This window comes from Macrosteles quadrilineatus, unplaced genomic scaffold, assembly GCF_028750875.1.
Source record: "Macrosteles quadrilineatus isolate MER2022 unplaced genomic scaffold, UCM_ALF_1.0 Scaffold_5__1_contigs__length_97177068, whole genome shotgun sequence".
NCBI classification, from domain to species: domain Eukaryota; kingdom Metazoa; phylum Arthropoda; class Insecta; order Hemiptera; family Cicadellidae; genus Macrosteles; species Macrosteles quadrilineatus.
The window spans coordinates 6,368,116-6,440,204 of NW_026542598.1; the positions used below are offsets into that span (position 1 = coordinate 6,368,116).

Sequence of the window (72,089 nt, forward strand, 5' to 3'; positions counted from 1 at the left end):
GGGTATACCATTTTAATGGTTTTTACCACAGTTTTAAATTTTAATGAAAACCTATAAGCACCCTTATTTTGTTTAAATGAATCATTTGTCGGTATAAAGTGAAATAGATTGTTTTGCTTGATTTTTATTATCAAACTAAGTTAAATGAATTATTGTTATGATGTCTCAATAACAACAATCAAATATTTTATTTTACTATTGGTTATTTAATATCATTGTTACAACACAAAATTGCATTTAAAAACATTATTATATTCAATTTGTGCTCACACAGAGCAATGGACCTGTTATTTGATTATAGATATGTGCATTGTGAAAAACATATGCTTGAGAAAAACAAAACTTCATTAATCTACAGGTATATTTTTACGTGTTGTGGTCATTAAACAAAAAACTTTGAACTATTTCAAAGTCAAGTTTATAATTTGTTTAGGTTTTTTTTTATAATTTTACTTCATTGTCTCTCCTAGCAGTATGACGAAACCATTAAATTTCAATGAGAAATAATAATGGCCATAAATATTACATGTTTTCCTTCAACAAGTACAGATAGAGTTTAATGGTGAAAAACTCGTGATGTTTTAATTGACACATGTAAATTACAATACATTATTCGAAAAACTAATTGAGTGCGAACGTTATAATAGCAACACTAATGAAATTATTTCCCCATTTAAATTTCCTCTGTTTTTAATATTGATTAAAAGCAACTAATTACAAACTTAATTACTAATTAATTTTGCATTTGGCCAACCAAGTGAAATGGAATTGTTAGTCGTAATAATTGGGTTCTGTTTCCATATTAAACTAATTTATTGTTTTCAATTTATACTCTTTACTGGCGTTTAACTTGCCTAAAACTACTATTACAATGCTATTACATAAAAATATTTGCATAGATTCTTGATAATGTTTAAGTACGAGGGTTTTTTGCAGTGTTTACTTTTTACTAACTACTAGCCGCTATACCCGTGCCTTGCAACAGGGTTAAGATGCGGAAGAAACAATTTTGGTTTCTTGAAAATAATGGCAAGCAGCTTGAGAACGCTAAAAAGAACAATTATTATGTTCCCTAGACCTGCTGTATGAGGATAGACTTTTATTAATTTACTATTTGTATTAACTGGCTACATAAACATAACTGTAAAAAATCCATCCATTCCATGTATCACAGCTTTTTGTTTCTGCTTGGTACAAATTAGCTGTTGTCATAAATAAAATAAACGGTATCAGCATTCTGACACATACTTTCTCCCATAAGTTTATCAACAACCTTTTCATATTGTGTAAGCGGTGAGAGTAAATATACGGAATTGGGATTAGTATAATCTTGTTCAGAATTTAAAGGACTACATACAAAATTTTTATCAAAATCGTTCGGGCCATTTTTGAGAAAATTCGATTTTTCCGGTTTTTTATGGGGTTTTATGGGAAAATCCCCATTAAAAATCAAAATTTCAAAAAAATGAAAAAAATCTCTGGAGATACCATGGATTAGAACCTACATACCAAATTTCATCGAAATCGGACCACAGGTGTAGTCCCTAGCTCTGTACACATCCAGACACACAGACACACAGACACACAGACACACACACACACACACACACAGACATCACTTCGAAAACCACTTTTTTGGGTCCAGGGGGACCCAAAACGAATATATCCACTCAAAACTCAAACTCGAAAATTTTGACAAAAACAATACTTTCTCCATATACTATGGTATAGGGGGAGAAAGTAAAAAATAATAGTGCTGCACCCTGTTGGTAAACCTATTAACTTTTTTATACTTTTGAACATCAATCAAATTGTCTAGTTGAAACAGCTGTTAAGATTCTTTAATTCCATTTAAATATAAGTACTTATAAGGTTAACATGCAGAAACTCCAAAGCCACTGGGGCGGAGCCGATTGGATGGACCACGAAATTGATGGTGTATAAACCTATTCCATGAAATTCTACTCGTATGTACCAATTTTCGTGGCAATCGATCCAACGGTGTCCGAGCTCATAATGTTCAAATATATATATATATTATACAAATTTGCTCTTTTATAAATATAGATTATCCTACAAAAAAATATTTTTATGTTGTTACATTTTTAAGTCAAATTATAGTTCTTTGGCGAATTTCCCATATAGGGAATTAGATATTACCGTAGTACTCATGGTAAGACCTGGACCCCGGGACCGATTTACTTTTTCGTTTTAAGGTCCCTCGAGGCCAAAAATACCATCCGTTCAAATTCATATATATATAATTCATATGTAGAGCTCAAAAAACATATAATTTAGTATATTGAAGCGTTTTTATGCGCCTAATAATCGAATACAAGTTAGCAGATAAGTTAACCAAGATTGAACATGAGATAGCATCTCACATTAAAACAGATTGAGGTCAGTAGGCTTATACATCAATCACTTGGTATGTAATTGACACAATTGAGATGTTTTAAACCATAAATAAGATATTACTCAGTTCTTTGAAGGAATCAAATGAATAATTGAAGAATGAAATATAGTTATACAATTGTTCAATTATGTTTACTAATACAGACCGTGTCACCATCAGGTCATGTCACCACCATACCACGCTATGACTTTACAGTGCCACCCCTCAGACCGTGCAAACACTATACCATGCCACCCCCAAGTACGTGTCACTATCTTACCGTAGCACCCACGGCCACCTTTAACTCCTGGCCGCGGCCTTCGAAGTCGCAACATCGCAAGCAGGGTTGTAACAGCTGTTTTTTTAGGCAGCTAATGGTTGTGTATGTTTTAAGAATACGAACGCTTGGTTACTGATCTATGCAAATTTCGACTCCTCTTTAAATGTGCAAAAATATATAATCAATTAAAATATTGTTTTGTTTTTCAATTCTATATGTTATATTTTCAATCTGTTATTAAATTTATGTTCATGAATTTAAATTAAAATGAATACGCGAATTAATGAGCTGGTGTTACCTGTCTGTCATGTTATCTTATGGGAAGTCTTGCGCTAGACAACACTACTTGCAATGTTGCCAATTCTACCAGGCCGCGGCCTGGAGTTAAGGGTGGCCGTGGTAGCACCACCATACCATGCTACCATACCATGCTACCACACTACTGTGCCACGCCCCAGACAGTGCTACACTCCAGACCGTTCCACCACCCTACCGTGCCACCCCTCAAACCGTGCCACCCCTCAAACCGTGCCACCACTATACCATGCCACCAATACCATGCTACCACAATACTGTGCCCCGCCCCAGACAGTGCTATACTCCAAACCGTGCCACCACCATACCGTGCCACCACTTTACCATGCCACCACTTTACCATGCCACCCGTCAGATCGTTCCACCACTATACCTTGCCACCCCCAAGACCGTGCCACACCAGAGACAGTGCCACCACTAGAGATGTTTTAAACCATAAATAAGATATTACCCAGTCCTTTGAAGGAATCAAATAGGAAGGAATAATTGTAAAATGAAATATAGTTATACAAATGTTCAATTATTTTCCCCAATACAGACTGTGCCACTTCCCAGACCGTGTCACCATCAGATCATGTCACCACCATACCGCGCTATCTCTTTACGCCATCACAACCGAGCCACCACCACAGCGCCGTCACTTCACCATGCCTCCCCTCAGACCGTGCTACCACTATAACATGCCACCCCCAAGTACGTGTCACCATCAGATCATGCCACACCCAGGCCGTGCCACCACCAGACCGTGCCACCAATAGACCGTGCCACTATCACAGTGCCGCCCCCAGCCCGTTCTACCCAAACATTGTTTTTAGGTGTTTAAGTTGAAGGTGGGATGGCTTAGGGTCATTATGTCGTCATTTCCCTACGCCATATATATATATCCGTTTTTCATTTCGGACTTTTACTAACCATTGTATAAACCAATTACTGGCACTTTAAATTATTCTTTAGTTTTTCTCTTGTTAAGTGGTCACTAAAAAACAAGACCACGTTGAGTGCCATATTTTCACTATTTTCTAATTGAAAATATTATTGAGATTGAGACTGCATTTAATAATATATTTGTAAGCCAATAGTTCTCCACTAGACCAAACGAACTGAATTTAGTTGACAATGGCAACGCACTCAAACAATACCATACTTTAGACACACAACAAGAAAACTTCATATTTTTCATATTAATTAAAGATGAATATTAAACATTCATTATACAAAAATGCATTCATACGTTAACACTTTAAAATGGGTTTTGCTTTATTAACTTTTATCCAAGGGAGTATGTTTTATGTATGTTATATTCATTGTATACGTACGAAAACCCATATAGTCTGAAAATATTGTATTAAATGTTAGCAAGTAGTGGCTAACTTGTTTGTGGAAACAGCTGTTGTTGGTTCAGGTCAGTGAAGTCTGCTGAGCTGTCTGCTTTAAAAATTTATAGTACACAGTGAAGTGTCAAGCGAAAACTTATCGTGCCTTGTTCACGTTAAAATTGTAGGATGTCGTAATTGCAACATTTAAGTTCTTATATATATTTTATTTTACTTTAAGTCACCATAAATTATATTTTATCCACGTTTGTTTAGTTAATGTTGTATAGACACGCTTTTATATCTCTCAAATACAATTTAGAGGTTAAGTAATGCTTGCTTAGTCTGTGGTCTAAGTTATAATCTTTATTTTCAAATTAGTTTGTATAAACTAACTGAATTTATTACAGCAATACCAATGGAATTTTTTGTTTAACTATAACGTATTTCCAATATCAGAAGGATGATGAACTATGCAATCAAACCTCGATCAAGGACTTTCTTTAAAAATTTAAGATTGTGGATTTGTCTGATCATCAGTAGTATGGTCATTTTCACCTTGATTTTGTTTAACAGACAAAATGATTTGGGAATCAAAGTATATGATTCTACAGTAAAATTTCCTGAGATTCTCAGGGCTGGTAAGTTGACCTCATTTAGTTTGTTAGTTTAGGCTACCCATTTATGCCTGGATCACTGCTACAAACCTGAGACATTGATTTTTTATTTGTTCTGTCTCCTATTAAATTTACCAACCTGTGTTAAGTTACACATCGGAGAATTGACATCTCAATTTTATTACATTTTCATTAAATTGGACTTAGGCTTATTATGTTACTGTACACACCTTTAATTTTGAAAGCCTAGCTGTAAGTTATGTTAGGCTAATAAAGCAAAGTAGGTATAATTAAAGTCCATTCCATAACCAATGGATCCAGTTTGGCCTACTAACTTTCAGCTTATAGAGCTTGATTTTAACTTAACAGAGCATAATTTTTATTTACCTGTAACAGGGAAATTCCTGACTGGAGAGATTCTTGCAGCAGACGATACTAAAGTAATAAAGCGGCTAGCAAGCAATTTCTTAGTGCCTCCTCCTGAAGTAGGACCTAAATTTAAGTACAACCTAGAAAATCCCAAGCTTAAAGATACTTCAATGGGACAAGCTGAACAGATTAGAAAAGTTCTAAACAATAAGGTAAGTTAGGTACCGTAACCTTACATCGAGCAATATGCTATCTAGGTTAAGAAAATGTAAATCTTTATATGCCTAGGGCCTTTGAATAGAACGTATACAGCAAAGAGTACAATACTAAGATTACCTACTACTGCCTATTGTTAAAATTTAGTGGCGTGTAAGTTAGGTAACCATTAAATTGCTGCCATTGTTTCGCTGTCTGTTGCCCTATCGACTGAGCCGCCGATCATCTAGTCTTCAGTTTTCTTGAACGTACAATTTTTAGGAAAGGCCTAGGCCTACTTCTGGTTAACTCAGCATTAACTTACACTATCATTGGTGGGTAGCCTTCAGCCTGCAGAGAACCAGTAACTTTTTATCGGTTTAAATATCGATATACAGGGATTATAATTCGGTTCGATAAATTAATTCTTAAATTTTTTTCTCGATTTAAGTTAAATATTGAATCAAGTTATGATCTCTTTACATTTTTATTGGTGTTTATTAAATGTTAGAGACGTATAAATAAGTTAGGTATTCAATCAAAATCTAAATATATTCTATGCACAAAACAACAATAACCAAAACTTATCGATATGATTAGGCTAACGCATAGGGTAAAAAATGGATAGCCTAGTTTCTTAAATTGTTAATCATAAAAATTTTAGCTATGTTTAAACACGAGGAGGATTGTGCGAGATTTCTGTCGAAAAGTGAAAATTGCTCGTGTTATTTAGCGTCGTAAACAGAGTATTTTTACCAGTGTTTTTACGGGGCTCTAGTGCATTTTGCTATTCCACGTGTAAACCATGGCTTACAATAATGTTCCTATTGAAGAAAGATCTTCTGTTCCTGCAACTCAAACTAATGCAGTGACTGATGACAGTAAAAAATGGACTGATTTAGAAACAGAGAAATTAACTTGATCGTTGTTTATAAAGAAAATTTTTTGGAATGTCACATTGACTTCAGGAGTAGAGCAAACAAACATGAAATTGTGCAAGATATCAGCGCAAAGATCAACGTCCGCACTAGTGAGTACTACTACTATCCGCAGTACTATCCTGATAATTAGACCAATTCGTATATACCAAGGAAAAAATGTGGTTCGGATTCCACTATAAACTGTAGGTCCCTTAGTTGCCATTAGCTGTTTGGGCTATTAATTAACAGCTGTGTCTAAGGAATGTCGGCCTTAGTCACTAACAAGACTACAAGATCGCGCCACTCATCCTACACTCATCTCCATTCATACTTGGCTTAAAATACCTACATAGTATGGTCGCCATTTCATAAGATAGTATAGTATAGTATAGTAACACCGATGTTGCAGAAATGGCATATTTTTTTTAAAAACATCAAGCATTGTAGCAAATTTTCCCCAGTTAAGTTTCATGTTGGTGGATACCGTTAATTCTTCTATCAGTTGTGGGTGAACCGATAGTGATACTGCTTCAAGAACTTCACAGCGACAAAATTCCTACGAAGCCACAATGAATTTCGCATCATGTTGCTGAAAGTCATCAGTGTCAGGCTTGTAGTCTTTTGTAGGTGGGCGACTTCTCTTAGGCCTACTTGCAATTAAGTTATTTTTAATTATTTCTTGTCTTCCGAAACGATTTCCCAGCAAATTTAACATTTCTTTTACATTCTCGGGATGTATCAATAGAGGGTTGAAATCATATCTTCCGCTTTTACAGACAGGGACTTCTGTCGTCTGAAGATTCTCTAGGTCCATATAATCATTCAATTCAGTCGAAAACGATTGTACTCAGTTAAACCTGTAAGCGAGCCATTGATCAAGATCTCCTAGCTTGGCAGAGGTGATAAAACCGTAGCAGGCATCTTGTCTCCAACCAATTTTTCTTCCTTGGTTAAATATCATCCTATATATTTTTACCATGCATTTCCAATTGATTCAAACTCTTTGTCGTTTGGATAATTTTGAGGTTGAGGGCACCAACGCTCAAAATTGAACAATTTAAATTCTTAACTAATAAAATAAGTCATGCTCTTTGGTTTACAAACTCCCATTTTACTAACCATGACACCCTCAACTATCAACCACTAATCACAAGCATTTGTCAAAATAAAACATGTGGGTAGAAAAAGTAAACTTATAAAATAAAAACATAACATTTAATTTGTAACTAGCTAAAATCATAGATTAAACATACTCCCTTAGTAGATTTTCCATCCTTATGGAAAAGCCAAAGGCAATTTTATCGTTAGTTCTGTCTGGTGCAGTGTAGAGGTTGTGTTTTTTTTTACAATTAGTTTCTTGTTAGGCCTATTTATTAATTTAAAACCCTGTTAACAAAAAAAAACAAAATACCCCCGCCGCAGCAAACCTGCAGACTAAGCGAATTTCCATTGACCTGATTGGATTTACACTAAAATGCCTCCATAAAAATAGCACATTTATTTTCTATTTAAATAGAATTAGTTTAACAAGTACCTTAGGTTTGCTGCAACAGGGAGGGTAAAAAAGATTTTTTTATAAAATGATAATAGTTTAGTAAGAAATAAAAGTATTTTCAAAATCGATCAAAATATGTTCATAAACAAGCAAACTACAACAGTTGACTTCTCCATAAGAATAACATGGGAATTTTAAAATTACAATTTTTTTGAATTTTCTCCGTAACAATTAGGCGCATAATAACGCTTCAATATACTAAATTATTTGTTTTTTTAAGCTCTACAAGGTGGTTTAAAAAGAAATTGTGAAATTTTGTGTTTTTAGCGGCAAAAATGGGAAAAACCTATTTTTACCCCATAAAACCCCCCATAAACCCCCGTTCCCATAGTCCGATCATGCTGGTTCGCAAACTCATTCAAGTTTATCCCGCCTTACACCTTCAAACCAAATTTTATCAAAATCGGACAAAAATTACTCAAGTTATCGTGCGGATGGACACACATATATATATATATATATATATATATATATATATCTCTATATATAGATATATAAAAATTTGAACGAATGGTGTTTTTGGCCTCTGGGGACATCAAAATGAAAAAGTAAATCGGTCCCGGGCTTAGGTCTTACCATGAGACCTACGGTAATAGCTACTTCCCTATAGGGAAATTCGCTAAAAAAAAACTATATAATCGTAAACAATAACTAACTCATCCTCCAGTTATATATAACCATTCAGTAAAGCAAAAATCATTAAATTAACTTTACAGTGTGTCCACATTCTGGAAAGTCAGGGATAGTCATGGAAAGTCATGGAAAAAAATGTTGGTCATTGAAAGTCAGGGAAATAGGCAAGAAGTCATGGAAAGTCATGGAAATTTCCAATTATGGATGGATTTCAGGGGAGCATTCAATACTCTAGTCAGCTGTAACCCGGACTGTTGTCGATGAAAGATCCATTTTTCACGATTTTTCACAAATGTTCGACAATTCAATTTATTACAGTTGTATTATTTTATGAGTTTTCCGTTTGTTTTAGTTCATTGTTGTACCTATTGTACTCCATTGTTATCTGTTATTACATATTTCAGTATTTACTGCAAAATAACATGTCCAGGCAGTTATATTTGTGTGTGTATGTTATATTATAATTTGCGTGTAAAGTTTGTGAGTCATGGAAATCAATGGTAAATGGTCATGGATAGTCATGGAAAGTCATGGAAATTAATGACAAATTTTTTGTGGACACCCTGGAAGAAATAATAGAAACAATATTTTGCAACACTAGCAAGACAGACATGGTACTAGACACCAAAAACGAGCTTATTAATTTACAATGAGATGGGAAGTCTACTTGTGTTGGGTAGCTTATGCTGAAATTTACCAAAACCTGGTTTTGGGCTAGTAGGCTACCTAATAGATATTCATAATTTAAGTTTTTTCTAAATACCAGACCGTCACACACCTTTTGTAGCAACTGTTAAAACTAGTATTAAAATTAGGCCTACATTGGTAAGTGCATATCCGAGGCGGTTTACAAGGCACTCTCACATATGGAGCTAAAAGGCCTTCTTTAAACTTGAAAACCAACCAACTAGGCTACATGGATTATCGGTCGTAATTGAAAATTATGTATGTGTTGCAGAAAACAATTTTTTCTTACAACATTTTATTAAAACCCATTTTGACCTCATCCACCCAGCTTTGAGGAACAAGGTTTTTTTTTAGTCTAACATATATATAACCAGTGCTCGATTTGCAGGGGAACGCGGCGTAATACAGTTCCGGTACCTCTCTTCAGAAAGATAGAAATATTGGCATAAATAGGTACTAATCACATTAAATAGAGGTTATAGTTCCGTCACCTAATTTTTATACAAATCGTGCACTCGATTTAACATAAACAATGGAACTTTTGTTGTGTCTAGGCCTACTTTTAACAGGACATATTCTGGCAGCCAAATAGTCTCCAAACACTCACATTTCTATACTTCTCATAGGACTTAAAATCCTGTAAAAAACCAAGTAGTTGTCACAAAGATGAAAATTAAATGTTGTCTTGTTTTCAAATATATTTACAAATGTGATATCAAAAGTGCACCAGTGCAGGTTTCTTTACTTAAACAACTATAAAAAGATTAATGTTTCGCTATAGTTTCATGTTTCATAGTTGTTTGACAGCCTGAAACATAGAAGAATCAGAGCAGAACAGTTCACCCGTGCAAGGTTGTATTAGTTGCCTTTGAACTGAGACTAATTATTTGGCATTAATTGTTTCTTCAAAATATTCTTTAACTGTCGCATTTAAAGTTTTGATAGCTATACCAATGATCCTCAAAATACTCAATAATATGATAGTATGTGTACTGTGGGATTGTCTTATCAATTTTACATATGTATCATAAACACTGTAATCATTCATCTTAACAACTTTAATGACTAGATAACTTTTTATCTGATCATTAATGCCTATATATACTTAAGCACCTAGTACTGTTGAACTATAATTGTTTGTTGGTTTGACTGTTTTCCAGTTTAAGCTGAGAATTTATGACCCCGAACAGGATAACCACACTAGATAGGGTGGTTTTGAATTAGTTGAATTAATCTTTGGGCAGCTGAGTGGATCATCAAGGTAGCTGATTCAATCATGAAAAAAGTCCATTTACATTATTTTACGGTTCAAAATGAACCCAGCTTTCCTTGATCATTGGGCTTTATATAAATAGTCCCAGGTATCAGTTTTGTAAAAGACGGAGGATACAAGTTCAGCACTGGTCACACTCTTATTAATTAAAAATCCGTACCATTGTTCATTTGTAGCAAAGATCTAATTCTTTAGCCAAGACCATTAATTAAAAGCCCAATGATACGGGGCAGCTGAGACCAACTTTCATTCGTAGAGTAACTAATGTACAAATATTTAAAGAACCCTAACCTGACCTATCTTGGCTAATTCAATTACTAACCAATCATAAAGATTGCTAAAATCAATTAAATTAACACTAATTAAATTTGAACCACTTCTATTTCTTTCTTTATTACACCTCTAATACTATCAAGCATTTCTAGAGTTTAAGACTGAATGCTAACTACTGGTACAATTGTCTGTTCATCAGAGGAACGGGTTCTTCATAGAGTGTGGTGCGCTGGATGGTGAGACTCGTTCCAACACTCTTTACCTGGAGAGGTTCCTAGACTGGACAGGACTGCTGATAGAGGCAGATCCGCTCAACTTCAGCCAGATGCTTCATAAGAACCGCCGAGCCTGGCTGTCTCCGACCTGCCTCAGCAAGACAACACATCCGCAAGTGGTAGGCTATGTCATTAAAATAACATTAGAGAGTACACATCACAAATCCCAAGTTAAAGTTGTACCATTAAGGAAAAACATTTGGACTTTGTAACTTACAGTAGAACTCAGTGAATGTCAATCACTGACTCACGGGATAAAATACTAGTTATAATACAGTGGTACTAGGCAGCTGGCTCTACAAAAGCCAATCAATATCATGCCACGATAGACTTTTCATACAATAGACACAATTGGCAGACATGAAGAAGTTATGGAATGGATTACTGCAACTCTAAAAAGCTCTCCTTAAGATGATCCAAATAACTGAGAATCCAGTTGATTGGTATTACGATAATTGGAGTTTCATTAAAATTCATGTTTGTTGCCCCTGAGCTGTTGGAGATAATGTAACACTAAATTAGGCATACCGCAAACAAGAGACTTTTTCTTGGCCGACTGTCTGACTGGAGTTGGGTGTACAATCGAAAAAGTCGTCAAGACTGTTTGGTCGTTGACTGTACAGTAGACGCCCTCTTATCCGGACACCTTTTAACCAGACTACACTCAGCGGAAATAACATCTCTTTAACCGTACAATTTTTATCAGCACATCGGTTTAACCGGACTAGATCGGCAGGAAGTGGTGGGTGCTGAAGTTACTGTACTCGTGAGAAAGATTTGAGACCATGTGATCACGTGTCTAAATACAATGCTCGCTCCTAAAATTAAGTCAAATACGTTTTAACGAGTTTTTGAGGACATGGGTTTAACCGGAAAAACTGTTACCCGGACTGGCTTCGGTCCCGAGGAGTCCGGATAAGAGGGAGTCTACTGTAGGTGCGCACACGCCCAGGGCCGGATTTAGCATTTTTGCGCCCCTAGGCCCAATTAATTTTCCGCCCCCTAGTCTGGTCACAGTTACTTTCCTTCAAACCTTTATTAAAAACTATATCATGCCCATAGGCCTAAGTTAATTGCTTGAATACCACTCCTCGTTGGAATCATTGCAAGTTTTTTTTTTTAGAATTGACTTGTTTAGCCTTAACAAAATCCCGTCTTAAACACTTTTAGCAATTTTATGCTTTTTTTTAATAATTGCTCACGTTTGTGGCGTGGGGGTGGGACTGAAACAAAACAACTGAACCCACTGAGCATTCCTGCAAAAAAACATGGCAATTGATTCCAATTATTCCAGGCCCAAAAGCATGAACTCCATACAGTACGTGACACCATAGATTAAACATACGTACTCCTTTAGTAGATTTGTCATCATTTTGGATTAGCTGAAAACAATTCTTGTTATTTAAAGGGGATGTTTATCTATGTTTAAATCTAGTTTAACCAAAATAAAACGATCTAATCATCAACAATAGGTCGTCTCCTGTTTATATTACAAGAAATTAAAACACACATCATAGAACTAACCCTAAAATAATAGAAACAAAATTACGTCAAAACTAACGTCCAGTGTCACAACATGAACTACACATGGAACAATTTTGAATTGACAATGTTATGAGAAGTCGACTTGAGTTATATTTAATCCATGGTCGTACTGCATCTAGGTTATATTTCCAAAGCAAAACAGAGCAATATTCCGGCCAACCGTACCGATCCTTAGGCCTGAGGAGAAAATGACAGCATTAATGGTTCTTTGGAGGTATTGAATTTTTCTAAAATTGAATGCAAACTGAGAGTAATATTTTTTCGTTAATTGCAAAGGTAAATTCATTGTTGTTTTAATATTCAACAAAACTTAGCCTATGATATACTTTAACTTGATCCTGCAGATAGTTGTAAACTAATCAAAAGATTAGTTGATAAATAACTTTTGTTTTGTGATGTGAGGGTGGTAACAATGTCATATCTAGCACGCATGCGCCCCTTATCACTCTGATCAGTAGTGCCGAGCCCGACCCAGCATAGTGGCAGTGCTATACGATGCGTACCCCTTGGGTGCTCGTCAACGTCAACATCCCTACAGCCTACCCCCGTATAACCAATGTTTGTTAGCAATTTTGCAACGAAATTGATGCGTAATTCTGAAAATATAGTTTAAATTTCATAACAATTATTTCTTCTTATGAACTTTAGAATCACAATGCTTTGGAGTTTTTTTTATCAACTATGACTATTTATTTTTATTTTTAGATAGCCTAGGTATAAAAAAAATACTCCGGCCATGCGCCCTCTGGGACCTCGCGCCCATAGGCCCGGGCCTACCGGGCCTATTGGGAAATCCGGCCCTGCACACGCCACGACTGTTTAGTCGTCTTTCGAGTGTTAAAAAGATGTATATGACAGAAACTGCTCTCATATTATTGTGTGTTTCTTATCAGATTTTGTGCATGAAAACGTAAAAGAAAAGAAAATACTGGGTCCATCCAATTCATAGTCTGAGAACCTTGAAAGGCCAGATTTACCTTTTATACTCGGATTTGAGGAAATATCAGGACAAATTGTTCATTTACTCACGAATGAGTGTTGATAGTTATTAATATTATGTCTGAATACTCCTACAAAGACTTTTTATAAAGATCTGGACGGCCATGCCACTTTATCAACTTTTTCGTCTTGCAAAACACTTGCACTTGACGCAGCCACAACGCACTTGACGCAGTCTGACAGACTTTTTAGTCGCCAGTGTGCGGGTTCAAACAGTCTCTATGCCTTTTCAATATGACACGACAGTTGAGTCGGGGAGCAGTCTGCGGGAAAATGGGTCAGCCCCACAATGCCCCGACTGTCTGGCTGTGGTCGGCCCGTGTCAACGTTCAGATTTACCACTATGGGGCCGACTTTGACTCCCGACTATGACAAAATAGTCGCCTGACAAAAAGTCTCTCGTGTGCGGTAGGCCTTACTTACATAATCCTGTCACAGTTCAATAGATTTTGTTAAATTGGGACATGTTTTGGTTTTAAAACACCAACGTCAGTTTCAAGTATTTGTACAGTTGATTTGTTTTAAACATCGTCAAAAGATAAACACAGTACGGCACAAACAAAATTATGAAAAAGTACTAAAAGAAACATTGAAACATTTAAAAACAGGTTTGTTCTAACTAAAGTTGACAGAATGCACAGTTAGCAAGGGCCACACTCTGTGTACTGTGTTTACCTTCTGACGATGTTTACAACTGATTAATGCTACAAGTACTAGAAGCTGACAATGGTGTTTTAACACCAAAACATGTCCTCATTTGACAAAATTTGTTGAGCTGTGACAGGATTACGTAAGTAATTTAGTCTTACAATTGGAGTTCTGCTGTAGTTGAATGGAGAGTAATGCTGTCCGAGAGAGTAGGCTACCATCAGTTACTGATAACTGTCATACACTGAGTTTTAGCTTGTTTTAGCCAAGCCAAACCAGAAGGACTGTATCCTATAATTGTACTGTATCCTATAGTATCTATTTCACATTCGCAAAAAATCTATCAAATTTTCTAAAACTTAGAGAGAAAATATAATTTTGACTTAGCACAAACTGTTAGGATTAAAATCCATTTTTAGCCCCTGAGCTGTGATATTAATTAAAAATATGTATTTACCTTCGTCTACAGCTCAAACTGTTGTAACTTGAGTTACGGCCATTTCGGCATTATAATGCCATCGTGAGACGTTTAACATTCAGCTGAAGTAGCGTCGTCATAATTAAAGACCAACAACAAGCCAATTAATAAATTAAACGTTTCTGATCATGTAATCGACAAAAGTGAGAAGTTAGGTGTGTATAAAATTAAATGTGCTAGTTGCCCGAGCTTTTACATAGGAAAAACTGGATGGACATACCTTTACCTTTACCTTTACCTTTACCTTCTGTCGTGAACTTTTACCAGAGAAGACTGGATTGTTCATGTCAATAAAAAATTAAAACATCACTTCATACATAAAATTGAATATGAAAACATTTAACTATCATTAATATTTACAGAGTACAAATGGCGAGCAGGGAGGAGAGTGAATCGGCAAAAAACTCGTCAATTGAGTAAAAAGCCATGTCCTTTAGCCACCGCACCAAGACACGTTCAAAGCGGTTTTTCTCAAGCAGTCTAACCCTAGTTGGAAGCTTATTAAACATCTTCAACGCTAAGTCCGGGAAGTGCTTTGAGGTCTTAACTAGCCTACGCCTCGGGATGTCCAGATTAGATCTGCTTCTTACGTAGTGGTCATGTATTTCGCTTCTGGTGGTGAAGGAGGCCTCATGTCGCTTAACATAAACCAGCGAAACCAGGATGTAGTTAGACGGTACGGTGAGTATGTCCAAACTCCGAAACAGGGGCCGGCAGTGATCTAGATAATCACTAGAGGTGATAATTCTCACCGCTGCCTTCTGCAGCAAAAGCAGTCTGTAGCACTCCGAAGCGTGCCCCCAAAGAAGCAGTCCATAGCTGATGTGAGAATGGAACAGGGCATGATAGACCACTGTTAGGTATTTGCGGTCAAGTAGGCTCTGAAGCTTCCGCAGCAGGAACAAGACTCTGGACAATCTCTTGGTGATCACATCAATGTGTTTATCCCAGGATAGCTTACGGTCCAGAGTGAAACCCAACAGTTTTACGGGATCAGCAGCATTATGAAATTCTATTTCGCTGAGACTGCAGAGTAGTAACTGGGTTTTTGACTCGTTCAGTTGTAGCTTATTACATTGGAACCATGTCTTGGCTTGGTCGAAAGCCAGTTCCTGGTTGGCGATCAGTTCACCAGGGTTTCGCCCCCTACTGAGAAGAGTGGTGTCATCTGCGAACATTAGCACTCCCCCCTCAACACTAAGGTCATTGATGTGTAAAATGAACAGCAGGGGACCCAGCACTGAGCCTTGCGGTACCCCATAGGGTACAAGTTGAGTAGCCGATGTCGAGCCGTTAATAGCTACACACTGCAACCTCCCATTCAAATAGGACTCCAGCATACTTAAAGTCTTTCCATAGAGACCATAGTGGCGAAGTTTGTCCAACAAAAGGCTATGCGAAACGCAGTCAAAGGCCTTTGTTAAGTCGAAGTCACATAATGTTAAAAGTATTGAATCTCTATTTTCAAATGCATCTGAGACTTGCTTGACAAGGTCCATAACTGCTGAGGTGGTAGATTTTCCCGACCTGAATCCATGTTGAGTGCTAGACAAAAGGCTATTTCCCTCAAAAAACTCCACAAGTTGTTTTTTCATGATTTTTTCAATTATTTTGCTTAAGACAGGGAGTATAGATATTGGCCTGTAGCTACTTATTTCTTCCGGGTCTCCTTTTTTGAAGATAGGAACCGTCTTAGAAGTTTTTAGTGCATCAGGAAAATGGCCATCGGCAAGACAGAGGTTGATGACATAAGTAAGAGGGGATACTATAACAGTAGCAACCTTCTTAAACAGCGACACCGACATTCCATAGACATCTAGGCTACTTGAGTCCTTACAAGCCCTTATTACACTCAAAACATCAGCTTCAGTAACTAAATTCCATTCACTAAGTCTCACTCTATTGCCAGATTGCATAGGCCCCAGATTTGCAACAGGGTCAATATTAGATGCGGGAATCTCATTCATTATACTGGTCACAGAACCAATAAAAAACTCATTTGCCTCATCAGGACTGGCTTTACAAGTAAACACACTAGGCCTAGTACGGTTACTGTTTACAACACTCCAAGCTGCCTTACATGGGTTTTGCGCCTCGGTTATGAACTTACCATAGGCATCCTTTTTGGCTGTCTCAATCTTACGGCTATACATTCTCTTAGCTTGTAAGTACAATCCATGGAAGTGGTCCCTGACATCAGGTGCAACTGCCGACTGAGACCTATCTTTCAGCATCAGAACTACTGTTTTCCATCTAGCTAACTCGGGGGGTAAACCAGTCAACAACGGAAGGGCACTTTGAAAGTTTTTTAGCCTTAGGCCTATTACTAACACTCTTAGGCATTCCAAGTTTTACCTGCTCAGGGAAATTTAAGTCAAAAAGTCTGGTGAAAACAAAAAAAAACATTTCAAATGCATCTCTTCCACAATGATATGACCATAAATCATTCCAATCCGTGTTTAGAAGGTCCTGTTTAAAATCTAACAAAGCCCTTACATCATTTACATTTCTGAAACTTTGCTTATAACTATCTTTCCATAGAGGTAAAGTGAGTACAGGACTTACCGAGCCACGGGTCGTCTTCACTATTACCGCCTTGTGGTCAGCAACTACAGTAGGGGGAAGCTCCACGGTGCACAGACTTGGATCACAATCGGAAGCAACACTGTCCAGGCAGTACTTGCCCCTGGTGGGCAGTCGATTAAACAAGTACATCCCATGGCTGCGCAGTAGATCCGTGAACCTGGTATTCTCACTACAGTCCAGATTTAGTTTGATGTTAAAATCACCACCAAGGTAGGTCACACAGTTAAAAGTGCTCAGAAATGCAAGGCATTTATCTAAGAGAGTCATAAATAGGGAGAAATCACCACAAGGTGAACGGTAAACAGATACCACCAGTATCGAATAGTCCAACAGAGTTACCCCAGAGAGTTCAATCACTTTTTCTACACAAAAGTCCTTAAGATTGACTACTTTATACTTCAAGTCAACATGAAGATACACTGCTGATCCCCCACAAGTATAAACTGATCTATGAGAAGCATCAGCCAAAACTAGGTCTTCAATAGTTAAAAAACTGTGAGATTCATCTTCATTCATCCAATGTTCAGACAAACACAGTACATCAGGCCTAACCTCACTACACAGGACGGATAAGAGGTTTATTTTGGTCCTTACACATTGGACATTTACATAACATAAACATAGGCCTAGGTCCACAGAAACAGTTTTTTGGGGGGATGACAACTGAGGAGTAGGAGTTAAGAAGTTACTGGTGAAATCCTGCGTGGGCCTAAAAAATGTCCACTAGACCTTCGATAAAATTTCTTCCGAAAAGAATAGTTTCCAACCATAATGCCTTCAGGCCAAATGTCAGGGTTTAGAATTGTGTCTTTCTTGTCCAAAGGAACAGCAGCTTTAAATGATTTATAGTCAGGAAACTTCACTGGGACTTCTTCGCAGAGTATGTTTTCTCCATCACAATAGGCCTGGATATGATTCTTAACAGTATTTACATCAGCATTGACAGACACTCTTGTTATAAATAACCAGGCTTTGTTTGAAACTGGAGCAGACGTCAGTTTAGCGGATTTGTCGATAACCTTGAGAGTACCAAACACCTTCTCATTTCTTAGTTTAGTTTTTGTTTCTATTTCCCCCGCAGTAATATCATTCACTCGAACAGTTTTATTGACATGGATTTGCTTTACGGAATTCTTTTGAACACTAGGCCTACTTTCCAAAGGAACACTTTGCTGGTGAGAACCGCCTTTACCACAGTGGGCATCTTTAGATTTATTAACATTACTCTTCCCGGTAGCGCCAGCGCCATTGTCATTAGTAGAGTTCATTTCACCGCTCGACATAGATTCAGGAGGACTATGAGATTTATTTTTCCTCTTCTTGCCTTCATATGTCACCCACTCATTATTATCAAATATTTTGTTAGCTTTGTTTCTTGGGCGCAATACGCGATCTGAATATTTGTCACTCAAAGCCGGGAAATTTTCATGATTTTTTCAGGTGCGGGCGAAACATTTTGGGAAGTTGCCAAGGTTTCATCTGTTACAGTATCGAGTATAACAGAGTCGTCACTGTCAAGCTGGCCATGGCTCTGAGTTTCAGTTTCAGCAGACCGAGTTTCCACAGTTATTTTTTGCTGCAATGTTGGCAAACCTGTATTTTTGGCCAATTCAGGTGACTCCAGCTGTCGTCTGCTACAATTGCAATTACACGATTTTGAGAGTTCAGATGTGTCGTTGGTCAATAAATCCATTCTTTTATTAAGATCAACGTTGTTTTTAACGACACCTTTCACCTGAGCTACCAGATCTTCCACCATTAAATGTATGTCCATAAATTGCAGACATCCAACAACTTGATTTTTCATTGCGTGCAGTTTCCTGATGCAAGTCCCACACACCCATATCAAAGTACTCATACTAGCTTGTAGCAAGGTAAATTGCTTGAAATTAGCATTGTCCACATTTACACACGTGTAATGAAACTTTTTATTACAAAGAGCACCGCATTCAAGAAAACTATCACTACTTTTTACCACGGAAACACAGGACCCGCACAACTCAGCTACACCACCTGCCGCCATTTTTACTCGACATTCGGAACCAGGTACAAAGAACACCACCCATGTCCAAGAGCCGACAAACAAAAATCATCCTTTGCTCAACACCTGGTTGACAAAAATCATGACATGTTTGATCTGAACACTGGCCTCGATATACTCCACACAAGCAAGAAAGGAAATAAATTGGACACACTAGAAAAATACGAAATTTACAGAGCCTACAGAAAATTATTTTGATGACACAATATTTAATGACAAACTACAATATAAATCACACATCATATTCAATAGTATTTTAGAACAGGACAAGAGACAAAAGGCAGGAGTACAAAGGTCAGCTGATAACACCACTACGCAAAGAACGGTGCAGGATAACTTCAAGTCTACATCCAGTTCAGATCGCGGCAATGTCAACCGGTACCGTGTGTGCGACAGGCCGTTTTGTTGTGTTTTCGTTGATTGTAAAATGTTATTCGTGTTCGCGTTATGTGTTTTAACTATGACGACGCTACTTCAGCTGAATGTTCAATGTCTGACGATGGCATTATAATGCGGAAACGGCCGTAACTCAAGTTACAACAGTTTCAGCTGTAGACGAAGGTAAATACCTATTTTTAACTGTTAGAATTGTTTTTTTTTTTGCAAAAAACTATCTACATCAGTACATATAGATGGGATTAGTACCGGGGTATGAAAAACCAAAAAGTCAAGCTGTACGTAAGAGACGTATTTAGTTAAAGGACTTTTCTATTCTATTTCAAAGGATGTTTTTGTTTCTTTCCAATATACCTTGACAAAATAAATTAATGTGTGTTTTCAAGCACAAAGGAATGAATGTTTAAATGAGGAAACATTAAAAAGTAAACTGAACCACCGACTCACTTGCTTATTATACCAGTCATCACAGCACCACACATGTTTTTTTTATAGTAAACTCATCCAGTTGAGTTTTCAGGTTTCGTTCAAGCAAGACTTCAATGTGGGAAGGATATCAGACAAGAACATAGGTGAGGAGAGGCCAGGATATGTTGATGTTCAATGTTTCCCACTCTACTCCTACCTTCTAGCAATGAACATCACCCATGTAGACTACTTCAGTCTGGATGTGGAAGGGGATGAGCTGAACGTCCTCAAGACGATTCCATGGGACAAAGTAGACATTGATGTAAGTATGCTGCAGTAATATGAGCCTGCAGGTCAATTTGAGTTATGAATGGTTGAAATGACAAATGTAAAACCTAAGTAAAACACGAGGAAACTGAAACTAATTGGATATAGGTGGTAGACTGGAATTGAACTCGTTACTATGCTACGCCTTTTTGGGGTAAGCCATACATGATAAGGCCTATTAGGCATAAACTTATCTAACCTAAACGGAAATATATTGGATGAGATTAGATGTATATGACACCTCAACACCAGGGTATGTATTTTAATGCGAAGATGAGTGTTGAAAAAATGAGTGCCGGCTTTGTTAACTAATAATCAAATGGTTCAGTAGCCAGCAGGGGCAACACAGAATAACATACAATTATATTAAACAACAATGTGAGTCTTTCAATACTTAATTACTTTGAAATGGTGACCATACGAATGTAGGTATTTTAAGCCAAGTATGAATGGAGATAAGTGTAGGATGAGTGGCACGATCTTGTAGTCTTGTTAGTGACTAAGGCCGACACAGCTGTTAATTATTAGCCCTTACAGCCAATGGCAACTAAGGGACCTACAGTTTATAGTGTTAATGAAACTGGTGTAAAATAAAACTTATCTTAATAAGAGGTTTTTTTGTTAAATCATGACATACTGAATATTTTTATTTTGCCAATATACAAAATGATGTCGACTAATGTCTAACTTTGGGCCGTTGGCGTGAGCTACATAGGCAGTCTTGGATACTTTTTTTTAAATACTTTTAATTGAAATGGCGACCATACAAAGTAGGTATTTTAAGCCAAGTATGAATGGAGATGAGGATACGTTAATGGATGGAAATATTGTTGTCACACAACAATGTAATTGTAACCAAACCAAAACAATTAATGTTAATTGTTAGCTTTATTAATGTAATTGTATGTAGTAACATTCGGGAGTAATAGACTGCCTGTGTTCACAGGGAGTGTAGGAGTTTTGCCAACGGGTATAAGGTATTTAGGGTCCCCATCCGCGAATTCCTCATACTGAGGAGTTTTGCCATCGGTTGGGGGCGAGCGAGAGAGAGATTACAAGTGACCGTGAGGGTGGCTTCCGCTAGGGGTGGACAAACCAGACAGGATGCTGATTAACCTGCCTAATACCTAATCTAATACATAACCTAACCTAACATAATCTCATACATTACATTTCCTCCCACTGCGACAAGCGCTGAAGCGCAACTGCATTCCTATGTTCCCTGCATCACCCTGGTCGTCAACACCAAGCGTAGACAACCCTGACAATCGCTCTCTTTCTCCCGCCCCCACTGTTGGCAAATCTCCGCACTAAGAGGTGGCCGACGGCATCCCCCCCATCTACCTGACACCCGTTGGCAAAACTCCGGTTCCCGTTCACAGGTAGTAAAAAAAATCATCTAATCATAAGTCTCTTCTTTTTAGACACTGTCAGTGGAGTTTGTCCACGTAAATGACGGTAAGGATTCCATCCGAGACTTTATGACGTCCAAAGGTTACGTAGTTGCTGCAGAAGTCACTCATCCTGATTGGTTAGCTAACGACTTTATTTTTGTTAAAAAATCTCTTATCTCCTAAACAACTTTATATTAGCCTAGGAAATCTGCCTACTAGAACTTAAACATTCTCTCGTATTTTAAGACATCCTTTTCTACCTTAGAATTCCCAAATGAATTTGTAAATAAGATGTATACAGAGTGACAGAGTTTATTTAATAGTTTATACTTATTGTTTACAAGCTTTAGCTAAAATTTGTACGGTTGTGAGGGGTGTTGTATTATTAGATTGTATGATTTGTTGTTGCACAAATTTAATTTTATTACCTTCATGCTAGTCATTTTCAAATTTTGTGTTTTCTTATAATTAGAGTAAAACATGACAAGATGTTTGGTTTTTTTATCACATTTATTTATGAAGCACACAGAGGAAAGGGATACCAAGATTGCTCAATAAGTATTTAATACTTTCAGTTAAAACAACAATGGTAGCCTTTAATTAAGTGATTATTATTGCAGAATTTTCCTTTTACTATCATACATGCAGAAGACTTTCAAGATGTTCTTAATTTTTTCTATGTATTGATAGCATTTCAAATGTTATACAATATCCCTAAGGTTTAGAGGTGAAACTATCAACAAGAGATTTTTGACTTATATAGGCTTACCTCTGTTAGTAGTCCAAAATTGCGTCTTATTTCAACTAATAATGTTGTTCAAAGCTTACATGTTTCGTTGCACTGCAACATTGTCAGAGCTTTATGTCAAAAACATCAAATAATTTAAACATAGAATAAAACACGGAACATTTAAACATGAAATAACACGATAGCGCTATCATGACACGGCACGGCAGCAGTTGTAAGTAGACTAAGTCTACCTTATTCTATGTTTAAATTATTTGATGTTTTTGACATAAAGCTCCGACGATGTTGCAGTGCAACGAAACATGTAAGCTTTGAAAAACATTAGTTGAAATAAGACACAATTTTGGACTACTGATGGAGGTAAGCCTAGATATAAGTCAAAGTCATTATTCGAAGTCCAGGGGCTATCAGAATGAATAATAAGAGATTATAAGTATAACCATTCATAATACTGTTAGACAGAATCATTAGTTAGGCCTATGTTTGGTTGTTCCAGTAGTATTTCCCATTAAAACTGTCCAAAAGATTTCTCAGAAGAGTTTGTTTTTAACATTTTCTAAATGATCCAAAATCTATTTATACCAACTGCTTACACCCCAACCAAATATTTAATACTCGCTCCAACAAATTTGTTTTTGTGAACTTCAAATTGCCCAACATTTTTCCTTTAGCAATAGCTCAGTGTTTGTTAACAATAGCTTTTTCAATTGTTTCTAATCTTAGTAAATTGTGATATATTTTAAGAAACAGGAGTTTTCTAACCACAAGTTTACTAGCTAATTCTCATATATCTTTCTCACGTGTTGTCTATATCTTTTTAGTTGTAGTATTTACAACATAAGATAACTCTGGTTTATCATTTTGATTTGATAAATAAATAAAGCACACAAAACACTATTTAATTAATTTTGTTTAAAAGGATCTTTATCAAAAGGAAAAATAAAACAAGTCATGACAAAATAAAAAAGTTATAAATAAATTTCCGTTGTGTTTTTAGTGTAAATTTGGAAGTCTACATATTTTAGGTAGGTTTATCAAGATTCCCCAGTCCTTTCTATGTAGGCCTATATAACTAAAAAACCGATTAATTTATAGGATTTTAAAATAAAATCATATACTCAAAGACATTTATTAGGGTTTTTTTAGGATGAACAAATAAATGAAATATTAATTGTGTTTAAAAATAACTGCTTCTATAGTTTAGTTTGTTATCTTATTAATATTTATATTTTCTATTATGTTATTTATTGGTTCTCATTTACTAGTTTTAAAGTAGTTCAGAGTTGTTTGGTCAGTTGAATGTCTTTAGTAAAAATAATATGATTCTGATTGATCCTAGTAATTGGTAACAAATTTACATTATTGTTTCAATTGTGATGTTCTTAACTTAACCTGTCTAATGTCTAAGACTGTGTATTTGCAGTGGAGGAAGTTTTTTAAATGTTTAAACATAGGATTAGAAATTAAATTACTATTTTGGATCAACAAGATATAAGATTTAAACCAGATTTAACCAAGGTTAAAACAAGATTGTTATATTTGTTATAATCAATGAAATATGAAATATTTTTGTTAATGTTTTTTTTTTCTATCATTACTTGCATAATTTTATAACACTGTTAACTATTTATTTTTTATGTTAAGTTAGACAAACTTCCTATACCAAAGACTTTTATTTTAAAATTTCAGCAACAAAACTTAGATCAAATAGGGTCAAACATATTTCTTAAAAAGAAACATATTTCTTGAGTATTAATAATTATCTTAAATAACACTCTCTTTAAAAGGGTTACAATCATAGCTTTTTTGTGTTTCATTCGATTTAAGCATCAAATAAGTTGAGATGTAGCATCAGTAACAGTCTGTGATCCCTTTAATATTAAGTAAAATGACATGTCACAAGAAAAGGTTTGCTCAAAAAAAGTTGTATAAGTGCGTAAAAAAGAATTACAGTAAAAAAGCAAAGGGCTAAGTAAAATATAGTTCACAATTTCTTCAGAAGGTAACAACTGTATTGTGTGCAGTAAAACATGTTGTTCTCTACTGGTATGTAAAATAATATACAGTCAAACAACCCTAAGACAGCAGTTTTGCCCAATGCAGGGATATAGAGGAAAGGGTCTATTGTGGCAGAAAATAATGACCTTTCAAAAACATTTGTTTTGTCACCAAGCCACCAGCTATCTGAGACTTACCCTCCTCAAACCCCTGCCGACATTAATTTTCCTTGTGTGGTTGAAATTAAGGAAGACCCAACGTTTACTTAAACGATAGTGCAGCGTTTTCACCCCATTTGCGAAGTGCCTTGTCAGGGTGGTTTGACTGTAACCTTGCAGCAGAACTCTTATATTCCTAGGACCTTGATTTCGGAACCCACAAATTACAGCAAAGTAATATAAGAAGTTAAAAACAAGCGTTCCCAATAACTAAGCAGCATAAAGGTCAGAAATGTATTGACCAGTTTTTAAATTAATGGTATATACAATTTCTTGGCTTGTAAAACTTGTGTAGGAAAAATACACTATGTATTTATGGTATTTAAAATAAAATATCTGAATGCAATTTACTCTTGCTGAGCCCTTCAAGACTTGTTGACAGAAGGCGAGCGAAACTCAGGTTGGATATTACGAGAAGTAGGTTATTCTGAGAGTATTCTTCATGTGTGGGCTTTCGCAGCTGGTTTCATTGAAATCCATGGTGATGGTTTGGTTTTTGGTGTCAACCGCGTCAAGCAAGCGAAGTATGCATTCCTGCATTCCACGCACGCCGATGACCTCACCCCAGCTATAAGTATACCTGGACGAATTTCTTTGACTTAGTCTCAGCCTAGCCACTAAGGATGCCACTTCATAGTAAGGGCAAAACGTCTGGCAGTGAAATTCAACTGCCGACGCGGTTGACACCAAAAACCATCACCATGGATATTCTGAGAGTACTGTAATGAATATCCTGAGTTTATATATATATTTGGAGGAATTGGTTATTGTGAGATCAGATATTAGGAAAAGTCCATTATCCTAGGGTTAGATATTTGGGGAAGTATGTTATCCAGAGATCAGATATTTGGGAGAGTCCGTTATCCAGAGATCAGATATTTGGGATGGGGATGCTGGGGTTGTCCAATATACAGAGATCAGATATTTGGGTGAGTCTTTTATTCTGAGATCAGATATTTGGGGTGAGGTTGTCCATTATCCTCAGATAAAATTTTTTGGGGTAGTCCGTTATCCTCTGAACAGATATCTGTGGGAGTCCGTTATGCTGAGATCTTGTACTTTTGTGAGTCCAATTTTGGGATCAGAGATGTTGGGCAGAGGTGGTTATCCTGAGGTCAATATAGGGATTCTACTATAATAATAAAGAACAAAATACATAATTTATTTTTAATTTTAGATCAGATATGACTAGATTATCAATGACGCTGATACACACCTGGATGTGTAAGGTTTGGCAGAAATGTTGTAAATATGAGTGATAGGTGAATGAGTGATAGCTTTGTTACTGACTCTCGGTTAGTTGCTAATTTAGCCACAGCTGTTTATTAAAATGTTAACGATCTATGGCAGCTGGGTCCAGTATTAAATCATCAAAAAGATTTAATGTTTAAAATTACCATAAAAGTTTTGACAAGTCTATGATAGATGAGGGATGAGTTAGTTAGGAGGTAAGGTATAATGTGGTGCTAACGAGAAATTGAAATAACATTTTAACTTAGGTAGCTTTGTAGCTATCCAAATCTAGGATATCGATAGTTTGACCTACTTTTGTAGTACTTTGGTAATGTTTGAAAACTAACAACAATGAATACACAAACTATAAAGAAGAACAGGTCCTATGGACAATATTCTAACAGTATTTTCAAATTTGGCGCGCGAAATATCTGTAGTTCTGCACTGAACCACCACTCAGCGCTGTAGTCAAGTTTAGCACGCAGTGAAGTGCGAGAGAGAGCGACATACACTGTTTTCGTCCCCTGTGGGCCAGGCCACGAGAGAAAGAGAGAGGGGGCGAAAACAGTGTATGTCGCTCTCTCTCGCACTTCACCGCGTGCTTAACTTGACTACAGCGCTGAGTGGTGGTTCAGTGCAGAACTACAGATACTTTGCGCGCCAAATTTGAAAATACTGTTAGAATATTGTCCATAGGACCTGTTCTTCTTTATAGTTTTTGTATTCATTGCTAACAATATATTTTTGTAACATTTTAAACAAAAGGTTTTTTTGTCCTGCTTCCACACTAGGTTTTGGAATAGTAGACTTTTAAATTATCACATGCTAAACCAAGAATGAATAATATTTTTTGTCATATTGCAGCAAATACAGGTTGTTTTAAATGCATGTGTTACGGGTCTAAAGTAGCATTTTTACTCTCTAGGGAGTAAAAATCATCTGTTGTAAACAGTTGTAAATTTTGATTGTGGCAATCTTATTGGTCTATTAGATAAGGGCCAATTGTTGTCGATCGCTCAACATATCAAAGGTATAATGTACTGTAACTCAATTGCAATAGACTAAATAATTGAATCACTTAAGCTGACAGCTGCTTAATTGCTTTAGCAGAATTGAAAACAAGCTGGAAGTCGTTTTGAGAGGTTATCTTGACATAAACATTATTTCGTTTTCTAGCTTAGTTTGTTAATTAATGCTGCAATATGGTGAAAAATATAGTTCACCACACGGACAAAAAGAGTCACTTTAGGCTCTAGTGATGAAATATACTATACAAATAATTTTCTTTGTTTATATTTTATACAAATAAGGCACACACTGCTTAGCTACTTATGAAATCATTTATTTTAAAAATGTTGAAGTTTAAAGTATTTTTTATAATATTTATAGCAGTATTTTCATGTTGTTTTATGTATAATAATTTATATATTGAAATATTGAATTTAAAAGATGTAAATGTTTACTGTTAGTAGAGTTTATGAATTGCAATTGTTTAACTTATGTCAACTCCAAGTCCTATATATAGTAATTTGTCCATAATAGTGGAATAGATTTAAGAGGTTATAATATAATTTTTTTGGTAATACAAAATGTTATATTTAATAAACCAATAAACTTAAAAACTAAACATGTGTTATTTTTCTTTACAATCCCTTTAGTAAACAGTCATCTATCTATCTTCTATATCTATAAAAGAGGAACTATGTATGTATATATGTATGTACCTTATGAATACTCCAAAACCCCTCAACAGATTGTAATGAAACTTTCAGAAATTATTAAGCATTATTCAAGGATTGTTTGTGTGAAGTTTGGTGCAGATCCGTCAAAAGAGCTTTGCTCCAGAGGGTTTTGAGTGGGCCGATGTCAGACTTTTTAACTACGATATTTACAAATAAATATAACTAGCTGTTACCATAGACAAAAATGTTACCCGGCAACTGTTTTGTGGGTTTGAATCAAGGCGTATCTTTAATCACAACCTCTAGTAGCACAAAATAAATATTAAATACATACGAATAAATATATTTAAAATCTCTTTTATATATCTCAAGTGTGTATTAATGTCAATTTTATATAATATTTAAAATATATTAAATATATAAAAAATATTTTTTTGAATCTATGAAATATTTAAAAAAAATGTTTCAATAATATATTTTAGTGAATAATATTTAAATAAAAAATGTATTTAATATCACTTCCAAACATCCCATGGGGCCTAAACATAAAAACACAAAATAATAAAGATTTAGTATGAAAAGCACAATAATCAGTTGAGTAAATTGATTAAATAGTTCATTAAAACAAATTTTGAAAAAAAACTCGATAAAATTTTTGTGACCGGGATGGGTCTCGAACCTGGGACGGAGGACTTAAAACAAAAATGAATAAAATCGGTTCATAAATAAAGAAGCTGTGTTTATTTTAGTAATTTAGACTGAAATTATTAATATTAAAATGTATTAAATGTAATGTAATCGTGTATGTAACGTATTAAGTAATTTCAGTCTAAATTACTAAAATTAACACAGCTTCTTTATTTATGAACCGATTTTATTCATTTTTGTTTTGTTGGATTTGTCATAAAAAATACTAAAACTTTTGTGTCTTACAAAATTTTGATTTAGGTACCGGTTTTCATGAAATTTGTCATTAAAAAATTCAAACGGCCGCCATTTTGAAATTTGGAAAGTTAAAATAATAATTTTTTTTATAAATGTTACTTACTATAGTGTAAACAATTTTGCCAAGTTTCGTAAAAATATCTGAAAGGGATTTTGAAATAATAAATATTTTCCCCAAAAAACAAAATGGCGGATTACGGCTAAACTAAGCCGAAATCCAAAAAAAATTATTCTTCATTTTTGACTTATTTTTGCATGTAGAATTAGGTCCTGTATAGCCCATCACACTTTTTTGTGACACCCTGAGGTTTTTTCAAATACAACTTTTAATATAGGCTATAAAATATTTATAAAATACATATTTGTGCTACTAGGGACATGATGTACATGCAGCAAGCGTATTAGTCATGATTTGAAATAGTGCCACAATATTTCCACAGAGTGCAGTACAGAAAACTATTTTACTTTATTTGAATAAGTCCAAATATATTAAACCCCAATGGCAGCACACCTGTGCACTCAACAATGTTTAAATTATCCAATGTTAAATATGTAAACATAAAAACCTTTAAATCACAGTATTATAAACAATAAAAGGAATGGCAATGCATTAATATTTTTATCTTTTGTTCTTTACCCACACAATCTAATATGAATTATTAAGTGAATATAATAATTGTGCGTGCTATCTCGGGTATTCAAATGTATCTCAATTTGTAATAAACCCACCACATTACTGTCATTAAAAGAAGGAACTCCAATAATACTAAGCGAAACTTAAATCCGGCGAAGCTGTGCAACGTTACCAGACTGAAGATTTAAAAAATTACACTAAAATTGATTGAAGCAAAAATTATCAGTTGTAAGTTTAAAGGAGAAATAGTCTTAATCCCAAGAATACTGATGAATTCATCCGAATTCCCTCTGAATTTAAGCAACCACAATTTTCTTTGTGTCTTTGCTTTCGCAATCACCATTTTAAGGCCATATGACAATCCCTGACTATCGTCGGTTTAAATTTAGAAAATACTAGCTGTGTACCCGTTCTACGCACGGGGATCTTATAATATTCAGTTGAAACCTTCTTATATAAAGAACAGCAGTTGGTTTGCATATTTTAAGATATGCTGGCCAAACTATTATACATAGCTTCATTTTATGTTGTTTTTTGTTGTTCCGGATCGGTATGACAATCAATAAAAGGTTAAATTACCTCTGTGTCTGCCGGTCGATCCTATAACGGTAGGCTTACTTTTATTTTTACTATCTGATCTCGTTTGCATGGCTCAATCACGTCCTGGTTGAAGTTCGTTCGCTACGCTCACTCACCTGTATGTTGGAGCTCGTTCGCTGCGCTCACTTTCCTTCAGGTTAGCTCGTTCGCTACGCTCACTTGCCTTCAGGTTAGCTCGTTCGCTACGCTCACTCGCCTCCAGGTTGCAAATTAGCTGTTGTCATAAATGTAAAAGAAATAATAGTGCTAGTGCTGCACCCTGTTGGTAATCCTTGTAACTTTAATGCTATTGAACATCACAGAACAGAACCAACTTGTTTAATTGAAACAGCTGTTAAGATTCAATAATTTCATTTCTCATAAGGTTAACATGGGCTTCCAGAAATTCCACGTCAAAAATCGACAAAAACTTGATTTTCAAGGGTTTACTGTTAAATATCTAACTGTCTCATATTCGATGAAATACGTCTAAAACCATCTCATATATGTATAGTATTTGGAAAATAAGTTTCAGGCGGGACAGTGCTATAGTTATTGAGGAGTAGTTGTAATAAAGTGCGTATTTTAGCGTTACCAAGAGAATGACAGATAGACAGACAGACAGACAGACAGACAGACAGACAGAAATTGAGATAAGGTTTGATTCGGTTTCTCTGACCTATGAAATGTAAAAATAACCAAAAAGTTCATTATTCTAAGCAATGTACAGACAAAACTCTAATTTTATTTATATAGATGCATTCTTTTCACACGGACAGCTGTGTTGCGCCCTCCCGTGGTGGTAGGTACGCCAAAAAACTAATATATTTATATACCAAATGAACAAACAACAACATTGTTTATCCACTGGCAATTAAGTAAAATATTCTATTTTTATTTTTAGTATACATTTTTATTATTCATCGTAAAGGACAAATTACCATTTAAAATAATAACTTAGTTGTTAAGCGTGGCAACGCGCGCCGGGTAACTGCTAGTATACCTATATAAATCCCAAAGTACGTCCATGAACTTTTGAGAAAACTGCAAGTCACACCCCCATAAACCAACTACTTAAAATGTTCATATTATTCATTCTGATAGCCCCTGGACTACGAATAATGACTTATATAGGCTTACCTCCGTCAGTAGTCCAAAATTGTATCAAATTGTGTCCAATTTTGGACTACTGACCTAAGCCTATATAAGTTAAAATGTTCGTCATGATAAGAAACCTTGTGAAAAATTATCCATTATTGCATAAATTGCTCTTTAATGAGCGGGTGTCACCTGTCTGCCAAGTTATCTTATGGGACGTCTGACAGTAAACAATACCACTTGCACGTTGCCAATTCTATCAGGCCGCGGCCTGGAATTAAAGGTGGCCGTGCCTGGAGTTAAAGGCGGCCGTGGCTTGAGCCAAGGCGGTCATGCTTGAGCCACGGCCACCTTTAACTCCAGGCCGTGGCCTTCGAAGTGGCAACATCGCAAGTAGGGTTGTAACAGCTGTTTTGTTTGGAGGCGGCTAGTGGTAGTTTGTGCATTTTTTAATAGTACAAAAGCGTGTTTACTGGCCACTGGGCTATAAAAATATTGACTCCAATTTCATGTACAAAAGTCGATTTTAAAATATATAAACATTGTTTTGGTTTTCATTTCTATATATTTTATTTTCAATCATTTAATAAATTTATGTTCGTAGATTTCAATTTAAATGATTAATACGCGAATTAATTAATGAGCTGGTTCACCTGTCTGCCATGTTATCTCATGAGACGTCTCACTGGACAACACCACTAACAACGTCTTCAATTCTACCAGGCCGCGGCCTAGAGTTAGTGGCCGTGCTTGAGCTGTCTGGCTGATATGAGTACTGAACTGAGTGGGAGTGAGTCTGTCAATCTGAACTGAATCTGAGTGAGTGCGGTGGGGGTGGAGTGGATTGGATGTTCGTTCAGTAAGTTCATGTTTGTTGTTTTGTGTATATACGTCACGGCGTCTTGTATTCTTGATTTTTAAAATTAAGTTTAAAACACAATTTATGTTATTTTTCGAAGTGAATTAGTATGGTTTAAAGGTGAAACTTTAACCATACTAGGTGAAACCAGACCATAGATAGGAATAGTTGTTATTTGATTTTGGACAGTGGTGACAGTTGGTTGATTTTAACCTCTCTTCTTGCAGACAAGTTAAAAGATTTAGATATAAATCTGGTAAACGTTGAAGGTAGCCTATTGACCCGCTTCATTTTTAGAATAATCATTGAATTATATTCAGATTGTATCTCACACGGATTATTTTTGCCCCAGATACTTTAGGCTACACATTATTGTTCTGACAAGTGAACTGCCAGTAGGCCTAAGTAGCCAACAACTACTAGGGGCCTAGGCTAGGTTTTAACACAGCTTTTAAAACTCGGTTCTCCTCCCCGTAAAACATTCAAAGTTTAATCCAAAGATAATGAATGCCACAAACTTATATGTTTCAACTTGCAGATTAGTAATGCAAGCAAATGCTGATGACCCTACTTCTTGGGCTGATTTATATAGGTTAATTCCTTATCTGAGACAGTCCCTGTCTTGTACAGTTTGTGGAAATCTGTTGATTGAACCATACACTCCTACTGAAACCAACTGTCAACATCATGTGTGTAAGTCTTGTAAAGGAGGGAAGAAAAAACTGAAACCGTCTTGTAGTTGGTGTAAAGACTATGACAAATACGTTGAAAATGTTCAACTTAGGATATTGCTTCAATGTTACAAAAAACTGTGTGAATACATCATAAGTTCAGCCATGTATAAAAAAATATCCACTGTAAATAATTTAACTGGAAACAATGTTAGTACTAATCTGTTGGATGGTTCAAACCCAACACTTATAAATCTCATTCAAGAGGGTGCGGGATTTGCTGATGAATTCAGAACCTCTAAGTCATCCAATTTTTCTCTATCTTGTGTTCATACCAACTCCACATCAACACAGACAAACTCTGCTTCAACTTCTACACAAACTATCTCTGCTTCTGTAGCAGCAAGTCCTGAAAGTGCACCGATACCTTTGACTTACAATGGAGAAGAAGAAACTACTAAATCAATTCATAATGGGTCAGCTGTCGTGTATTCTGTGCTTCATGCTGGAAGTGGTAATAAGTTAACTATAAAAAGAAAAGCGTCCGAGTTGGTAAATGACAATCAGGAAAGAAATTCTCCATCTCCTGTAAAAGTTTTATCACCAACACCAAAACATTCTATGGTAAGTAGCCTAAAGTAAGTTATGTTTTCAGATAGGTTAATCTTAAAATATTTAAAAACATTTGCACAATTTATGACAGCTAGCCTGACCATACTACTGGACCGAATTACACGCGGGTTGTAGCCTGGACCGGTAGGCCTACCTACCAAAAGAAAGGTTAGGCCTACCGGTGTCGGTCAAATAATCCGAATAATGTAAGGATACAATGCAGTACTTACGCCTGTCAATACTTATTTCGCTTAATGTTATCGCCTTTATTTTCACGCTCGTTGCGTATCGCATCCACAACTTATTCTCGCCGCAGGTCCGCTATATATCTCAGGACAGGGTGTGTAGCGAACATGCGCTCACCGTCGACTGCCCGGTCTTGAGGGAGGGTGTTTGGCGAACAAGCGCTCGCCATCGACTGTCCCAAGAAATGTCCACTGTCCGCTGGTCACGGCTTCTCCCCACCACGTCTACGTCAGCGCCCCGAGGTCGCGGCGGCCAAGTCACGAACTAGGAGACTTGACTTGCCGTGGACATGTTTGACATTGTTGTCGAGCGCGCTCAAACCTTCACGGCCTTAAAATAATTAAAACTAGAACCCCTCTAATAAAATTTGACCATTACACCTGTAAGCGTTAAGTCTACCATAGGCCTATGTATTGCACATAAACTAAAAATATTGAAATTACATTTACTGTAGGCCTAGACCTAACTTATCTGTGATTACTTACTTTATTTAATATTTCAGAGCCAAGTTACTGAGCCCACAACAAACAGTGGAATAACACCAGTCAAAAAACCAACAAGAGGGAAAACTGGTTCGTCATCAGCAGTGAAGACAGGATGTCGGTGTGGAAATGCGACGGCAATACCTGGAAAATTGACTTGTTGCGGACAAAGATGTGCGTGTTACACAGAGAACAAAGCTTGCGTCGGCTGTAAATGTCGAGGCTGTAGAAACCCACGTAATAGGACTGAAGGGCAAAACGTAAGTTACACCTGTGATATGTAAGTAACGTAAGTGATGTGTATAAAATGATTTTGATAGAGTACACAGAAGACGTTGCGACTTAAGCTGCACATAGGGTTGAGCTTGCCCAGCTGAAACTAAATTGAGTCTAATGCACACCATTAATGCATGTAGGCTATAGCAGACCACGGTCTCTCGCTCATTCTGAGCAAAACTGAGATTGTGATTTTGACTAAAAAAGGATTGACACCATCAATGAGGGTGAGGACCATTGAAATCCGAACCGCTTGGGCCGTCAAGTACCTTGGTGTCATGGTGGACAGCAAGCTCAACTGGCGGGACCAGATCTATGGCGGACGAGGCTGCTAAAGTGGTTTCTTCCCTTAGCCGGTTAATGACCAATGTCGGAGGTCCGCGATCCAGTCGCTGAAGGCTGTTGTCTCCGTAATCCTGCGTAGCCGTAGTCCGTAATCTTGCACAGTGGGGAAGTGTGGGCAGATGCACTCAATGAGGAGGTTTACGGGATATAGCTTGCACGAGTGCATTGTCAGGCAGCACTAAGGGTAGTATCTGCCTACCGAACAGTGTCCGAACTCCATCCTGGTGGTTGCTGGAATCATCCCTGTCAAACTTGTGATGGTAGAGGGGAAAGCAATATATCAGCGGCGCGGAGAGGACCATGCAAGAAGCGGTGCACCTACCGGCTCTGGCAGGAGAGCTGGGGAAAGGAGAGACGGGGACGCTAAACCATGCGACTGATTCACCAAGTCCAACCTTGGGTCCTCACCCAATTTTTGACAGGTCACAGATTTTTTCGATCGTACCTGTTCAGGATGGGCAAAGCTGTGTCACCCAATTGTATCTACTGCCCAGGCACTCCCGACGACGAGGAACACACTTTTCCGCTGTCTGCGTTGGAAAGGCCCTGCTTGGAGGTTCAATACAATGTAGAACTGCTGTCGGTTGACACGGTCATCCTAATGATGGCGGAGGGTGAAGACAATTGGACTTGTGTGTCACACTTCGTCCAGGGTATTCCCTGCCTCAAGAAGATCGACCTTGATGGAGATGTGGCATAAGTAATAAATTAATAACAGAATGCCAGAAACAGTGGGAGCCCTAGGGCTTAGGTTACATGTTGGCCTGACTTGACAAAATGTGAGAAAAAAATCCCAAGTCTGTGTCCAACAGAGTAGAGAGGGGTTTTTGTAGTGAGTAGTCTGGTCCTCTCAGGAGTCTCTCAGGCCACCTGTGTGCGTAAATTCATTTTCGGTCCTCTCCCTAGGAAAACAAAAACAAAAAAACTACCCTTCATCTTGTCGGGCATACGGTTAAAATTTTCAGGTGATCAAGATGATATCTAGCCTATTTTTAAATCTTCAACTGTACCTATTTGTATTTATGTATTGATATACTGTATCCTGCAATTAAATAATATTTATAATGATCTGTATATCTGTGTAGCTGTGGTCAGAATCTACTAATAGTAGGCATAAGCCAACTGTAAACTGGCCCTTGCAGATAACGCACTTGCACAATCTTCCAGATACACGTTCTTTGAACCTATGAGAGAATGATTGAGTACTTTTGCTTATATGGTATATTAGCTGTGGAAGTCATCTTTTACATGCATATATATTCCAGTCTTAACCCTAGAAAGGTATCGTCATATAGCATGACGCTAAGATTATCAATACGTAAATTTGACGCACATAGGAATTGCATACAGTAAGACATTGTCATGCAGTGTGACGCTAAGGGTATCAATATGTAATTTGGACACGTAAGTTTGATGTATGCAATCCAAGAAACCGACTAGCAAGAAAATAAAGAAACACACTAAGACCCAACCAAGGCAGCCATCACAAGGCAAATGACTGCTGAGAGCACTGCTGGAAGGAGGGTAGCGTCGGTTGAAGGGGTGGGGGTATGGGACGCTAAAAATAACTCACCCTACTTCAAATTTACGTGCGATATCCACCTAGGGTTGTTTTTGATAAACTGGTTTTAAATACACTTTTGTTAGACATAAATGTAACACTCACTTCATATTTTAATTCTTTATTCTACAATATAGTCTAATTCTTGTACTATTTGTTTTGGTTCTTTTAACATATGTTTCTAATTCTTCTTTTTACAGTATAATATGAAAGTTTGTTAGGGTTGATTGTATATATTGAGATTATAACAATTGGGCTTTAACATAGGGTTAACCATACCATCGTGTTCATTTTATGGCTTTAGTAGTTTAGATAACTTGTTCTTGTTATGATATTGTGATGTTTTGAATGATGTTGATATTAATTTTTCCATTTTATATTTTAGGGTCTTTTAAGGGATTTTCTCTTTTCCCATTCAACCTCCCAAATAATTTAATTCACTTACTCTAGTCAGAAAAATATTGTGTTAAGTCCTGTGATTCCAAAGAGACTTTGTTCCATCTTTGACATTATTGACTAAAATCATGACACTTGACTAAGTGCAACAGTATTTCTACTATGAAGCAATACAAAAATATCCCAAAGTGTCTAGGTTGGGAACCGGAGATTTTGTGCCTATCAAATTGTACTTGAGTTTTGATAACAAGGCAAAATACTTTGAATCATTGTTGTATAGGGCTGGGAATCTTACATATTTTTATCATTGTCGTCGCCTTTAGCTTACAAACAAGGTTTCCACTGATTCACGGTGCTTCAATGACAGTTGTGTGAATTGTAAAGTAAATAATCACAACTGCAGTGGGTGATGATGGATGTTGCTGCGATCTTGGAAGATTCTTCCAATTTCCTTGTGTTCCTAACAGAGGTTTACGGATGCTGCTAAACTTGCTTTTCCAAAGTGTCACTTTCGGTTTATACTCGCCCCTATGTGCTGCAATTCCTGGACCATAAGCGCATCTCTTGGGTACAATACTACAAGATCGCGCCACTCATCTCCATTCATACTTGGCTTACCTTAAAATACCTACTTTGTATGGTCGCCAGTTCAATTAAAAGTATTAAAGTACGTTGGCCTACCCAATGATTCATAACTACATTTCGATACGATTCTTGATGATACCCAGTGCTTTTCCCTAGAATACATGGCCTAAGCTACACATAGGAAATAAAATTACAAACGTCCAAAACCCCAATTTTGTGCAATTTTTTTCACCTTTCCTCCTAATGATTAGCCGACTAGATAGATATAACAATCATTGTTTTGAGAATACATCATCTTTTATTCAAACCGTTGTCCGGATAAAGGTTGTTTCTTCAATCTGTCATTGATATGTTTACATTAAAAGTTGTTCACAAATAATGCAATTAATCGGAAATAACATTGATTTCCTATAACATTTAGTGAGAAAATCCAAAAACAAAGGGAGATTAATAACCTTGTGACTTGATTAAAGCATTTAATTGGTTGGAAGTAGGCCTACTAAAGTTCTTAACTAACTGTCAACGTTGGTTTTTGGTGCTGGTACTTTTCCTTAGAACCGGTGGTAGCGAGGATCATTATTACGTACCAACCACAGAGAATAGACCATTCCGTCACATTACACAATGGTGGTCTCTTGTCTGTAGTACCAACACATCACTATTTACAGTTTAGTTACTGTTAGAGTTGCAACTTATTACTTACAACAATCATATTCAATTTAATTGATGTTTTACTCTATGAGTTTTGCATTTTCTGTCTGAATTCTGAAATCTTAGTTTATGCTATAAAAATGTTAACACATTTAAGTGAAACATTTTTTGAGCAAACTATCATGAATTGTTAACGCTTTACTTTGTTTACGTATTAATAGTTCGTGGCGTGTGTATTGTAAATTACCCACGAATACTAGAACAGACCCGGTATGGATCATAATCATAAACAAATTATGTTACTGGCACAATAGTAAACATTATTGGACATTGATTGCTCAAATGGAACTCTCTAAACCTAAACCGTATGTCAATGCATCGGACCAGTTACGTAATTTGTTCATATTTATGATCTATAACGGTTTCTGATCTAATTCGTTTAAATTACCGATTTAAATTGTCTTTAGTACTTCATTTCTTATAGTATGCCATGATTTTTGACACCATTTTAGGTCATCTTCAGATTAAGCAAATATAAATTGTCATTACAGACGGTATTATCACTGCACGTTAAGTTAATACGATATGATAAAATTTGATGACACTAACAAATCTTTCAAATACTAATTTTAATCTACTTTGCTTTGGTTAAAGCGAAGCAAATGTCCTGATTCAATTCTGTATTTGTGTTTATGTCTGTTGGTAACGCATTAATGTCCTTATTTCTCAGTGTTTTGTGGAAAAGACAAGAGCACCTTAGTAAATGAAAATTTCAACCGGAATAAAGTAGGCAATGGTGAGGTTGAGGTTGTATTATAACTACTTTTAACCAGTGTGGAAAGTAGCTTTAAATTATGGACCTACCTTAGTGCTATGCCTCATATATCTATAAAGCTGTTTTTTTTGGCAAAGCATTTGTTTTGGCTTGAAACGGTCAAATAATGTATTTGCATTTTGCGAAGGTTTATATGTATTCCTATAATAGTTTTGCCAGCATATCTGGAAAAATGCTCACTTAATATGCAAACCAACTGCTTTTAGCGAATTTCCCTATAGGGAAGTAGCTATTACCGTAGGTGGCACGGTAAGACCTAGACCCGGGATTGATTTACTTTTTCATTTTGATGTCCCCAGAGGCCAAAAACACCATTCGTTAAAATTTTTATATATGTATATTTATATAGACTCATATATATATATATATACGTCCGTGAACGCGATAACTTGAGTAATTTTTGTCTGATTTTGATGAAATTTGGTTTAAAGGTATCAAGCGGGATAAACTTGAATGAGTTCGCGAACCAGCACAATCGGACCATGGGAAAGGGGCTTTATGGGGGGTTTTATGGGGTAAAAATTGGTTTTTCTCACTTTTGACCCTCAAAACACAAAATTTCCCCTATTTCTCTTTAGACCTTTTTAAAGAGATTAAAAAAACAAATAATTTAGTATATAAAAGTATTTTTGTTCAATTATTAGTAACGGAGAAAATTAAAAAAAATTTAAATTTAAAATTCCCATGTTATTCTTATGGAGAATATTGTCAAATGTTGTAGTTCGCTTGTTTATGGATATATTTTGATCAAACTTGGCAAATTTATTTATTTTGTACTAAGCTATCAATATTTTACTCAAAAACACACTTTATTAGTTTCCTTGTAACAAAAACCTAAATACTCGTTAAACCTAATGTTATTAAAATATATTTAACTGAAAATCAATTCAGACAAATGGAAATTCGCTTAGTCGGCAGGTTTGCTGCAGCGGGGGTATTTTGAATATAAATAGGTTTAAACTGACTGCAAGATCCCGTCTGTAGAACAGGCACACAGCTAGTAAGATATAAATATAATTTTTGTTTGTGGATTACTCCTCTTATTTCCTGTAGTTTAGTTTGTTAAAAAAACATTTAACATTTCTACCAGCTAACCGCAGCTTTTGTTCTCAGCCGTGTAACTATCAGATGCTGACTGAAGATCCTCTAGTCCCTCCACAAAGCGTCTCGCTCACTCCCAGCGATCTCGTCTCCACGGCTGGAGGAACCGTTCAGGTCCTGTCTGTTACTTAATGTTACTTAACGTTGTAGATAGACATTGTAGACTTAGCATTCCAGTCAACAAAGAAGGCAAGGTGGGTGTTTGGATTTTATGTTCTGTAGAATATTGTTTATATTTTTAGCTGTTGTGTAGTTTCTAGAATTGATTTTGAAGCTGTGATTATTGGACTGGACTAATTATTTGAATTTGTTCAAATAGAGCGTGTGAATGTGGTCAACTTATTTGTTTTTGTTTTTAGTTTTAGCGAATTTTCCATATAGCGAATAAGCTCCATATTCCTGTCTTACGATTGGATTTAGAATTGTAGTTAAGCTAGTGTATATCTGTTGTGATATATAAAGGGGTGTTGGAATGAAAGTCTTTACACTTTTATCCAGCCTAGATGTAAATTTGTAGCATTAAGAAGACCCATATTTCAACGGTGATGTTTGGTTGACAGGTTGTGGGGGTGTATACGACTCAGCTCCACAGCTTGACATCAACTCCGCTACTATTGGATGCCAACACTGCTGTGACAACCATTGGAGCAGACGTTGGAGCAGAATCTAGTGAACAAATCCTCCCATAGACATTCAGTACCCTATAGTGAAGAATTGCATTTGTGAAATGAACGGGTTCTTATTTTTGTATGTGTAAAATTCATCCTCATAGATTGTAAGATTAAATTATTAGTGAAACTCGTGTCAGTTTTTTACATACCGGTAAACCAATTCATACTATTTCACAGAATGTCCTCTATTTCTAAATGTGGTGCATTCCGTGTTATTTATGAAATCAGTTTGCTATTCACAGGAGCTTATACCTCTAATCCAATGATGGTCATAAATATTATATATTTGCTTAACCCTAGATTTGTTAAAAAAAAACATAGTGATCAGATTTTGTCTACAGGGTGATACTTGATATAAATGTTTAATTTAATTAAGATGGTGCAAAATTATATTTTTTAAGTTAAATATTCTTAAATGTGGTTTCCCCTCAGAGGCTGATTCCAGTTTAACATTTCTAGACGGTCAAGCTTTGACAAACATTCTATTTGAAGCTTGTAAAAAAGAAATTAAAAACACAATGATTTAGCTCCTTTATAATCTTGGCATACCCCTGCTACCAATGGTGGATGATGCTTGTTTTTGCAGCGGCTGTGGCAGTGGTGGGGACGTTAGGACTACTAATGTTAGCAATTCTACTCATCATTAGAAGGATAGGGATTTTTAATGAGTTTGAAATGACAGAGCTTCTAATCCAGGTGCTGTGGCATATGATGTTGAAGCTAAAGACAAAAAGACACTGATTTTTTTACATGACAAATCTATCGAGATCTAACTATGATGCATTCTGAAACATATTTTAACTTTTGTGGGATGATACAAGTTCTACAGCTATTTTATTTGGTCCATTATAAGGTTTAATGAACTTTTTTCATAGTTTGGGAGGAAGTTTGCGAGTTTCTTCTCATTGTTCTTGCATTACTGCAAGGAATCAACTTCTCCACTGAAGAGAAATATTATCTTGTTGGCAGGATTTGACAGTGAGCTGGGGGAGTCGTAGAGTAAAAGCTCACATATAACTCAATGCTTATTCTAGTATAAAGGCTCTCATTTAACCCAATGCACTTACCAAGCTGCAAGTCGTAGCGGCGTGTGGCGGGCCGCAGAGTAAACAAGGAGCCTTAGTCACCTAAACTAAGCTGATGTTGGTGGATAGCTTAAAACTACCCAAAGATTTGGTGCTAGGTAGAAAAACATATTTTATTTTTTTATTTTGCTCGACTTTACGCCAGGGGGCATTTTTGTAATGAAGTTAATTCAAATGCTTTTAAGGGAAAGCGGTCCAAACCCATTAGGCATGTTTAGTGGATGTGTCGTGGAATGAACCCGTCCCTCCGGGACGCTAACCACTACGCTAGCAAGACACCCAATCCCACCCATCTTAAAGCTCATTGTTTCTAAGAATATGCCTTTCCAGTCGAAAAACAACCTGAGAGTCTAGTTTAAAACAACTAAGTTAAGTTTGAGATTACCAGTGTTATTAGTTTCAAAGATCATTTGGTCCGATCAACGGCTTTCAACTGTCTAAACAAGGTCTGGTGTGCAACTAAGAAGTTGGAATAGACCAGAATAGTAGGCAACACAGTTGGAAATTTACAGGATGAGTAGATTCTTTGTAATTTGCACCTCAAATCAGTCATTAATGATACTAGTTGTCACCCCATTTGACTTCATAAGTATTAACATAGTCTAAGCATGTTTTATATATGGTACTAGCTGTGTACCCGTTCTACGCACGGGGATCTTATAGTAATCAGTTAAAAACCTTCTTATATAAAGAACAGCAGTTGGTTTGCATATTTTCAGATATGCTGGCCAAACTATTATACATAACTTCATTTTATGTCGTTTGTTGTTGTTCCGGATCGGTATGACAATCAATAAAAGGCTAAATTACCTGTGTCCGCTCGTCGATCCTAATGTATCCTATTACAGAAGATGTATTTCGGCGAAATTAAATCGCCATCATCAGTCCTAAAGGTCTTGAGCTTCCCCATTAGGTACGTCTTGGAGTTTTTGAAACACATACACGAACTGTACACTTATACACATGACGAATAAAACATAAATACACAGTAGGCCTACTTTTATTTTTACTATAGACAAGTAGACGCGCGTCGGTCGTGTGCCGAGTCTCGACTGAAAACGCTCATTTAAAAAATTTAAGTTTCCCAGCAATATACAACACTGATTCAAGGTCTATTTCCCGGTTATCAAAACTCAAGAACAATTTTATACACAAAGAATCTCTATTTTCATTTACTGTTACCCTACATATTATTGCACTTGCGATTAATTAAATCCGTTATGTAAGGAAAAACGTTCTTAATCTTAATTGGTTTGGATTTGCTTTCAAGACGTGATCGGAAGTGGTTGCGGTATTTGTAAACAACATTCAATGTAAACATATCAGTGACAGCTAGAAGAAATAATCTTGATTTGAACAGCTGTTCGTTATTTCATAGAAGAATATGTGCTAAACATTGGGAGAAAACTTTACAAAAAATCGCACAAAATTGGGTTTTTAAACGTTCGTTATTTTATTTACAAAGTGGTGACGCCATATTTTAATGGCTAAAGACAATTTCGCCAATCCAGTGAATACATTAAAATGATTTGGAACTTGATAGGTACTCTCGTTTTTCAGGAGTAGGCCGCGTAAAATGGCTCTTGGGTCGTAACAGACATGAAGACAGACAGAAATTTAGATGAGACTTGTTTCGGTTTCTCTAATGTATGAAACATAAAAATAACCTAAAAGTTTATGATTCTGAGCAATGTACAGACAAAACTCTAATTTTATTTATATAGATTAATAAAACTTCTTTGGATAAGTTAAGCTGAAATAAATAAATTAGAATACAGTAATACCTTTGGGTAATACAAACAATCACACCTGATTTTAATAAGGTAATAAATTGAAAGAATAACATAGGTACAAATAAGTACAGCTGAGGTATTTTTAACATTAAGTATATGGAAAGTTCCCTTTAGAAATCAATTACCACCTTAAAGGGCAATTTATGAAATAATGGATAGTTTTTCACAAGGTTTCTCGTCATGACGAATATTTTTAATAAGTTTTTTTTTTTTTTTTTGTCCTAAGGACGCTAGGCACGAGCCTGTGATTGTTTTTCACATTACTTCAGGCTAGACCTAGGGGTTGCGGCATTATCACTTAGATAAAATCCATTGGTGACTTGGCGGGGTTCGAACCCGGGACCTCAGGGACTGAAGTCCCGCGCTCTAACCACTACGCCAGCTCGCCCCCCCGGTTTATGAGGGTGTGACTTGTAGTTATCTCAAAAGTTCATGGGTACTTTGGGCTTTATATATGGACTAGCGGAAAACCCGTGCTTCGCTACGGAAACTTTCAATTTGTTTGAAATTTGTAATAAATTAATGGTCAAAATTCCATCAAATCAAGTTAACACACAATCTTCTAACAGGTGGCATTTATTTGTTTGTGTAAAATCACACAAGATATTATGTCATGTCGAAACATATTTTTTATAACAAAATACTCAAGTGTATTTGACAATTATTGCAAAAAATAAACTAAACATCGTTTACATTTAATTAAACATTTTGCATGCCCAAATTGAGCTGTGAATAAAAGGTAACCTCTAGTGGTATCTAAATTCAGCTTGACTAACTTTTGTATCCTACCAACTTGAACTGCATAGAATTCACAACAAACTTGTCTCCAAACTTTGATGGAAAGGTCCAGAACCATTTGCAGAAGCTTCCCTCAACTAAGGCAAAGGTTGTATAACCTGACTTGGGGATGAATTTACATCACAAACTTTCTGCGGACAACCTGTTGTAGAAGTTGGAAAGGTCTAGAACCATCTGTCGATAGTCAACTCTTGACAAAACATGACGCTGATACAATACTGATTGAAAGGTTACAACAAAGTGGATTGTTTAATTTGTTATTATTTTTGTGTTTTTATAGTACATGAGTTATTAACTTTTGTCAAGTAAACAGTCCCACCCTTTTCATTATTGATACTCATTTAATCATTAATCAAACTCTTACTAAACACTAAAGTATTTTTCCATCACTCTGTATTCTAAAATAGCCCATTTCAATACAGCTGAGATCTTCGCAAATCGTCAATTTCCATACACCAAAAACAAATAGTGATCAGATGATTTTTCCTGACATAAATAAACAATACTTTGCCATACATCAAGAAAGTTACAACTATGAAGTTCCCGGGAACATCTAACGCTTCTTGGAAAATCAATCTGGCTGGTTAGACATTTTTTGAAACATGTTAACAAACCATTGTGATTCATTTGTTTGTTGATGTTCAATCAGCTAAATTTTACACTAAAATTAATTGTACAGCAGTATTAATACATTAATACTTTTAATACTTTTCCATGAAATGGCGACCATACAAAGTAGGTATTTTAAGCCAAGTATGAATGGAGATGAGTGTAGAATGACTGGCACAATCTTGTACCCAAGTCTGGTTAGTGACTAAGGTTGACTTATTCCTGAGACCAGCTGTTAATAATAGCCCTACAGCTAATGGCAACTAAGGGACCTACAGTTTATGGTGGAATCCGAACCACATTTTTGCATTGGTATATACGATATGAATTGGTCTAATTTTCAGAATAGTACTGCGGATATTTGTAGTACTAATTATTGCGGACGTTAATCTACACCAGGGAGTATCGCATCCACAGTGCATGCCATGCCTATAAATATCCACAATTCATAACCTCTTAGTTGGATTACAGGACAACGCCACCCGTCCCAGTTTTTAGTGTGTTTAGATTAGAAAAATTAATAGATTATAAAATATCAGATATTTTATAAGTTTGATGAAGTAGTTTTTCATTGTGATAAAAAAGTATCGCTCAATATACTCCACGAAATGGGTCACTTTTGTGACTATTAGTGAAATATACTATGGTTGTATTTTACCCTTTTCTCATTTTTTACAGAAGGATTCTCTAACGGTAACTTAATCAAAAGAAAAAGTCTTTAATGGTTGTGAAACAAATTTCACAAGAAGTGTTGGAAAAGTATATATCGTAAGAATAACATTATTGGTTTTCTAATGTTAACTTAACAATTGTCTGGTTATTTGAGTACTTATAGCATTGACTATGCACGGTTCAAATGTTAGTATTTGCTTTTAAATCTAAAGGTTGCTGGTTGGAATCCAAGTAGGTTTGATTCTGGATTTTTTTCATCATTATCATTTCATCATTCATCATTATATTACTCATGATAATAAGTGCCATCAATATATAAATTAATGCTATTGTTATCCAAGACTACTTTCAGGACCATCCTTAAAAAAAAGTTTGAATCAAGGATCAACATCAAAGTAACATTAATGTAGTCTGTAAATTTTAATTAGCCCGAGACTTTTGACCACAGATAAAAAGGCTTTTGTTATGTCTCCCACTGTAAAAAACGGAAAAGTCAGATATTTGAAGTCTAAAGATGAGAGGATCTTTCCTAATGATGAAAGTTGTTATTCCAACAATACAAAGAGTTGTTTAAGTAATCATTGACTGCAAAACCGTCATAGTATCAGAGGGTGTAGATTCTAATTAAATGCAATATCAAGATAAAATTGAATGCAATTGTTTTGTTTATGATACGGCAGTGATAGCATTTTTGTTCTAGTATTTTAAAATGAAAACAAAAAACAAATTATGTGTTTGATGATGTAGAGAAAGGTTGAGCACCCACCAAAATTAATTTGAGTTAAAATTTTTTTTTAACAGATGTTAAGAAAATCTATATGAAGTAATCAGGATTCACAAAGATAGTACCTATACTCCGTTCAAACAGCCGTGGCACCTGAGGGATTAGGACACCCCAAGGGTTTCCATGGGGTGTCCTAATCCGTCAGGTGCCACGGCTGTTTGAAAGGAGTATACATAAACTTGTATCCTATATTTTGTATTATTTTTTAATGTAATTGAGTGAATTTGATAGAAAGAAAGAATACACCGGTATCCTACTTCAAGTTCTTCATTGAGCGGAGCGAGCGAAGCTCTTATACGTCGACTCTTATGCATTTCGTAATACGCAAACTCCTCCTAGACGGCTGAATCAATCGTTTTCAAATTTTGCATGGTGATAAAGACCATATCGGTGAGTGCCAACATCTATATGGCGTTAAAAAAATCTCTCAGGAATCCGCCCCACTGGGTCTCAAAGTTTCAATGTAATCCATATGGAAGCAGTATTTGACACATAAACAAAAACATATGATCAGCTGTTGAATTTTGAATGCAGTAGATAAAGAAATAGCTGATAGCATTAATCCACAGATATTAGAACAGAAACGGTATGTATCATCATAAATATAATCAAATGACGTCACTAGCTTGAGGTCCGTGACGTAGGAAGTGGTGAAGGAAGTAGTAAAGTTGAGCAGTCTGGAGTGTGGAAACTGTTTATGACGATTAGGTTTAGATATCTGCAATCCTAAAATGCTATTGGAAGGGAAGGAAACAGGTCCGAGACGTAGGAAGTGGTGAAGGAAGTAGTCAAGGCGAGCTGTCCGGAGTGTGGAAACTGTTAATGACGATTGAATAAGGTATCTACAAATCTAAAATGCTATTGGAAGGGAGGAAAACAGGTCCGTGACGTAGGTAGTGGTGAAGGAAGTAGTAAATGCGAGCTGTCCGGAGTGTGGGAACTGTTATGGAAAGGAAGGGAAACAGGTCCGTGACAAAGGAAGTGGTGAAGGAAGTAGTAAAGGCAAGTTTTTCGGAGTGTGGGAACTGTTTGTGACGATTAGATTAAGGTATCTGCATTCCTAAAATTCAATGTAAAGGGAGGAAAACAGGTCCGCGAAGTAGGAGGTGGTGAAGGTAGTAGTCAAGTCGAGCTGTCCGAAGTGTGGAAACTTTTTATGACGATTAGATTAAGGTATCTACAAACCTAAAATACTAGGGGAAGGGAGGAAAACAGGTCCGTGATGTAGGAAGTGGTGAAGGAAGTAGTAGAGGCGAGTTGTCCGGGGTATGGGATCTGTTTATGACAATTAGATTAAGGTATTTGCAATCCTATAATGCTATGGTAATGGAGGAAAACAGGTCCGTGACGTAGGAAGTGGTGAAGGAAGTAGTAAAGGCAAGCACTCCGGACTGTGGGAACTGTTTATGACGATTAGATTAAGGTATCTCCAATCTTAAAATGCTATAGAAAGGGAGGGAAACAGGTAAAGGCGAGCTGTTCGGAGTGTGAGAATTGTTTATGACGATTAGATTAAGTTATCTGCAATCCTAAAATGCTACGGAAAGGGAGGGAAACAGGTCCGTGACGTAGGAAGTGGTGAAGGAAATAGTAAAGTCGAGTTGTCCGGAGTTTGGGAACTGTTTATGATAATTAGATTAAGTTATCTGCAAACCGAAAATGCTACGGAATGGAGGGAAACAGGTCCATGACGTAGGATGTGGTGAAGGAAGTAGTAAAGGCGAGCTGTTCGGAGTGTGGGAACTGTTTATGACGATTAGATTAACGTATCTACAATCTTAAAATTCTATGGAAAGGGAGGGAAACAGGTCCGCGACGTAAGAATAGGTGAAGGAAGTAGTAAGGTGAGCAGTGTGGAGTGTGGGAACTGGAAACCGTTTGTAGCAGTTAGATTAATGTACCTGCAATCCTAAAATGCTATGGAAAGGGAGGGAAACAGGTCCGTGACGTAGGAAGTGGTGAAGAAAGTAGTCAAGGCGAGCTTTCCGGTGTGCGGGAACTGTTTATGACGATTAGATTAAGTTTTCTGCAATCCTAAAATGCTACGGAATGGAGGGAAACAGGTCCATGACGTAGGAAGTGGTGAAGAAAGTAGTCAAGGCGAGTTGTCCGGGGTTGTGGGAACTGTTTATGACGATTAGAATAAGGTATCCACAATCTTAAAATTCTATGGAAAGAGAGGGAAACAGGTCCGCGACGTAAGAAGATGTGAATGAAGTAGTAAGGTGAGCAGTGTGGAGTGTGGGAACTGGAAACCGTTTGTAGCAGTTAGATTAATGTACCTGCAATGCTAAAATGCTATGAGAAGGGATAGAAACATGTCCACGACATAGAAAATGGTGAAAGAAGTAGTAATGGCTAGCAGTGTAGAGTGTGGTCAATGTTTGTGGCAATTAGATTAACGTATCTAAAATACTAAAATTCTATGGAAAGTGATGAAAACAGGTACACGATGTAGGAAATGGCTTAGGAAATAGTAAAGTATGAGCATAGTGTGGGAACCGTCTGTGGCAGTTAGATTAATGTATCTTCAATCCAAAAATGCTATGAGAAGGCATGGAAAGAGGCCCCTTTACGTAGGAAGTGGTGAAAGAAGTAGTAAAGGCTGGCAGTGCAGAGTGGGGGAACCATTTGGGCAGTTAGATAAATTTAATGTATCTAATACTTAAATGTTATGAGAAGGGAAGGAAACAGGTCTATGACGTTGGAAATGGCGAATGAAGTAGTAAGGCTTGCAGTGCAGAGTGTGGGAACTGTCTTTGACAATTACATTAATGTATCTGCAATCCTTAAAGGCTATGGGAAGAGGGGAAAACAGGTCCAGGTGTATTATAGGGGTGGTGAAGGAAGTAGTAATGGTGAGCAGTGTTGAGTGTGGGAATGGATTAATTTATCCACAATTTTAAAATGCTATGGGAAGAGACTGTAGACTGTAGGTTAAAACTATTACGCAGCACGAATCGATACATATTTCGATACATGCAATAGTTTACCATAGACATTTACAAATAAGTTGAAAACAGCTGATTTTTACTCCATAGACCCTCCCTAAAGAGTAAAAATGCTACTTTTACTGCTACATACGATTGTTTTTACTGCAGTATTACAAAAACAATATAATATGAACCCTTGATGACTCCGCTCAATTTTGTGGATGCCTCTGCGAACGCCACCTAGTTTTATTTGAAATTTAATAATAAAAAGAGTTCCGTTTTGAAAACTCAACTATTGTATTGTACAAACTTCTCTATTTTCACCTCACGCAAAAAAAACATGTGATTTGAATTTCTTCCATTTATTGTTTTGATTTTCTGTTTATATTTTGATGTTATTTCTTATTTCATCACCAACACAGCAACCCATAAGGCCCATGTTAATCTTTTTAACATTTTTAATTCATTTGTTGTGATTTTTTGTGCCTATTTTAATTTATAAAGAGATTCTACACATCTATAGGCAAATATCTTTCTAATAGAATGCGTATATTTTCCCTGCGATGCACTAGATCTGAGAAAAAAGGTTTAAAAACACATGCTTGCCTATTGATAGGAATATTTTCAAAATACAAATAAAACATGCACATATAGGACCGATAACCTTTCTTATGGTACAACCCGCGTGTAATTCGGTCCAGTAGTATGGTCAGGCTAGCAGTCATGAGTTTTGCAGAAATTTTAATGCATAGGATAATATTCAAATTAAAACCTTAAACTTACAATTTTATTTCTCTTGTCACAATGTGTGTGTGTAATTACCTGTTCCATCTTGCGTAGCTGCGGGGTCGTAATTTAACCCGAGACGCAAATTGAGTAATGGAGCTTTAAGGCACTCATTACTTAAGATAACATACATGATAGATTCTCCAACCTCAAAAGCCAAGATGTTAAGGGTTTTAGTAGGCTACGGTAATTCTTGTATGCATCTTTAAAGGAACTTGAACGTCCACAATTTTGACCAATTTGGAATGTGTTAGTCCTCTGAAGGAGATATAGAACCATATATTTTTTTAATAAGCACAATTATTTCAATATAACTTAGTATATTCTTTTAGATAAGTTTAGAAAAAACATGTTTAAAATATATTCCCCATGATATTAAAATTATAGTATAGTTTTAAAGTGTGAGATTAAGATAAATTTATAATTGCATTTGTACATTTAAAAATAACAACACAGCAGCCAGCAGCAATGATTTTAAAAGATGATTAACAATTGTTTAATGGAATATGACATTTATATGGTAATATATTTTAATGTAAACATGTCATACTTATTCATGCTAATTGTATTCAATAGCATTGTGCACTTTGTTATATAAAAAAGTTGATACAAGAAACGAAATTCAATATAACTTGTGAGAAAGGTTTCCAATGTCTCCATTTGTAAAATCAGGAGTGACAGGAGACAGCGTTGTATCTACTTTTCTTCCAGGTTTTGTTTAAGGTTTCACCTTCTCCTTTCACAAAACTGAGCTAAAAAAATATAAAATGGTTGATTTCTTTTAAGATATTTTCCACTAGGTAAATACTTACGGTATTAAACAATGAATTTAAGGAAATAGTTGGATTTTAAAATCACCCCAAACTCGTGTAGTAAAAAAATATTGGCAGGCATACACTCCAAGCAAAAAATACTTGAACATTAGTTTAATAAAAGCTCTTCCATTACTAATCAATACCGTTTTGCAGTGGAAGGTAGTTAGTAGTTTTAAGTAATAATGGACACCCAGTAGTAGCTTAAAATACCTACATTCATGTGATCGCCATTTCAGAATAAAGAATTAAAGTAAAGTAGGCCTATTGTATGATGTTTTTGCTGGTATTGGTCTTAAATGGTAATGTTAGTTTGTAAATAGTCCTTTATAAGCAGCTACCAGACATGAGTCATGCTAAAGTCGTCATGAGTCACCCTGTAAGAATCTTTTCAAGTATAAATTAGCGCATCTAGTATTAAACCATAGAGCGCCGTGGCATTTTACCGACGCAATAACAGCAATACAGGCGTGGTGCCATTTTGCCAGATAACACCGTAGTATTTACTTCACTGCAAGTTACTACAATCAGCAATGCAATACCGTAAAAAGTACAAGTAAATATAAGACTATTTTTTCATAAAAACTAGTTTACTATAGGTCGACCACTTAGAAAAGAACCCGCGCGCTAATGTTAATAGCATTAGCGCGCGGGTTCTTTTCTAAGTGGTCGACCTATAACAGATTTCTGACGATCATAAACAGCTAAGGTTTTCCTTACCAGATCGTCGCTGTTGTGTATTGTGATTGTGACCAGAGTATTTTAGAAATATAATTGTACGTACAGAATTTTGTCATCCTATTTCTGACTTGTCGTTGTAGTTTCATCTTATTCTGACTTAATTGTCGTTGTAGATGACCTGGGTTTCAGCTTATGGATAAGATTATGTCTGGCAGAAGCCGAAACCCATGTCATCCACTACAAGCAAGAGACAGAGCTGTGGTGGAAATGTTTTTACAAATTAATTAATATTATTATTTTATCAAACAATCGGTGTATTGAAGGTTGACAATATAGGCATCAAAAAGAAAAATTTTATTGGTTAATGTATCATGATTGGGGTTGTCAAATCACTCTATGGTATGGATCTTCAATAGACATATTACTATTATTGGAAATTAGTAGTTTTATTCATTGTATTTTTACATTGGTCACAAGTACGTTTTATTCGTGGTACTACGTACTATTTATCATGTTTGATTATTTATACACATTATTTTAATGCCTATTATACTTAAACAGCACTACACACAAATAACACTGAATTCTTACAATAATGCTCACAAATCCAAATAATAATGCACTCATATCATTTTGTGCACACAAATAATAGCACCTACAAATAATATTGCATTCGAGTAAAGTTACACACGTATATTATTAAGAGTTAGATGTTCCCACAATAAATTGCGAATTTGTAATACTTATATGTGTATGAAAAACATTACAAATACGTCAATGAAAGCAATTAATAACTCTGCATTATGATTATTTGAGGACTAAACTGAGACTAACTTTACATTTAACGCTGACAGCGTCTTCTGATGAACAACTCAATCACACGCATGGCTCTTGCGACCAATTTCTAGTTTCAAACCAATCTAAGCATCGAATTACCTAGCCTACTTCACCTTTCAAAGTTATTCATTAATTTGATTGACGACAGAAGTTTTACTTGTTGTGAAAATATCATCTTTGTTAGTATAGATTTTGAAGGGGGTATATTTTTAACTCGTTTAAACCTCAATTCAAGTAATTTTCTTATTTCTTATTGGGTATGTTTTGATCATGCATAAACTATCTGACTATTTGAAAATGGTATTCTATTGACATGTGTAAACTCCTAGTTGTTAACATTGAAACTGCTGATAGGTTTTGTAAAATAATATTTTTAAAATAAACAATTCATTTCAAAGGGAAACCCAGATGGTATTATAGCCTAGAGTAGTTTAAAATAGCGAAACAACTATTTAACTACTGGGATGTTGCACAAATGAATCATAAAATGGCACAAAGTAAAGATGTTTCGAAGGAAAGGAATTACAATATCATATTGATAAAATCTTAATACCACATTTGGAAAATCGTGTTTACTACAGTTAAATATTAATTAATTCTGGTATGGTCTTTCACAGTAATCAGTTAACGTTCAGACATGACCTATTTAAGTAGCGTCCTGTACCTGAACGACACTTTTCATATACATACACCGGTGCATATTTTATGAGGATACATATGCATATTTTCCAATTACTCCGATTATCAAACACTAAACTCTGTACCCGTGCCTTGCAAAGGAGTCAAGATGCAGAAGAGACAATGTTGGTTCCTTGCATATGTCGTAACTATAACTATTACCAGTAATGATATGCTAAATTTGGTTGTGATATCCCTTTCCATTCTAAAGTTATAAAGTCGTCATGAGACTTAATTGTCACCCTACCCGTTTCTGTTCTAATATTCGTGCAGTATTTAATATGTTTGAACCATCTGTGTGGAATTGTGCTATCAAAATACATTTGACACTTCTGCTAGTTTGCATTTAAACTTTGTGGGTTTGTTCTTGGTTACCATGGATATTATCAATCAAAATTTACTTTTAAAACTCTCACCTCAGAACTTTGAAAGCCTACGGGGCAGAGTCCTAGGTCAATATCTAAGCGGGAATAGTTCTATGTATCCTCGGAGCTGTAGCTTTATTTTTGGTCCAATTTGAGCCCAGTTGTTTCGGTAATTTTTGCGTTTATCGTTAACAAACACACACAGACACTACCTCTTCTGTATAATAGTATAGATAGATAATATTGATTGAGTCAATGTCCTCGTCTTTGACATTTAGGCTAACTAAGCGGTTATAAAACGCATGGACGAATGCTTTGGCTTTAACCGTTTATGAATTTTACAACTTGATGACATTGTATTGAAAATCTTTATCATTTTTATATTAGCAAATTTCCTTATAGGGAAGGAAGTAGCTATTGCCGTAGGTAGCACGGTAAGACCTGGAGCCGGGACCGATATACTTTTTCATTTTGATCTCCCTAGAGACCAAAAACACTATCCTTTTAAATTTTTATATATGTATATATGATACATATATAAATGTCTATACGTCCGTGAACAGGATAACTTGAGTAATATTTGTCCGATTTTGATGAAATTTGGTTTAAAGGTGTAAGGCAGAATAAATTTGAATTAGTTCGCGAACCAGCATGATCGGACAATAGGAACAGGGTTTTATGGGGGAAATAGGGTTTTCTCCTTTTTGACCCCCAAAACACAAATTTTCCCAATTACTCTCTAGAAGAAAGACCTTAAAAAAATAATTAACTCTACCAAAGTGTTTTTATACGGTTATTTGTTACAGAGAAAATTCAAAAAATTTCAAATTTAAAATTCCCATGTTATTTTTATTGAGAATATTGAAAGATGTTGTACAGTAGTTTGCTTTTTTATGAACATATTTTGATTAAACTTGGCAATTTTATTTTTTTTACTAAGCTACTAATATTTTACTAAAAACACACTTTATTGGCATCCCTGTAGCAGCAAACCTAGGTACACGTTAAACATAATGTTATTTAAATAGATTTCATTTAAATGAATTCAGGCAAATGGAAATTCGCTTAGCCTGCAGGTTTGCTGCGGTGGGGGTAGTTTTACTATATAAATGGGCTCACTATACTCTACTAATACTTTTTAGGTTTTGTACAACAGCTTGCTACATTATTACATCTCTATTATACCTTCCAACTTCAATATTAACATCGATTGTCCTGCCCTACGGTTACATTGTCTTATCAAAGTTAGATTGAATTTTGTATAAAATAGATAGACCTTTAGGGGAATCCGATCGTTCGACCTGAATAGTGTCGTCAATAGCATTTTGTTACTGGTTTGTGTATTATTTTGTTAAAGTTGTGATATAGATAGTACTCATAAAATTATGAATATTTATAGAAACTTATAACGATGATCACTGTATTAAAAGTTTCTATTAAACTGTTTATAATACTTTCTCTAATTTAGAAAAATTACATAAAGTTTTATGTTAGAACTCAGTACATAAGTGTACATATAAAACAACTTATTTTACAACTTATTATTATATTGTTGATTATCAAAATACTTCATGACATATGAGTAGAAACACTAGACGGTGTAATTAATTGATGACCACGTTCGTCCATCATTTTTTACATATGCTAATACTTTTTCTGCCATTAGCTTAATACGTTTTACTGTGGTAGGTTATTGGATTGTTAACAATGTAAACGCCTAAACTTTGCTTGTTTGGCCAGTTTGAACTGGCTTGATCTGCATAAACTTCCAGAGTTACCAGCCTTTAAGGGGTGTCACTACTTCTTGTTTGGTAAAATGCTGTAAGTTGAAATGGTTGCAAGAAAACTAGGCTATATTAGCAAGTTTAAACAGTTACCAGCAACAGTGGTTTATGGCAGCAGGTTTAATACATAAAATACCAATTTCACTAACTACATTATGCCGGCTCGAGATCATTTAAAACGATCGAGAGCTGCAAACCCCTTTCGGCCCATGGTACGAACACTATTTCCCCTCACACCATACAAAATTGAGAAAATATATACAATATGCAAATTGCACAATAACAGTCAACACAACTTCAACTTTAATGTTATGTGAAAAAATATTTTGAAATAATAATAAATAGTTGCTAAGCAGCGGTGACAATAAAACAAGACAATTAATTGCAATGAACCTACATTTAATTTTGTAAATATACATTAATGTTTTATGTAAATAAGCGAACAACTGATTTTCGGCCCTATGACCGCAAAAACCTGCTCGGTCCCCAAATGACAATGGAAGTATGGGCAGCAATACGAAGCTTTCAGCCTCCAATAAAAGTTTTTAAAACGGCTAAAACCATCGTAGTGTAGTAAAAACGAGTATTAAATCTGGTGTTGAAGCAAAGTAAATACTCTCGCGTAGCTGGGTTGCTGAAGAAGGGGTACTTCTGAGACTTGGTGGTTCGATCCTAAATGTTTTTCTTATTTTCATCATAAACTCTAAATATAGAAATCGAATGTGTCGATTTCCAGTTGACTAACGCTAATAAGTAACCTAATATAAACACCTAACAATGTCAATGCTGTAAAGAAAGTTTTACAAGCTACAATATTCTTTTTGTGACAATCACTTGCACAAAGTCTGCTTTGTCAGTTTTTTCGATGGATTGACAAGTTTGTGAAAGTTGTTGAAGGCATCAAAGGGGGCGAGAACCAACAAAAAGTACCTTTTGTTAAACAGCATCACACTGTCACTTTTGTTACTAGCCAAATGAAAAATGGCATTATTGTGAATTTTATCATATCTTTTATCAGTTTCATTATTCCACATCTGGTAAAAAACAGAATTGTGATATTTCGCAGTAGGTCTAATTATAGGATTATTTTGAGATATTTTCTTCCTACAATTTATTTGTAGGGTAAAACTACTGTTGTTTCATGTAGATCTACACAGCTGTAAAATAAATATATGACAAATTATTAGATTAATAGTTTACCAAAGATTCAAAGACAGAAAGCAATTAATTAATATTGTCACCGCAGCAAACCTGCAGACTAAGCGGATTTCCATTTACCAGTAGGCTTTTCACTAAAATATTCGCTTTTCATTTTAGTTTTTTTATTCAAATAACAATCATTTTAATGAGTTCTTAGATTGGTTGCTACAGAGGAGGTATACAAGTTCGTTTTAAATGATTTTTACTTAAGTACTTAACATTAAGGTACGGTAAAAAATACCATGGTTTATTATTCCTAACTTGTAAACTAATATGGTTTACCAAATGCAATGTTGTCTATGAGTGAGTCAACTACTTTATACACTTATGTTTATCAATGGCTTTTTTTATGTGTAAACGGTATGTTTTATTATACCAGCCACTCTATAAAGTATGTAAGCTATTTGTTTGTAAAAGTTAGTTGACAACACTGTTTATGTTGTTTAATCAATTTATCTTACAAATATATTATTTTAATTGAAACTAGGATTTTCCTAACAGTAATAAACCATCGAGCCAAATCATAAGGTGAAATTGACGAATTTTGTTAACTCTCTTCTACCATTCCATTCTCATTTAAATTACTGTTTTATAAAGCAACAGGAAAATCACTTAGTATGCAGGCTTTCAACGAGGAAATTATCATTCTGTACATACAATCAAGTGGACCACACAATTAGATGGATTGTTGAGCACAATGTCTAGTAACGAAGCGATCTAACTACGACGATTGTGTCCCAGTCTGGACTCAGCTTGGCCTCCGGTGTTTAATTCTACTACCTCGAATATAGAAAATTATTTATATTTCTTTGTCATCTAAATTGTATAAACGTAAGCCAAATCCTAAAATATTATATTTTAACTAATACCATTAGTTTATTAATAGGTTTATAGACATTTTCAAGGAAACACTCGGAGATGAAACATGAGACCTAATTTCAAAATATCTACTTAACAACTGAGAGAGAAGTAAGAAGACAAAGTAAGGACTCGGTACTAAAATATTTACACAGAATATAACTTCAAATGAATAAACAGTATTGAACACCTAGACTGGAAATCGTTCTGAATTAAGGTGAATCTGGCTCAACTTGAGATTATCTTTGCTACGGCAACCACCTGCAATGTTGAAAGTAACAATATTTACACAATAAAAACCTCGTTTAGTAGTATAAGCGTTTTGTTGTAATTTCAAAACTTCAGACTATTTCTTCGTGGGATTAGATTTATGTCCATGCCATAAGCAGAATTTGTGCTATACTGCACAACATATGCAGCTAAATACTAAAAAATAAAAATTGTATCGTCTTTTTCTTAAAATATAGTTCCCAATGCGAACCTAAGTGTAAATTTGAGTTAAAAATCAAGTAAATGATGTGTTGTAGAATAATGTTGTTAATAGTATAACTATAACCTCCCTACCAAAAAGTACCCTGATTTTTAATGGAGGTCTTTGAACACATTAATATGTATTAACAGTCAAAATTATTGTAAGCTCTAAATGAGAATGAACAGTACCTGGTTAAACCACTAGTCCACAATGGTATTCACCATTGACTGTATGTGTGTAGTCAATATAAAAAGAGACAGAGAGACGACACACTGGTAAAGTAAACATTGTTAGTCGTCATGGCAACAATGACTCAGTTACTTTGTGAGATACCTTTACCCCTTTACTCACTGACCACTCCTGGAATAAGTATCATTTACCCAAACCTCAAACACAAGGATTCTAACCTCCTAACGTGTGTTCTAGAATTTTGAACAAGATTTTGAGTATGGTCAGCAACAAATTTCTTCCATAAATATTTTATATTGGGAACCTGTAAAGTAAAATGCTATCGATTCAAGTTTATGATTCCGTTACTTACATGCAGTTTTCTCCATGTATAGTTAAAAAAGTCATGGTTTTCATAAAGTTGTATTTTAATAATTACATATTTTTCCATAAACCGCTAAATTAATACATAATTTTATAATTTACACAATTAGTATAGTGAAAGTGAGATGGTAAAGCTTGTTAACCTGTATTGTAGGTTATTTTATTTACTATTTTATGCTCGAAGGCAACATTTTATTTAGTTTATTAATACACAAAATCTCAGATCATCATCCAGTCTTAATAAATTGGTTTGTCAATTGGTTGGTCCTCGTAGGTTAACTTAGTTTAAAACTTAGTGTAGAACGTTTGTGAGAAGGGTAGTTGTGTAAAACGAACCTGAGAATAAATAAACGGTATCAGCATTCTGACACATACTTTCTCCCATAAGTTTGTCAACAACCTTTATCATGTGTAAGCGGTGAGACTAAATATACGGAAATAGGATTTGTAAAATTTTCTTCAGAATTTAAAGGACTATAACATACTAAATTGTTATCAAAATCGTTCGGGCCAATTTTGGGGGTGTAGTCTCTAGCTCTGTACACATCCAGACACACAGACACACACACACACACACACACACACACACACACACACACACACACACACACACACACACACAGACATCACTTCGAAAACCACTTTTTTGGGTCCAGGGGGACCCAAAACGAATATATCCACTCAAAACTCAAACTCGAAAATTTTGACGAAAACAATACTTTCTCCATATACTATGGTATAGGGGGAGAAAGTAAAAATGGAGAAATCTACTCTTGTAAGGAAAAATTGTGTCGAATTAAAGGAAGAACTTAGTAATCTTTATTTAATGTATTTATTATTTTTTGTCCTACCACGACTATTTATTCACTGCATTAACTTATTTTATCCACTTTAAGCCTAGTACATAATATACTGCAGACTGAGACAAACAATAATGGAAACACAATCTGTGTTACCCATTTTTACTATCAGATATCACTTCACCATTCAGTAACAGGACAACGGTCTCAATGGACTTAAATTATAGAAACAGGTCAAGTAGATTGGGTCATTGTTAGAACAGCTGCTGAACTCGTTCCCATGAGTTGACGTTCCTTTGGAAGGAGCATTGGCTAAATAGCTTCATTCGTCTATATAATCAACAAAATTGGAGGATCTATGTATTTAAGGTAATACGAGGTGTTAGCTCGTCCTACGTACGGGAATTCAGTATTCAGTTAAAACCGTGTACAATTCAGATCAGCTAGTTTACACTATAAAGACAAAGTTTCTTGCAGTTTTCATGTGAAAAATCATCTTGTAAACAAATGTTGTGTGACCAAATACGTTTTTATTCCATCATAGACCTATACGATATGCATTTTAAATCCGATAATTTTACAATAAAACAGCAATTCTGCAATTTTTACGATGTGAAAAGCGTTGAAGTGAGATTACAAGTATTTTTCGACGTATTTTTTTTTCTTTAAGGTAATTTAATAACTATACGATGCTGATCAAAAAGAGGGTATTTAAATAATAATGGTCAGACATTTTTAAACACACAATTAATATTCACCAAAATAACTTTAACCACAACTAATACTACACAGAATTACTCAACTCAAGGAATATTTCACACAAATTACACTCAATATCACTGCAAAAAAATATTTAAATACTGCTCACAAATAATACTAGGTGTCCCATTTTCCGCTGTTAACTCTTACTACTCATTTCGCTAATAAAAATACGGTAAAATCGGTGATGACAGTAGTTACTTCTTAATATTATAATTTTAACTTATCTGAACCTTACTTTAAATCTAACGCTGACAGCGTCTTCTGATGAACCTTTTCTGACATGTTATCAATACTCAATCACACGCATGACTCCCATGATTAATTTCCAGTTTCAAAACCAATCTAAAGCATCAAATTACTTACTTCATCATTCCAAGTAACTCACTAATTCGATTGATGTCGGCAAGTTTTACAAGTCACTGGTACATAATCTTTTTAGAGAATTTGCCATATAGCGAATAAGCTATTAAGGTTTTCCAATAAGACCTAGACCCGGGACCGATTTCCTTTTTCGTTTTGACGTCCCCAGAGGCCAACATCACCATCCGTTTGAATTTAGATATACAGGGTGTTCAAAAAAGGTGGGGGCATATTTTACCTAGTGATTCCTCGGGTGAAAATCAAGATAAAATCATGTATAACTTTTTTCCAAAATCGCTTCGTTAACCAGATACCTGTCATTTTGTATTTGTTACATAAACATTTTTATCTTTGGACTTTTTCAACCAATCTTCATATAACTATAATGTATGTTCAGGTAGAAGAGACCCATGTTAGAAAAAATCATCATTATTCAACTTAAAATTTCAAAATGGCGGCCATTTTAGTTTTTTTAACTTAAATTACTCAAAAATGGCTAATTTTATGAAAAAACTTCAAGAACAATTTTATTTAGAATTTTTAATTCCCTATCAAACGATACTAATTTCAAAAATATCGAATAAGAAATAGCTTAAATATTCTGATTTTTAGTTGTAAAATGGTGCAAACCTGACTAGCTTTTGCCTTATTCTACCCCATTTTACAACTAAAAATCGTAATATTTCCGCTCAAAATTTTAGGACAATATCGACATAAATTTTCAATTGTATGTGTTCAATTACATGCACGGTTACACAAACGTTACAGTAATATTAAGTGTTGTCGTCACATTAACATTTTATAAAATGAGGATATTAATTATTCTGGACAATTATACCCCCAACAAGCCAGGATTAATGATAGCTCACGGTATACTTAACATTTCACAAACCATATAAACCAATTCGTAAAACCTTTTATAAGCCCTTAACACCATAGATTTGTAAAAAAGTTATCATTTTTGTTATCCTAGAATTTCTTACCCTAACAAAAACACTTAACTTAAACAAGCCTAACCTCTCTCTATAAAGATTTTTTTTTTCAGTACAACAGCACATAGCTTACAACATTACAGTCCCATTATACCTTCTAGCTTCAATATTAACCTCGCCTGCACTGCCCTATGGTTAAATTGCCTCACCAAAGTTAGATTGAATTTTCCATAATAGAGATTGACCTTTAGGGAAATCGAAGCGCTCCATCATAATAGTTTCGTTCATAACATTGTATTACTGGTTCATGCCAGTAGCGTTTTTATACAGTTTGTACAGAGTGTTCAAAAAATATGAGGACATACTAGTAGTGATTCCATGAGTCAAAACGAGAAGAAAATGAAGAATAATTCATTTTCCAAAATCGCTCAGTTAACCCGATATACATCATATGTATTTTTTACATAAACATTTTTATCTTTGGATTGATTTCACCGAAGTTTATGAGAACCATGTAAGGAAAAACTATCATGGTCAAATCCAAAATGATAGCCATTTTTACTAAAGTATGACTTGATTTAATGAAAGAAATGTCAAGAACACTATTTTAGTGTCCAGAAGTTACTGGATACAATACCTCGTCCTGTAGAGACAAAATTTACGTTTCTGTCTATATGAAATGTAATGGAATTTTATGTTTATTTTTTCATTTGGTTCCAAATCGGGAATTGGGGTCAGTGACCTAAAAGCAATACGAACCTGAAGCTGGCGATTGTGGTTTAACTCCGAAACATATCCTAATCTGACAAAATGTGTTGAGGTGTGACGGGATTACGTAAGTAATTTAGTCTTATATTACAAACAAACCTACGGTATTAATATTTGATAAAAGGCATTTTTGTTATAAGCAAAACTGCTATGTACAAACATCTCGTAATCAATAACTGAATTTCTAACTCTTAATATATATTTAGATCATTTAATGCGTAAGAATTGAGGTTTGGTGCAGGAAGTTTGAGAGGTAGCAAAGAACTTATCAGAAGTTCAGTGAGGCCCAGATGGTGGTTTTGTACGGAAACTGTAACTGAATATATTTGTGGCTTGAACTACAAGCCTTTTCATTTAATCACCAAGTTTGGATCCCACTCTTTGTGAGTTTTATTGTTTAAAACTGTGGAATTATCGAATTTGTCAGTTTTTATGAATAGGATCAACATTTAAAGCAGTCAAATTGAACTTAAAACAAAGAGAACAAAAACGATTTACATTTCTAAAATATTAGAACTGTGGAGAAATATACAATTTTTACACAGTAGTTCAATTAAGTAGCAGCTAAATTCAAAGAGTTTTAATTCGATACCAAGCATTTTTTATGATATGTAATTTTAATTTATCTATAGTTTAATTTTAGTAATTAAAACAATTATAAGTGTTTTATAGCGTTTTGATTGGTGCAAAACCTACTGCCGTAAATGCCCACCCCCGGGCCATTAAAATGGCTATATCCATAGGCAATTATTGAAACCAATCTGAAAACTAATTGAAAAACTACGAGTAGATTGCAATAACGTATAATTATTGGACCTGTTGGGCTTAAAATAGATAAACACTACCTATAGTTTTGTAACAACTTATCATTCATTATATTAAATAATATTATATGACATTTTGATTTGTAGAATCTCGGAATGTAAGATTTTAAAGAAACAATCAAATTAATACTTTTATTCAAATAGAAAGTGGACAGGTACCTTCATTAAGTAATACATTAAATGTTGAATTATAAGACCACTAGTCTCAGCATTGTTATGATATACATGCAACTGATACATTACAAACTTGGGTTGAAGAATTATTATGCTCTTCTAATCAGTTATTGTATTCTAATTCGCATTTATTGGCGTATTAATTAAATACGCGATATCTCAATCCATTGGATAGCTATTCCCTAGTTAAATTACGGCTAACAAATGAAAAAAACCATCTAAAACTAAAGTGGAGTGAATGGTATAAACACAGTCAACGATGCATTACTGTGATTGAAATCTGGACAGTTTATCATTCACTACACGGATGCATTTAATTTATACCTGGGCCACTATTGACTGTTCCTCAGGGCTAAGCATTGACATTAACCTATTTTAGTGAAATCAAAAACATCTAGCATAATTAATTGTTCAAATTCATCTCCATGTTATTAAGGAGTAAGGTAATGTATCTTTTTGGTAACGGAAACAATTACTCGATCACAAAATTGTCATATGTTTGCTAACGATTCTATATTGTAAAATTTTATATTTTATAGATCTTTTTAACTAATCATTTTTTTAGTCTCGCAAACTTTACTCCAAGTGATATTAATTTCACTACATTCGGTGTTTAAACAATGGATATAACTCTGTTTCAATCATTGATTATCTTAGATGGGGACGCCACCTAGGTGCGTATTTCAACCCAAATATAAGTGTAGAATGGATATCACCCCAGAATGGATCTGTTTGGATTTAATTTAATTAAATTTTGAAACGTAAACAAAATTAAGTAGATGATTGGACTGCATTGAAATCGTTTTTATATACAGTTAACAAAGTGCAATACAGTATATATTAAAAACCTAAAAAGACACGAAATATAACTAGAATATAAGAATATAAAAAAAATATTTTTATTTGACATAAAATTAATATCTGAAAAATCCAAATCAGGGATTCATTTTAACAGTTTTGACGTACAAGATTCTCCTTGTGACAGTGATAAGTGTAAAAGTTCTTTATTTAGCAGATTTGTTGCAGTCGAAACCAAAACCACTAGAGGCAGTAGATGGATACCTGCGGTGCGTCAGCATCAAAGTCGCCGATACTGTTGTTTTCAACATTATACCCTTTAAGATCACTTACCGGTAACTGATAAAAGCTCAACTAAAGATATTTTGTTTTAAATCGCTACTAAGCAGTGTTTCAACTACAGGAAAACTGTAAACTAAATAAGTTCATAAAAGGAAATTCGAAATGCTGAAAAAATAAAGTAAATAATAATTTTAAATAACTAGTTGATCAGCATTGTACGTGTTATTAAATTCACGGAAAGTAAATAAAAGAAACGTCCTAAAACACTTAAAACATATATTTACGTCATACTGTTACTCACAAGACGGTAAATATAAAAAAAAGAATGGTAAGTGGTGATCAATTTCGATTGGACACTCCAATTATCATCAGACCCAATAGGCTTAATCTAATAATAATTTTAACACCGTATGCCAATTTAGCAAGTAAAATATTTTACTATATAGCTAATGTACGAAGGTGCAATATAAATAAATTCATTGTTTTGAATATTTTATATATTTATATGTGTGTGCTTTTGGGTTACCATTTGGGAAAACAGATGTCGAATAAACAATGATCAAAGAAGAGACTTTGAGTAGAATATTCATCAGTGAAGGAAGTCCTTTGCAAGTCCCTCGAGAACACTTCACAAGGGAGATAAAGACTGTGTTTCGGCCGTCATTTAGTTTTTCAATGATACAATGATTTATTTATTTTTTAAATAAACCAAAATAGTATCATGCAAACTTTTTCAAAGAGTTAATTCCGATAGGATTTGCTGATCATATATTTTCATCCTTAAAACCCATCTGTAGCCATTTTATTTTATTTATTATAAGAAGAACGTATTTCATTCTTTGCATTTAGTGTCGCACTTTCTCTAATATTATATTTAAGGTATTAAACGAAAGCCATTACTTGTAAGATTTGTGGTCTATTTCGAATTTGACATCCTTAACAAATCATACCTCAATAGGCCATTTACGTTGGGATGTTAGCATGATTCACCACAATTTATAACATGATAGATTACAAGTTATCGCCTACCTGTTTGTAGAATCGTTCAACATATTCCTAAAATAAACAAAACAGAAGAGTTGGTAGATTTCTAGTACATTATAGCAATAAGCTATAAAATGCTCGAATCCAATCAACAGCTTAATTGGATCCACAAAAAAAAACTGTTTGAATTACTTTCAATTCCCTCTAACACTGATAAACATATAATATGTTTATTTGCAAGTCTCTTAATCATTTCTTTTTTCATCGTAACTCCAAAGTTATGAATAAAATATATAAAAAAACTCCGCATCCAAAACGGTTTACCAGTTTAATTAAACAGCATATACCGATAATATTATTGTTTTTAAATCATTTTCATAATAGTAAAAATAAGTTGTGCCCTCTTTAATTTAACTTCATTGACCAACGATGTTATTACAATAAGTTAAATATAATTTTGTAATAGTTGTTGTAAAATTAGAATAATAAACACATAAGAGATGATAAAATGAAAATTTGATTTGAATTCTTCTTTTCTTGAACATAATTTTATGCTCTTGCTCAGTAACATGTTTAATGTCCATGTCCCCCAAATTTTAAAACTTAACGGAGATAAAATAACTAATTAGTGAAATAGGTATCTCATCTACGAATACTGATATACCTAAATCAATTTAAAACCACCATCATTACACCAAAATATTAAACCTGCTGGTATTTGAAACAATAACACATTTAATAATATGCTGCACCATTGATAGTAAACATTGGTTTTAAAGAATAACATTTTAAAATAAACGTCAGAAATTCTGATAGCAGTATTAGCAGTTCATGTTGGAGCGTAAATGCAAAATTGTCAGAGTTCGGGACAACTCTGGATAGTAAAGAAAGGTGGAGTGGTATTTGGCAAGTCGGTGTTCGCGACCATTTCTCTATAAAACATACATTCTCTTAGTACCTACGTTACTACCATTTAGTACCAGTTATTTTGAATAGACTGAACCTGAATATTGGAATTACTTAAACTTTTAAATCAGAACGAAAAATGTATTTTTTAAACTACTATTTTTTTTTTGAAATCCAAATGTGTTTCAAAATAAAACTTGTAGGTTGGCAAGTAGACTAACTACTAAATATTTACATTAATCCCTTATCCCGATTAAAACGAAAATATTTGACAATTAAATTGCATTGGAAACGCAAACTTCATTTTAATGTTTTTTAAAGAAACTGTCACTGAACTTAAATGACAAGAAGACAATCTGAGGAAAAAAGTTAGCGAAGCTCTCAAGAAATTGACAAATTAATAAGTGATCTTGTCACTTCATTCTAGTTTTAACTGGAACATAATTTTTGTTTTGTTCTTGGTAAATCAAAATAATATTGCAAGGTAATGGTGATCATAAACAATTAAGATCTTTAAGTTTAGGTTAGGCTTAAATAATATTAATTAACTTTAACGTTATTTGAATCGTAACTTGTTATTGTGTTAATTTAAGTCCTTATCAATTTATCTCAATTCTTTCGTTTATACTTTTATATTTCTAAATGTCTTTGTGTACCATAGCTTTAGTACTTTAAGTTTTATCCCACTTCAAGTTAAAAGCGGATATAATTAGGATCATTTATCTTGCAAAGTTGTTTTACAGAAAACAAAAGAAGGACAATGTCAGGGTCTGGCAGTAGTATAATCACCGAGGTATCCAGCGTCAATACTAACATTAAAAACCCCTAACTACTCTACCTACTTATAATTCATCAATTGATGTTATAGTATTTACATAGTACAAAATGTTTTGTAAAATAAAAGTAAAAACTGTATATATTTTCAAGGCTTCCTTTCTTAGCAGATTCTTAAGTCTTGTCACTTGTATTGCATTAGATTTATTTTCAGTTTCAGTAGTTGTAAAGTTTATTTCCACTTCTTCCTTAAAAATTCTAACATTTTCCTCCAAGTTCCTCTAGACTTGAGACATAGGGTTTGTTTCCACATAGGTTGTTCTTGAGACATAGGGGTTGTTAGTTCCATAGCTTTGTATCTTGTTTACTAGTTTTCAGATTTTTTATATACGCTTTTACGACTGCGCCATGTTTAATAAAAAAAAAGAGTATATCTACTCTCTAAACATCCATGCTGGTTATTTTTATTCAAAACTGTTTACAATTAAAATTCCAACTGTATTATTATTTACAAAGTATATTCAACAACCTATATAAACCAAAGACTTGTAAATTAATATTTAACAAAGTTATATAGGTTATACAGAAACACAAAATAGTATGAGTTTAGGGTCTGTCAGTTGTATAATCACCGTAGTATACAGGGACAAGACGTGACTTGCAACACAACCTAGCTGCTTGACCTACTTATACCTACTTATAATGTCTATTGAGTATATTTTACATAGTAAAGAAAGGGAAATGTCAGAGTCCATTAAAAATACCAGGAAAATGTATAAATCCAAATTTCAACTATATTATTGCTTGTAATATATATTCCCCGCCTCAAAAAAACATTTCAAAATGTAAAATTATCTTATCCAACCATTATTTACAAAGTAAAATACCAGTGATATTAAGACGAATGCTAAAAAAATATTCAGTCACCTCTCCTTAGGATATTCTCGTTTGGACACCCTCCTTAAGGATGCTCTCTTAACATAGCCTCCTTAAGGATACCCTCCTTAATCTAATTAAAAAATCCCTCTTTAGGATACCTCTCCGTAGGTACATTCCTTAGGATAACTCTCCTTAGGATACCTCTCCTTTGATTCCTCTCCTTAGACAACATACTTTTCCTTATATACTTCTGTCTGGATATCCTTAGGATGCCCTTCATAAGGATACGGATACCCTCCTTAAGGAAAGCCTCCTTAAGATTCCTCTCCTTAGGACGAATTATCATGCAATCCGCTCAAAGATCTGACAAAATTATTGATATTTTGTATTGGTATAATTGGCTAGTAAAATTAATGACAGTGTGATGTTGTTTGACAAAATTTACTTTTTCTTGGTTCTGGCCCTATTTTAATGTCTTCAAAAACTTTTACAATCTTGTCAATCCATCGATAACACTGACAAAGCAGACTTTGTGCAAGAGATTGTTTCAGACCGGTGAACCCTTACAAACGGAAATGCTTGTGAACACATTCAAGCGGTTTAGATACAACAAAGTTACTCTTAGACATTCTAGTGAATTTCCTTATGAAAAGTAGATATTACCGTAGGTGTAATGGAAAGACCTAGTCCTGCGACTGATTTACTTTTTCATTTTAGTGTCCCTAGAGGCCAAAAACACAATTCGGTCAAATCTAGTGTATATAACTTATGGAAATTAATAAGACAAAATATCGAATTCATCGCACGAGCAAAACCTCAGCTTCGCCTCAGTCAGGACACTTGGGCTCGGAAGAGTCAAATTATGCTCTGTTACAGAAATTTACTGTTTTTACCTGGATTTATTAACCTAAAAAAATTTTACTGGTGCATTAAGAGATTTCAAATTTGATTTTTTTTTATTTAAATGTCGTAAAAATCCCACTGACATACACCAGTAATATTATTTGATGGACAAGACTATTTTGGACGAACGCTTCAATTTCCTTAGGTTAATCTCTTAAAATAGAAAATTCAATCTAACTTTGGTGAGGCAATTTAACCATAGGCTTGTGCAGGCGATATTAATATTGAAGCTGGAAGGTATAATGGAGTAGTTGTCAATTACTATGTGCTGTTATACAACACGTAGAGTGAGAGGGAGAGTATATATACGGTATAACGGGTTCTGAAATGTTTGGATCACATAGCAAGACCTATTTTTAAAAAGCTATTGCAATACTGGTCAAAGTGTATACAAACGCTTTTAAGATTTAGGTTATATGATTTGTAACAAGTTAAATGGTACGAATTTTATCTTAATATAAAGCAAATGCTAATACAGGATAATTTTTACACCCTTGTATTTAATTAAATGCCATTTACACCTGAATAATGTGATATGATTTGAAAAATGTAAATAGTAGTCTTGTTCTAACAAAAAAACATAATTATGTATGCTGGCAGCGTTGTTTAAAGCGGCGGATTCCAAGTTTTTTTTCTCTTTTTAATTTCATTTTTGTCAAAGGACGCTAGTAACGAGACCGTAATTGTTTTCACTTTACATCAGTCTAGACCTAGGATTGCGGCATTATCTCATGGATAAAATCCATTTGTCATTTAGCGTACCGGGACCCCAGGGGCCAAGTCTCCATCACTAGAACAGCTCCCTCCCCCATTCCATTCTAAGGCTATCTTGTTTTTTAAACTGTGTTTCAGCAACTTTTGTGATGACATTATAGTAGGTATTTTATTGCATTTTCATTTCACAGACCAATAAAAACCTTTACTAAAAGTGAATAAAAAGTTGTAAGATTTTGAATCCTAATTAAAACAGGTTAAAACACTGTTTACCTTTTAAATACAAAAAAACCCAATACTTAATCAAGAAAGTGTATACAAAGTTGACAATTTTTTTATTCTAACTTTGAAATTGAAACAATTAATCTAAGTTAGAGTCCAACCTTGTAGATAACAAAACTACTTGATTTAAATTTAAAATATACACTAAACATTCGAGTATGCCTATGTATAATAACTATTATGGTTAAAAAGTTTATATAACTGTAACGAGTAAAACTTTCCGTCGTCAATCGAATTGATGAACTGCTGTACTTGGAAAAATAAAATAGGCAACTTGATGCTTTAGATTGGTTTGAAATTGATCGCAGGAGTCATGCGTGTGATTGAGTATTGATAACATGTCAGAACATGTTCATCAGAAGACGCTGTCAGCGTTAAATGTAAAGTTAGTCTCAGTTTAGTCCTCAAATAATTATAATGCAGAGTAAATTGCTCTATTCTTGTCTTCATAGTTTTTTGTTAGCAAAATAATCCACGACCACGGACTTTTACATTAGAGAAAATCCAAATCTTAGCATTATTTTAGAGCACATTGTTTCTGTCTAGCATTATGATAGCAGCCTGCAATATAATATATTTGAGTGAAAATGTGTTAAACATAAAACTTTAACCACAGTTTACCAACATTGATATCGCAGTAGATAATTTTGTTTTGAACATAGATTTCAATAATAATCGAGGTGTGTCCATATTATGTTCTACCAATGAGACTAGCAACGGACCAACAACTGTGTTCAATATATTTGTGAATGTAAGCAATTTAGCCAATATTCATCTTACAGAATCTTAAGTTGTACGCTGTAGTAAACAATGATTCATTCTGATTGACCTCCTTCCCTAATCCCAAATACAAATCAATTAAGACTGTTGTCTTGCTAATGAATTGATTTAAAAGTATATATGATAATAAAATGGGTAAGACGGACCCAAAGTAGTCGATTTATGTCCTAAACAACCTAAATTATGTAACTGTCCAAAAGGATCAACCTATACCAGTTTGCAACTTTATTTATTTTATACTTAACTTCAGTCCATGTGGATACGAAATCTGATTCAATAATACCTTTTTAAAGTTTTACCTAATAATAGGTTATGCAAAAATAGTGCTCATGAATCTTAATTATCCCAGGACGAAGAGGAAATATTATAATTACATAGTTTACATCGATTTAAGAATAGATTTTTTTATTCCAAACCAATCCCTTTACCAATATAAACAATTATTTTCTGTAGAGAACTTTTAGTGCCCATTAAAAACTTAGCGAATGTTTTACAACTCCACTTTATGGATTTTGAGGATTCTCACTAAAGAAGATTTAGGTTACACAAAGAGACAGATCTCATCTTCTCAGTGGTCAGTGAGTAAAGGTATCCGACAATGTAACTGAGTCATTGTTGCCATGGTGACTAACAATGTTTACTTTACCAGTGTCTCGTCTCTCTTGCTGTCTTGACAAGTACATTCCTGCAGTAAATGTTGAATGTTATTGTATAAACTATACACTGATCGCTCTAATTTCCAGATTGCGATAACTTTTTCCGTTTTACCATTACGCCAAGAGTTTCGTAGATAAGGGGGTTACAAAATTACCAACAAAATGGTTGGATTAAACACAGAACTTTCTGAAGTAATTAGTTGAATATTTTGTGCGGTCGAAGGATACAAAGTCCGTCACTTATTTATCGTTAAACTTGAGACGAAATCCAAAAGCAAATGTTAGGTCTCATTAATAATGTGCTGTATACCTAAGATAAAATTCTTGCGTTGTATAAATTACTAAACCTTATAAAAAATACGATCACTCACATGCCTACAATGGTTAATACGTTCAAAGATAATCTTATGCTTTTATCATTGAGCGTTGAAATTATCCCTTGATAATGTTCCTGCCATGAACTCATTGATTATGTTTACATGTATGTTTTAACATGTACAATTGGACGTCAAGGAAATATAAATAATTTTCTATATTCGAGGTAGTAGAATTAAACACCGGAGGCCAAGCTGAGTCCAGACTGGGACACAATCGTCGTAGTTAGATCGCTTCGTTACTAGACATTGTGCTCAACAATCCATCTAATTGTGTGGTCCACTTGATTGTATGTACAGAATGATAATTTCCTCGTTGAAAGCCTGCATACTAAGTGATTTTCCTGTTGCTTTGTAAAAAAATCATTTAAGCAGGTCAGAATTGTTAAAAAATATATTTATGTTGAAATACTTGTATCTTCTATCGTTGAGCATAAAAAATAAAATAAAATGAAACGCAAGCAACAATTAACACGTAATACGTTTTAGGTTCATATTAACTGTGGATATATGTTGGCTCAAAAAGAATTTAGGCTTTGAAGCTACTGTATTAGGAAGGTAATAAGCCAAATAATTGATTATATTTGATCAAATTTAAGAGAGTGAGATTTTTTTTATTAGTGTTCACAAACAAACAGCATTTATACTTTATAGAAGAAATGCATGTTTAGAGACAACTGGTACACATTAGTAAAAGCTGTTGATAAACGTGCAAAGTGTAGGAACTAATTACTTTAAGGGTATTATGGCTTATTTAGCATACTACTTTACAATAGGTATACGGTATATGAAAAGTCAATGGAAATAATATAATGTAAGATACTCAATACTTTGTTATTGACAACATTGAATAAGTAGTTACTGTTAATAATTGTTAAACTAAAAGGGAACAAATTAATTGAACAAAGCATTTCTCACGAATATTATAAACAAGTATTTTTTTATGGCATAGATAGGCTCAGTCGAACAAAATTTTTTGCAAAATTTAAAAAACATGAAACATATTACCTAGTCAAGCTATGTGTAATACTTGTTTACACCACCATATTGGTAAAGGCTTATATATGTATATATGCGTGTATTTGTGTGT

The 72,089-nt window shown here is 34.8% G+C and overlaps 2 protein-coding genes across 2 annotated transcripts; both read left to right on the forward strand.

The window, feature by feature from the left end:
- Positions 1 to 4,586: 4,586 nt before the first annotated feature.
- LOC128995010 (protein Star-like) lies at positions 4,587 to 26,506 on the forward strand. The gene is made up of 5 exons (XM_054419875.1): positions 4,587 to 4,944; positions 5,317 to 5,501; positions 11,025 to 11,219; positions 20,314 to 20,523; positions 21,953 to 26,506. Exons 1-5 carry the CDS (start codon positions 4,767 to 4,769, stop codon positions 22,103 to 22,105), a joined length of 921 nt encoding a protein of 306 aa, XP_054275850.1. The 5' UTR covers positions 4,587 to 4,766; the 3' UTR covers positions 22,106 to 26,506.
- Positions 26,507 to 31,939: 5,433 nt separating this feature from the next.
- Positions 31,940 to 40,475, forward strand: LOC128994718 (E3 ubiquitin-protein ligase MSL2-like). Its single transcript, XM_054419455.1, has 4 exons — positions 31,940 to 33,211; positions 33,948 to 34,187; positions 39,690 to 39,791; positions 40,238 to 40,475. The coding sequence occupies exons 1-4, from the start codon at positions 32,420 to 32,422 to the stop codon at positions 40,364 to 40,366; spliced, it is 1,263 nt and encodes a 420-aa protein (XP_054275430.1). The 5' UTR covers positions 31,940 to 32,419; the 3' UTR covers positions 40,367 to 40,475.
- The last annotated feature ends 31,614 nt before the right edge of the window (positions 40,476 to 72,089 follow it).

Coding starts and splice junctions, on each gene's coding strand:
- LOC128995010 (XM_054419875.1), top strand. CDS start 4,767: ATGATGAACTATGCAATCAAACCTCGATCAAGGACTTTCTTTAAAAAT. Junction 11,220..20,313: donor AGACAACACATCCGCAAGTG/GTAGGCTATGTC, acceptor TTGAGTTTTCAG/GTTTCGTTCAAGCAAGACTT. Junction 20,524..21,952: donor GGGACAAAGTAGACATTGAT/GTAAGTATGCTG, acceptor TCTTCTTTTTAG/ACACTGTCAGTGGAGTTTGT.
- LOC128994718 (XM_054419455.1), top strand. CDS start 32,420: ATGAATGCCACAAACTTATATGTTTCAACTTGCAGATTAGTAATGCAA. Junction 33,212..33,947: donor CAACACCAAAACATTCTATG/GTAAGTAGCCTA, acceptor TTAATATTTCAG/AGCCAAGTTACTGAGCCCAC. Junction 39,792..40,237: donor CGGCTGGAGGAACCGTTCAG/GTCCTGTCTGTT, acceptor TTTGGTTGACAG/GTTGTGGGGGTGTATACGAC.